The following is a 72,089-nucleotide window of genomic DNA, read 5'->3' on the forward strand; positions in this document are numbered from 1 at the left end:
GCTGGCTAATAAGTTAAGTGACACTACATTGTGCCATTGTTAGATATGGCTTTATTAATGATGTTATATATTATATATGTGAACCCTGATACGAGCTTGAGGTATTAGGATCAGTAGTTAGGACTGAGGCGTATATTGCCGGTAGAGATGGGTAGCTGGATATAGAAGATGTGTGTGCCTTGGTAGAAGAGGACTCTTAACCACCTTGTGTGCAATTTTTCTTGAGATACCCACTATCCGGTTGAGACTGCTCTATAGTGTGTATTTATATCTATCTATCGATCGACTATATAGATATTGTATGAGTTGACTAGAGATGTATAGATTATTAGTTCTCTTATTAGGTTGTAGTAGAAAGAATCTGTTCATGGGTTTTGACCCCCCTTTATTATATTTTTCAGGTGTTTATCAATTCGAGTCTTAAAGGTGGTACGTACTGATTAGAGAACATTCATCTTCACTTTTCTAGAGTCATTAAAGTAGGAGTTCATCTTCGTTTGGATTATTTAGTTTGTTTACTTATTATTAAGTAGACTTGGACGTTATTTCAGTTGTGAGTAATGTTTGGATTCCCGCGTTATACTTTGAAGATAATTTGTATCAAAGGATTAGAGATTTATTATTTATCATGTAGTTTTTTTTCAGCGATATCTTGAGTGTTCGTGTATGGGTCTCTCACGAGTTTTCGTTTGTGGGTCTGGCCAACCGACGCATGAAAATTAGAAGTATCACGTATTATAATAATACAAAATATCTTATTTACTAAAAAGGTCATTTATAACCTTGTCTTCTCACACCCTACCGCTCCCTCTACACCCTCTCTCCAAGGGAAACGCTACGATTGAAACAACCAGACCGTAAAAAGCCATGAACCCTCATACTTTACAACAGAGTGGTCATCGACGTCCCCTCTCCGCCCTCCACCGCCACATTCCGACGACCCACTTGACGCACTTTCCGGACAAGTAGCCAAGTAAATATTTGCTTTGCTAAAAAGACAAATTTCTTATAAATCAACAGGAAACATACAAATGGACATTCATTCAAATTTTATTTATTATTTGTTGTGTCTGGGTGTGTGCGCGTGAGAGAGAAACCTCTTGGGGTGTCAAGAAATACAAATATCTATTCAATAAAATATCATTATTGCAAAAACCAATAGAAGTATACAACCCGTCCAACACAAATCTCACTTCGGAATTTTCTCAGTAGTAGATACCCTCTCTGATATGAATTTGAATGTTTGATTTGTATAGGGCACCGACACTGATCCGATTTGTTTAAGGCATCGACACCATTTGAGTTGTAAAAGTGATCGATGGAAATAGTGTCGTTCAGTTTGCAGTTCATTGTGGCGACACTGGAAGTGGACATAGCAGCGGTGGTGGCGGCTTCTGCGATGGTGGGCCGTGGTGGTAAACAAACCTTTGTCTGCTCTTCTTTCTTCAATGTTATTCGAGGGCATTTTAGTCAATATATGATGGTCTTTTTTGTCATTTAATAGTAGAGTTGAAGGCTATTACTGTCTTTTCAACCAAGAGAAGGGTAATTAAGCCTTACTGAAAATAATGTTGACATTTTCTTAGGGTGTCACCAAATCTCGGTCAAAATTATAAACACAGTCATGTTTGGTGGTGAGTAAATGAAATAAAATGAAGTGGGAATGGAATATTTTTGTTTTCATTTTTTAGTTTGGTAACTTACTTTAAAATTGGAATGATGATTCTTGCCTATTTTCAGAGAATGGTGATTCCCACTAATTCATTTCACTTTCTAACTAAAAGAATGACCATTCCATTCCCATTTTAAAAATAATAATAATAAATAAATAAATCATTTAATGAAATGTCGGTACATATGTATATATATTTATATATGTTTTACAAAAATTGGATATTTTTCAGTGCAACCAAACATGGGAATGAGAATAATCATTTCATTCCCATTCCATTATCTGATTTATTCCATTTCCCACTTTATTTTATTTAACCACACCAAACTAGCCATTAACACTTCACTCATATTTGACAATACTGATAACTTACATATTGCTAATATTATTAAATAATTATATCATATCACATCATAAAAAAAAAATTTGTTTTCAGTAAATTTTATCATTATACTTAGTATTAATCATTTGGTGGATACTATTGTTTTATGACTGTCCTTTCACGGTCACTGTTAGGATTGGTTAGTTTTAAATGTATTAATTATTTAAGTTTCTATTTTAATGAGACTCTATAAACATTACTTTTTTAAACAAATGTACCCTTTTAAATTATTTAACATTTCTTCTTCTTTCCCCTTTTAATTAATCGATATAGAAATGTGTGCCTGTGTATATATATATAATAACTACTGTTATGTGAATGAATTCTGAAAAAGGAAAAAAAAACTATAGATAGAATAATCCATTCTCAAGAGAGAGAGAGAAAAAAAAAAAAAAAAAAAAAAAAAAAAAAAAAGCTAGAACAAAATTCGAAAAGAAAAAAAAAATAATAATAAAAAATAAAAGAGAACAAGAAAAGAATCCATATACAAGATAGATTCTAAGATTTTTAAAAAAATACAAAATTAATTATATATATATACACACACGGATATATTTCTTTTTACAACTATTTTGGTAAATGAATTATTTGTTTTTTTTTTTTTTAAATCCATTTAAACAAGGATAGTTGTAAAAATAAAATATAAAAAAAAGAAACATATATATATATAGGAAAAAAAAAAAAAAGAGAGGAAAAAATTCATTCACTCAGGCTCCGTTTGGTTAGATGGAAATAAGTTAGAAAAGAAAAGAAATAGAAAACGAAAGAAAAGTGAAGTGAATGAAAGGAAAAAAGATTTTCTAGTATGCATTGGGTTAGTATCAAAATTTATCCAAGAAAATTATAAAAAAATATTAGTTTGTTAGTTTGGATAGTATGAAAATGAAAAGAAAGTGATTATGCATACCAAAACTATCCTTATGAATTAAAATAATAAATTATTAAATTCAAATATATAATTGTTTATATTTATTTTTATTATTTATATTTAGAATAAGGCTTCATAATATTTTCTAGGTAAAAGTAATTATTAGTTTAAGATAAACAAATTAAAAAAAAAATTAAAGACTACTGTTTGGGAGAAAAATTAAATATTTCACCATATAATATATATATATATATATATATATATATATATATATATATACCGGATTATGAGTAACTAGAATTGCGTAGAACAGAGGATTAAAAAAAATAAAAAATTCTATTTAGAAGCAAGATCTATTTTACCATGAATTTGGTTAGTATTAAAGTCTTTCGAGAAAGTTATGATAAAATATTTACTTATCCAAAAAAAAAAAAAAAAAGTTAAGATAAAATATGATTTTATTAATTTGGGTAGGATGAAAGTGAAAAAAAAAATAATTCTACTTACCAAATTACTTTTATATCAGTTAGAATTTAAAAAATAAATATTATTCAATAGATGATAAAAAAAATATATATTTATAATAAAATAAGGCAAACTAATTTTTAAAGGTTGGATTACACATAATTAGAGAGCAGAGGCTCAACTAAATATTAATATTTTTTTCTTTTATTTTTGAACCATCGAATTAGATACGTGGATTATACTAAAAAAGATGCACCTATCCTATTTTATTGAAAGATAAAAAAAATTTATTGCTTCATAAAAATAGTTGTTGAAAACTCACAAAATCACAAAAAGAGAGAATTACTCATCAACAAATACAAACAAGTTAGTTGGATAAGATAGGAAAGTCAAATAAAAGGGACTTCTTTCACGAGAAAATATCATTTTCGCGTGTTTTGTGCGTGAAAATTTTTGAGGACAAATAAACCGATGCGGAAACTAGATTTTTTTTTTTTTTTTTTCTTTTTTCCTTCTATCCAATCTCCAAAAAAGTTTAAAAATTTTCTCTTTCCTTTCTTTTCTAGTTGATTCCACCTAACTAAACGAAGCCTCTAGTATAGTTGTAAGTAGAAATATATAGTTGATCTCATAATCATCTTCTATGTGGATTATTTTCTCGTTTTTTTTTTTTTTTACCTTTCTTTTTATTCTTTTATTTTATTTTTTTTTGTTTTTAATTAATTAATTTATTTCAGAATCCATCCATCTCTTATGAATGGATTATAGTGTCTATATATATATATATTTTTGACCTTTTTCAATATCCATTCACATAACCGTAGTTATTATATATATATACACATACATGCACACACACATTTTTATATAGACAGATTAAAAAGGGAGAGAAGAAGAAAAATTAAATAATTTAAAAAGGATATGTTTGTCTAAAAAAATATTATTTGTAGAGTCTCATTAAAATAGAAACTAAGTAATTAATGGGGATAATTTATTTAAAGGAGCACGTGAGCTCACGTGCCTATACAGACTGATGTGCAAATGAGCTCTTCCCCAAAAGACGTACGTAAGGAATGACAAAAGCAGGATAGAGATCGTCCAGGATTTGAAATACGCACACGCAACACCCAATAGGCGCTCAAAGATAACACCACACATTGACACACACACAGTAGTGTGGATCAAAATGCCATTCGCAGGGAAGCTCTGTCTCAGATCCATGGATTCGAGTCTCAGAACTCTGATCATACATTTCGCATCTCTTCTGGTTCTTCTTTCAATCTTTTGGCCAGTATCAGAATCCAATCAGGTACTCAGAATGATCCGAATTCAAAGTCAACGTTTCATTTTTAGAGTGTTCTTCTATTCTTTTCCCTCGGATTGATTGCCGAGAAAACACAGGAAAACGAAAGAAAATTGTGTATATATTAAATAACACAGTTCACAATTTCTTGTATAGAGTTGTGCTAGCAGATGACTTTCCCGACAACCAAACAAAAGAATTTAGGATAGTATTGAAGAGTTTGGATGTGTTTACCTTTTTTTAATGCCAAAAAGGAAATTGAGAAAGGAGAAGTGTTGAATATCATGTTGTTATGGTTTCCAAAAAGGTAAAGAATGTTAACTCCATTGTGTTATAGCGTAGCATTGACTTAGTTGATTGGAGGGTCCTTTTTTTTTTTTTTTTTTTTTTTCTGCAATTAAACGGAGGAATTGGTTCTGTAATGAAGATTTTTGATTCATTTTGTTGACAGTTTTGTGAAGCTAAAACTGGATATGGTGATTCTGAGTGTGGAGTTCCGTTATCTCCTTCGAAGATCTTGATAAAGGGAGGAACTGTTGTGAATGCTCATCATCAAGAGGTAGCTGATGTCTATGTAGAGGATGGGGTAATTGTTGCTGTGAAGCCTAATATCAAGGTATATTATTTATTCATTGCCTGATAGGTTCCGGTTATTGGAATTGATTTTAAAATGAGTGATAAAATTCCCCAAAAGGAGCTAATTAGCTCACAACTTTTGCTTGATTGGTGAAAGGAAACACTATTAGCATTTTGTATAACCCAAATGTCAACTGTAAATAATAATTATTGTTCCAAGTTATATTACAGGAGTTTTGTGATATTGTCCCACGAATTTGATGTGCTGTGCAAATTTTACCATTCCAAAACACTGTAATACGCTTTCTTGTACAGAATGGCTGATGGGGATAAGTTTTGGTTTTGATATACTTCCAAATTTGTGGTGATTTTGAATGATTTTACTTCTATAAAAGGGCTGGTAGTCCAGTTTATATTTAAGGAGACAGATAATCAGAAGAAAACAATGCCCAATATGTTTTTCTCCAAGTTACTACTAGAAGAATTAGTTTTGAGAAAAGTCAAAAATTCAGCTTTTCATAATTATTACCATGATTGCAGTCAGGAACATGGCTCATAAATAAACATACAAATACATAAATCCCTCAAGTTATTTTGGTTAGACACTCTAAAATGTTCACTGACATTTGCACTTCATAGTATAATTCAATGCAATTATAGCCTGAATTTTCAGTAGGGGGATGAAGATTTCTGCAAAATCATAGAATTTGCAACCTATAAGTTCTGCAGTTCAAGCTGACATGAAATTTTCATTTTTTTCTTACTCTTATGTTTTCCTTTCACCATACTGGAAGAATATGGTTAATATTTCATTATGGTTGATCTGTAATGAGTTGCATCTTGCACTATCTAGGCCCACCTTATAGGCATCCATGCCTTTTATTTTCTTTGATATTATCTGGCTCCTTCACTTACTTTTATCAGGTTGTTTGTGTGATGCTTCTTTCTTTTCTTTACTGTTTGATGGGCATCTGATTTTTACACTGCCACATGCAGGTTGGTGATGATACTATTGTGCTCGATGCCACTGGAAAGTTTGTCATGCCAGGTGAAAGATTTTTACTTGGGACGTCTATTAGTTCAGTACTGGTGCTTTAATTAAACGTCTAATGTATTGAAAGACTGTAAAGGCAGGTGAAGACCTGAGATTATTTGGAATTATAACATGCAAATAATCTCTAAGTATTAATTGTTTTCTTTCATGCTAATCTATATATTATATGAGAACAGTTGATCAGTCATTTTGTCAACTAACAAACTTTCAGGAAGGACACATTTAAGACTGGAATTTTTAAAAATATATAGTATATACTGGGTATGTTTCCAAGGATGACCATAACTTAACAGCTAGTTGGGGAGACTAGATTATCATTATTTTTATTATTATTATTATAAGCTCTTCCATTCCTTGATGTGCATCAACATAATGCAAAGAATCTGCAGAATATATCAGCTCTAGTTCAAACCTGAATTATTTATCATTCTACTATTAGTTACAACTCTAAGCATCAGTAGAAAATATCAGCTCTAGTGCAAAGATCTTCCATTCACTGAGCTGCTCTACAATGTTTTATCTATTTCTAATACCTTGAAGTAATTACACAGATCTGATCTTGATATGTTGTACTGTTTTTTTTTTTTTTTTTTTGTTTTTTTTGTTTTTTTTTTTGAAAAGAGATATGTTGTACTGATATAAATAACATGCATAAGAAATTACATAGACCAGATCCTGATATGTTGTATTTTACATTTTTACTTGTGATGATAAAAGGAGGAATTGATCCTCACACCCACCTAGCTATGGAGTTCATGGGTACTCAGACAATTGATGACTTCTTCAGTGGTCAGGCTGCTGCATTAGCAGGCGGAACAACAATGCATATTGATTTTGTTATACCTGTAAATGGGAGTTTATCTGCCGGTTATGAAGCCTATACAAAAAAGGCTAGGAAGGCTTGCATGGATTACGGTTTCCATATGGCAGTCACAAAATGGGATGAAAGTGTTTCACAAGAGATGGAAATCATGGTTAAGGAAAAAGGTTTATTTATTTCATTCTCAAGTTGTAGCGTATGAATTTGGTTTTGTGATCTGATATTAATTTGTTAACCATTGCTGAATAGATTCCTCTGGATTTTTCTTTAGATCTGGATAAAATTCTAATAAAGTAATGTCTGTCAACCTAGGTATCAACTCTTTTAAGTTTTTCATGGCCTACAAGGGAGCCCTTATGATCAATGATGAGCTTCTATTGGAGGGGTTAAAAAAGTGCAAGTCTATTGGTGCCTTGGCTATGGTCCATGCTGAAAATGGAGATGCTGTATTTGAAGGGCAGAAAAGAATGATTGAACTAGGTATTACTGGTCCAGAGGGACATGCTCTTTCAAGGCCCCCAGTGGTAACTCTTTAATTACACTCTCTTTTGGTTTAGTTAACTGCTCCATATGAACATTAATATCTTACTGATTTCCTCAAATGACCACTAATCAACGTGTTGATTTCTAGTGGTTTATGCTCCTTTTCCCCTCATCTCTGATTAATCATGGAACATATTAGAAAGTAAAATGTCAAGATGGACTAACTGAAAACAATACATCTTTGTGGAGTGGAGCTAAATTGGTCTTTGTCACCGATCATTCATTGTCTATGTGAGCTAGACTTCAAAGTTGTTAGCAAGCATGGGTAATGCCTTCATAATTATGTCTTAGAGGGAAGTTTTGTAGAGAATGAACTAAGAAGGTTTGAACTGTATAAAAGTTATGTGCTTTTGTGATCTTAAGGTCCCTTTTAAAGAAAACAATAGAAAACTTCTAGGTTATAAACTTCAACTCTTAGAAAAGGTGTAACTACAGTGTTTCAAGGAAAAATTATCTGGCTGATGTGTCTAGGGATTAGTCTTTTATTATGTAGACAATTTGAATCACTATATACCTGTCTTAGACCCAAGTTAATTAAGTGTTCAATGAAATTATAATTTTCTTAAATGGTACAATTGATCAAAGCTTAGTATAACTTTGAATAGATTCCTGTTAATCTCCAAAGCTTACCATGAGAGTCTTAGGTTCACCCATTAGAATCTCATCAAGAAAAAGTATGTTTTTTTTTTTTATGCGTTATGCAAGAACACATCCAACTACAGAAGGACGAAAGCTTCCTAAATAACAACCACTAGGATCCAACTTCAGGAAATTAACAAAACAATTTCAAATTATATGTCATCTTATACACAATATGTAAGAAGGAAAAGCTTTTCTATCTTTACAATAAGATTTAAATGGCTGCCTCCAGTATACTAGACACTGAAACCTTGTGGCAACCGATGATTAATATTTGCTCAACCAGGTATTTCAAATTTTTTTTTTTTTTTTTTAAAATATTAGTTTATTTTTTAGGGCACGGTGGTTGGATTGTTCAAGTGGGTCTATATCATTGAAGTATGCTAAAGTTTGATGCTTGCTTCTTAATTTAGTTCAACTTATTTTGCATCATTCAAGTTTGAAAGCTTGATTCAAAAGAGTAAAGAAGGCTGAGATTCTGAGACTTGAATGAAGCAGCAATTGGTTTGGGCTTTAGAAACTGCTTGTTTTTCAGTGGCTGAAAAATTTGAATTATGAATGATCACATTTTGCAATACCATCAAAATTTTAATGAAAACAGTATATCGAGGATGATAAAGGAGGAATGGTTAATTCTATTTATGGAAATCTTATTGAACAGTTATTTCATTAAAAAAAAAAAAAAAATTATATATATATATATTTGTATATGTATGTATAAAACAATCTTAAGTTAAATTCTTCAAATTTTTGCTAAATACTGCACTTAAATGTCCTTTCTCTAGTATTTATATCATTACAAATGACACCATACAACTTTCTCTAGTTAGCTTTTGTAATGGTAGAAGGCTTGCGTCTTGGGAGTGTCAGAAGAGAACATTGCAGTCAGAGTTGGATTGTCACCTAACGTACAAGGTTCTTGCAAATAAGAATGACAACTTGGAGTGCAGTGATACTTATGAGATGAAATGAAAGCAATGGGACTAAATATTGGAGGTGATTTTGTTCCAAACAGAAGAGATGCTAACTTAATGTATATTTTCACATTATAAAATATCGTCACTGATTGCTATATATCACCATTTTCTGGTGTATATTGTTAACAACTAACTGTTCTAAAATCGTGGTTGTTGAAGATGATGTAACTTAAGTATTTATATAGTCCACTCACTCTCACATGTGACCAAGCTCTCCACTGCGAGTGGGATAAACGCATGTATGCATTTTAATAATTATTAGCTGCTTGATGAGATTAAATCCCAAGAATTGGCTGCTCTAATACCATGTTAACAAATCATTTAAAGCTTAAATTCAGTAGTAGACGGTTGTTAACAATGTATCCAAACATGCAAGTGCTAAGCTTGCCACCTCACTGATAATTATATTATGCATGTACTTGTTTGGCCTAATTATGTTAAGGAACACATTGCTATAAATAGGGTTGTTTTTTATATATTCTTAAGGTGTTAGAGAGGGTGCTCAAGTATCTATATACTTTATATGCCCGCATGCGTAGCCAAATGCTCTACCATTTGTGGCCTTGAAGAACACATGATGCATTATAGGGCGAGGCAATGAGATCCAAGCTTAGGTTTTTTCCGCTCTCATACTATATAATAACCAACTCTTGCAAAAGTTTAAGCTACCAATTAACGCTTTACTATGGCAAACAAGTTACTGATTAAAATCTCAACATTTTGCTGATAACTTGGTAATGCACCAATGTGTTTGATCTAACATGGTGTGGAGTTTGGCTAAAAGTGAATGGGCATGTTGAGTATGTAATACTTAAGTTTCGCACTCTTTGATAGCTGAAGTATATATCTTTTCCAACATGCTCCCTTTCTTGTGACTAAACTCCCTACCTTAAGTGGGCAAAAAATGTGAATGCGTCATATAATTATCAGTAAGATGGTGAGGTTCAGGTCTAGGACTTGTTTTCCCTGATACCATGTTAGTAATCGGAATCAACTTTTCTAAAGCATTAAAGCTACCATAGGCAGTTGTTGATAACTTGATATGGTATTGAGTAGGCAAATCTTGCATAAAGGTGGCATGCCTTCAATCACAAGTGCAATATGCTTCTAGATACTTTCACCACAAGTTGTGATCCCAAACATGAAGCTTGTGTTCCATAATCAAATATTCTTTCAAAAGGAAGCTCTAGTCATGAGTGTCACCAAGTGGACTTTGGCAAAGGATAGATCCATATATTCCATTTTGAGCTGCTTCTTCATGTGACTAGATGCAAACATGACTGGAAAATAATATCACAATTAAGACAAGAAACTTGGAGCCTAGGCTTTGGGATTAAACACTGTCGACTTTTTGGCTGTTCATCTAGCTTATTTCACAAATTGGCTTTTGTTTTAAACTCTGTACTCTTTATAAAACTAAGTGGTAGCAGAGATATAATAGCCACGAATTATGGAATGACTTATCATATTAGCAGAGATTTGATAGCCTCAAATCATGAAAGTTTGACTTTATTTATGCTTTATGTCTAGCCATAGAATATGCTATGATTTAATTTAATTTCCTTTCTTGTTATATGAGCATGTGCTCTTTTTATCTATAAATACTAGAGTTGTAAATGAGTGGTTTAATCTCATTCAAACCTTTTACATATTTCTATTCTCTTTCTTCTATATTGTATTTCTTCTCTAACTCAGCTTTAAACTTCAAGAGTGAGGTCCTTGAGAATGGCGCCAAGGTAGTAGTTTTGGCACCAATGTACTCAGTGTACATGCTTGCCTTAAGTAATTGAGCAATCTCGCCCCTCACATGTGGCCAGACTCCCCACCACGACTTTGCTAAACACTTGGATGCTTTAGATTACTATTAATGAAGTGGGGAGATATGAGCCCATGACTTTCTTGCTCTAATACCTCATTAATAACCATCATTATCATCCTTGCCTTATTTCATATGAATGGGTTGGTCACATGAATTCGATTTTTCCATTCTTTTCTACTGCATGCCATTTCTCATATTATATTTAATTTAAAATGATTTCTAATAACTTCATCCGATGTTAGTTTTAGTCTCCTTCCTACCTTCTATGCCAACTAATGTTTCTCTTCTTACTAGTGCATCTATAATTCTCCGTTGTCTATGTCCTTACCACCTAAATCTACTTTCTCTTATTTTTTCACGAATAGGCACCACTCCTAATTTATCCCTCACACTTTGATTAGTAACCCTATCAGCTATCACATCTAGTCTCTCCTATGGTCCTACTATCTATCTTAACATTTTCATTTCAGCTACATGAGTGCATATGTGTTTCTTTCTTAAAGTCCAAATTCTGTTATGCAATACCTTGTTAATAACTTTTTACTTTAAAAAAATTTAAGATGTATTAACACTAGAGAATTCTCAACTGGGATGCCGTGGGGGATTTTCAAGATGTTGGATAAGTGGTTGCAGTTCAGGCTCGTTTAGGTGGTCCCATCTTGAGAATGCCAGGAGGGATGGATTTGTGTAGACTTTACTACAGAACAAGGGATTGATAATTTTGTTGTAATGACACGTGGCAAAAGTAGTGCCTCAACAAACCTCATGATAGGCTTTTTTTGACCCAAGCTTCCAAACCTAGTGATATAAACCATGCAGCTTGGCAGTTCCAATCATGTTGTGAATCTTGTGATTCAATCTGCACTCCTGGCCAGCCGTCCTCCACATAATCGTGGGTCCTATATAAAGGTCAGGTATTCCACAATGATGTTCGAGCATATATATCCAAGTGCATTACCAATTATATATATATGTCAAAGAAGGTTGGAGACCAACCTTCTTTGACATGATTTGACAGTGTGGCTGCTTTGATACTCAAATCTTTGCTGTCAAACTTGTCAGTCCAAGATTTTACTGTGCAATGACCTCGTCTTGAGCATATTCTCCAATTAAGCCATGGGCTGATTGGCTGATATTAGATTTTCTTGCTATCAATACACGCTCATGGGCTGATTCACTACCAATCCTCTAAGTGCTACTCTCTTCTAGGTCACCCCAATTCTAAACCACTTCCAGCCCATATAGATTCCAATTCCCGTGTGTTTCATCTCCTTCGCTCAAGTACCTTTACTGTAAACAAGCTGCACAGAGCATAGAACTTATATATATATATATATATATTTATAAATATATATAAGTTCTATGCTGCACAGAGCATAGAACTTATATATATTTTTATACTTATCAAATACATAATGCCATTTTAGTATGGGAGATTTCCAATATAGACTTTAGAGGGCGATCCTTGGTGCAATAGTAAGGTTGCTCTGTTGTGACCTGGAGGTCACGGGTTCAAAACAAGGAAACAACATCTTTGTATGCGGAGATAAGGCTGTGTACATCTGACCCTCCCCAGACCTCTCAATTTTGGGAGCCTCATGCACTGGTTTGCCTATTTTCAATTTAAAACTTTGGACTGGGCTTTGGTTCTTTCTTGCACGAAAAATGGAGTATGTCTGCAAATAAAGATATATCTAGATCTCATGCACTCTTGTGTGAAAGGAGATGGAGTGATAGTGTGGTACCTTCTTCCAACTTAAGGACTTTCTACATGGACTCCAAATATACAAAACTTTAAGCTTTTGTGTGATAGATTCAGCCATTTGTATCTTTTGTTAGAATCATTATGTGATCCTAGTCAATTCACTCGAACTATCATTGCTATCTTTTGTTAGATTTCCATTTTGTTTCATTTTCATTTGACTTTCCAACATGAGTTGAACATTTTCCGTAATCCTTGGCTTCCTTAGCTTCATATGAAAGAGATGCATCTGAATATAACTTCTGCACTATTCTCTTCAGTACCATTTTCTTAGTGGAAGTTGCATGTCAAAAGAAAGTTTCACCTTTTGATTTTTACCACCCTTTTCTTTGTTGTTTTTCCTTACACAAGCTGCATTTGTCCCCTTTAACATTTGACCTTTTGAATTTTTTTTCTAATTTCTAGGAAGGATCTCCAAACAGTTTCAACAAAAATGATTATCAAAGCAGAGTACAACTTGTAGGCCTTAGTGTTCACTGACATTTAATTATATATGGACAACTAAGAATATTTTAGTAACCAACATTTGCTCTTCTTACCGAACCTTTCTATTTTTGGATCAAATTGATGATTGCGCCTTTGAGCAGGTTCATTTCTTTCTATTTTGTGCTTCAACTCTCTGAAAATTTCTTTTCTATTAATGTTTTTTGAAATTATGCCTGTTATGTAATTGGGCTTATTGATGTTCATGCAGCTGGAAGGTGAGGCAACCGCCCGAGCTATTCGTTTGGCTGGTTTTGTGAACACACCGCTGTATGTTGTTCATGTCATGAGCATTGATGCAATGGAAGAAATTGCTAAAGCTCGAAAATCAGGTTCTCATCTCTTTAAATTTTAGAAATGGTAATTGTTGTAGCAAATTTGTATGATAACAACATTGATGCTCCAAAATGGAGTTTTTATTCATTTATTTTTTGTGCTGTTGTTGTTGCAATATATTTTTCAACTAACCAAGAAAGTCTAATACCAAATACTTTGGCTACATGTATCATTCCAATACCCTGGGTCCAGTTGGGTTGGTCTCAGAACCAGAAAAAGCTGATGGCAACCTCAATTCCCCAAACCCATGAAGATGACCAAAATAGAAAAAAAATAAAAAAATAAAAAACCCCAAACCCATGAACTGATGAATGTCAATCCGAACCCACTTGGTTTCCAATGTTCATCTTATCTACTTATAACTCAATCAAATTGAAAGCCCCTTAAAAATAATATAATATAAATTTAGGAGAATTTTTTTTTTTTTTAAATAAAGAGAACTGGGGTTGTGTTGCCAACAATTGTGGTGATCTTCATGAGAGAGGGAGAGAGATGGCTAGGTCTACCGCTGGGCAGAGGCATAGAGACTGCAAAATTTTGAGAGTTTTTTTGGTTTGGCAGGGAGGGGGATGTGGGGGTGGAGTTTGAAGACCCAAAACTTAGTGGGTGCAACTTTATATATTGGGATTTTTAGTAAATATTTTGTAGGGGCATTATTATAATTTTACTGTACATCATGGTAGCTTTGTAATATTCATTGTCATGAAAACAATGCTCACCATTGTGCTAGAGTGGTATTACATTTCCGCATTATGCTTATATTTAATTAACTACTAGGTAAGCTTGACATTTTTTGTTTCTTTAATTATAGTTTATGCATTTATTTTTGGTTGGGGTGGGGGAGAATACTTCAACTTGTGTCTCCTTTTTCTTTAGATCATAGAAAGAAAACTATTAGGGATATCATGTGGTTTCATGATTTAGGATAGGAACAAACACTTGGTTCTTTTTAATTAGTTATTTATTTATTTTTATTTTTTATCTTTTTCATTCTTCAACTGCAGGGCAGAGGGTTATTGGGGAGCCAGTAGTTTCAGGGCTAGTCCTTGATGATTCCGGGCTTTGGGATCCTGACTTCATCACTGCAGCAAAGCAATAACCTGCTCTCTATCTATTTCTATTTTTTTCTTCTTTCTTTTTCTTAATTCCCCGTCATTTTTAATGCTATGTGAGACAGTATGGTCCTTTTATGTTTCAGATTTGTCATGAGTCCCCCTATTAGGGCATCAGGACATGGGAAGGCCCTTCAGGGTGCACTCTCAGCAGGAGTCCTACAGGTTTGTTCTTTTCATTAGAATAGATGATAAAAATTATGCTATTCCTGAATAAACCACAATTCTGAACATGTTAAGTGGGGCTTAAGTGACACATCAGGGAATTATCTCATTTCTTGGACTCTAGGATTTGTAATGTTTTAATATTAGCTTCAGTGAGGCTGGCAATTTAAGTTAAATGTTTTTCTTACAACATGATATCGATTTCCATAAACAGATTCTCTCCTCTGAATGCAGTTGCTGAATATTTTTTTGCTGGTTAAAAGCTACAGAAATATCTCTTTCTAGTTCAGGATTTTGACTCTTAGTTAACCTTTGAAATTGTAATTCACTACTTTTATTTCCCAATGCTCAATTGTTTACTTACATGGATGCATGATATTTTATACAGCTAGTAGGAACCGATCACTGTACCTTTAATTCCACACAGAAAGCTTTTGGAATTGACGATTTTCGGAAAATACCAAATGGTGTCAATGGTAATCCAGATTTTATTGGTTCAGTATATTTGAATCAGTTGTTTTGACCTGATTCAGTAATTGAAGTTCACTTGAGCTATTCCACTTTCTAATTCTTCTACATCTGGATATTCTGATTATGTATAGGCATTGAGGAGAGGATGCATCTGGTTTGGGATACAATGGTGGTAAGCTTCCATGAAAATGTAGCTTGGCCATTGGAAACTAAATAGTTTTGATTGAAATTATATTCTGAAATAGCTTGTTTGTATTATCTTATCCATTCTTTCAGGAATCGGGTCAAATATCTGTTACTGATTATGTCCGTTTGACAAGCACTGAGAGGTATGCTTTTGCCTTTGAAAATGTTGATGATTTCTAAATGATATGCTTTTGCTTTGAAAAGATTGATAATGTATGACCTCTCTCTCGAATAGCTTACCCAGAAAACCAAATATAATATATAAGATAATGTTTTTTGACAGTTCACTCCTGGTACCAGAGTAATGAAAATGATTGTGAAGTTGACATTTTATGCAGTGCCAGGGTCTTCAATATATATCCAAGGAAAGGAGCAATACTTGTTGGATCAGATGCCGACATAATCATACTCAACCCAAATTCAAGCTTCGATATAAGTGTCAGCTCACACCACTCTAGATCTGACACAAATGTCTTTGAGGGAAGGAAAGGGAAGGTAAGGTCTGCAATCACTATATGGTCCATATGTTGACAGCCAATAAGTAAATTATATGGTTTTGGAAAGAAAAGAAAGAAAGCGTAGCATTTCAATTTATTGCTTTTATTCTTGAAAAGACATAAGTTCATGGAGTTTTGCAAACAAGAGAAAACCATTTGAGCACTTGTGTCGGCTCGATGATTGCCCTGAGTTAGCGCTAAATCACGAGTTGATATATGAGTAAACCATTCAAGCTGCCACTTATTATCCTGTTGTTGATTGTTCTTTAGGGCTCCGTTTGTTTCAACGTAAAATATTTTTTTTGGAAATTTCTTTTTTATTTTTTTCAGTTAAAATATTCTTTTCTTTTTACTTTGTCGGTATTTGGCAAAGGTCTACGTTGAGGTTGAGGTCGAATCCATCTGGCACGGCATGTAAAATAACTTGCCGAAAATTGATGGATAAGTTATTTTTGCTAAATTTTAATATTTTTTTTTCTTTGTAAATATTTTATAAATACCAAACACCAAAAAATAAAAAAAATATTTTTTGAAAAATATTTTACGTCCAAACAAATGGAGTCTAGATATTTTCCCCGTCAACATTGTCGTGTTATAGTTGAATAAATTTAGGGATTTCATTGATACAACTTTTTCATTTTGGATAAATTTAGAGATTTCATTGATACGACTTTTTCATTTTGGTTTATCCAAAAGATCAGTGGAACTGTTCCTTGAGTTGCACAAATATGATATTTGCTTGGGCAACACCGTTTTATCATTAGAACTGTCACAGTTTTCCATGAAACACTGTAACTACATATATTGTGATTCCGAAATTCTTGTGATACTTGATGATACTATACAGAACTTAAGTGTAAGTTTTTTTTTCTCTCTTTTTTTTTTACCTTTCCTATTTAAATTCCTTAGATGCCTGTCCCTGTTTTCCCTAAAGAACATTCTTCTAGTTTGAAATCTCTAGATCTGCTTTATGCTAACTTTCGAAAAAAAATATCTATTTTCTCAGGGAAAGGTTGAAGTAACAATTGCTGGAGGAAGGATTGTTTGGAAAAATGGTGAACTCAAGGTTGCTCCCGGTTCTGGAAAGTACATAGAAATGCCACCTTTCAGTTATCTTTTCAATGGAATTGATAAAGCGGATGCAAATTACCTCTCGTCCCTCCAAGCTCCAGTAAAACGATCCAGTGCCACAACTTGAGTTGCAGGTTTTATTAATTATACTAACATTTTATTTTTCTTTGCACTTTCTGTTATTACATAGAATAAATAAAGACGATGATCGTGTTTTATATAGTTTCTAGCTTGAATAAGCAAAAGGAAATCTAGATTTCTGTGGATGTATCCAACCGTGTAAAGTTGTATAGAATTATGTAATTCCAGGGTAATAAAACTTTTATATTGCTGATATAACTTTGAAGTTTGAGCACAAAAAATAAATGCAAGACACATTCGGAATTTTTTTTAGTGTAGAACAATATTATACATAGCTCGACGTTTGCAGACCTTTCGATTAGGTCTCTAATGACAAATTAACTTGTCTCACTTAAATATACCATCAAAGAAAACAAGATCCAGTCTAATATCCATTCAAATGAATAGTAATTCGAAGAACGGACTTATTTCGAGTATCAAGGCTTAATACAACAATTTAGGTAGGTCAGAATCTTCTTTTTCTTCTGCACAAGAAATAATTTTCGAAGATTAGAAAGAAGCATGCACTCTAGTTATAATCTGCTGGTTTGTCTGTCCAAAAATGCATACTCGGACATGTTATGATCCACGTGCGTTGATAAGGGGATTTGGATCAAAACATGTCTCGAGTATGAGTTGAGACAATGAATTTTTTTATTTTTTATTTTTTAGATGAATATTGAATGTATATTATTGATTGAAAAATGCATTATATACAATGACTGATGATGATATGTAGAGAAATTAGCAGAATATGGATTCTTACCATCACAGAATCATCCTCCTGCTGGTGTTGCTTGGCAAGAAACTCATGTTCATTTCCAATGCTGTGGCGGTTGCGTCTGTTGGCACGAGCTCGTGAAAACACCACGGAGTAATCGGTTTTCGCTCCCGCGGCCTTGTGATCCCACCCTCCAAATTGAGGTACGGACATCATGCCATTTTTCTGGAAATGTGGATTATAAGTGGTTAGTAAATATTCATCTTAAATGCTATTAAATCTGGTAACATGCTATGATCATCAGATGCATTGTGTTCTGTATGTGTTATGAGAAAATTTTGAATTTCATATGAATAAATAGCTTCATGCTATGTTTGGCTGCACTGAATCCGCGCATTGAATTTGGAATTGGAGAAAATTTAGCACAAAATTTGAACTAAACTTTCTCCAATTCTAAATTTACGGCACTGTTTGGATGCCCTTAACATAAGTGAAATACTCAAGCTTGCATTGGTCAATATCCCCTTAGTCAACGCACATTGACCAATAGGATTGAGTATTTTTTTAGCAATAATGTTAATTAAAAAAATTCAGAATTAGTCACTGATCAAAATCAGTAAATTGTAATGATGATCTCAAATAAGAAACCTGCAAACAACAAACAATTTATTAGGTTAAAGCTGCCGCTATGCACATGAATGTTAAAATGATAATGTATTTAATAGAATGTCACCCTAATTTAATACGGAGAAAAAAGTTTTAAGGGTAAAATGCCAAAAAAAAAAAAAAAAAAAACTCTGCAATATAAAAAACGTGCAATAAATACTTTCGCTATTTAGCATGTGCAAAAAATTAAAATTGGAAAGCTCAATTAAACAATGAATTTAGTGAAAAAAATAATCTGTGTAACTGTGACAAAAAATCCAAGATCAATAATAACTTGCAATTGCTTCCATATGATCTACTTTTACAAAATAAAATAAACACGAGGAAACTAAAAAGAAACTTAGCAATAAAATAAAATAAGTGATGAGCATAAGAGAGTGAAATAGTTTTGCGAGATACTAAATTTCATCGACAAGAAAACTATTTGAATGCAATATCACAAACGGTACTGCACCATTTTTATTTTTTTTTAAAATTGACGTCTTCTTGTATATATTTATCTCGTATCAAAATACTCATAGAATTGGCAATAATGAAAAATAGAACTGTGTCAAGTAAATAAATTTTGCTTACCACCTAAGATTTGTAGACCCTGTTTCATAATCCTACTTGTGTTTTACTGTTTTGTCCGTAAAATATTTGCTCTCATTTTAGACATTGGAAGGGCGAAAAAAAATATATATATAAATAAATAAATTACTTAAGAAATCTGCAATTCCTATTAAATTCATTGAGAAAACAATATAAGCATATAGAAAATAACTAGAACATTTATATATATGAGAAAAGAAATAGATATAAAATATTGTATTTCACTATTGAATTTGCCTAGACTTACCTCCTTCCGGTATTCCTTGGTGGATTGAGAGAGGAGAGAAGAGGGGGTAGGTGAAATAGTTTGAATTGTGTGGACTGTGATTATGATTTCCCTCTCATTTTATACCACAATTATTTCAGGAGATTCTAACATTACTTCGCCAAATGGAAGGTGGCTATGACATATTTTCTGTTACAAATTCTTGGTAAAAACGAGAGAGAAAAAGAGATGGTAAGAAAAAAAATGTGTGCCCAAATTCGACGGTATTGAGTGAAAGGCGTTGCTCAACGAATAAAAGTTATTTTAGAATAATCAACTAATTGTGTTTGAAAAAAAAAAAAAAAAAAGGAGAGAAATTTCAAATTTAGTTTCACGACCGAATTTTGAAGTGTAGTTTGCTATATGGTTTGGGATCCTTGGTCTATATTTTAAGTGGATCAGTATAATGATATATAATATAAGCACACATTTGTTAATTGGGTGAAATATATATATATATATATATATATATATATATATAAGTTATTTTAGAATAATCAACTAATTGTGTTTGAAAAAAAAAAAAAAAAAAAAGGAGAGAAATTTCAAATTTAGTTTCACGACCGAATTTTGAAGTGTAGTTTGCTATATGGTTTGGGATCCTTGGTCTATATTTTAAGTGGATCAGTATAATGATATATAATATAAGCACACATTTGTTAATTGGGTGAAATATATATATATATATATATATATATATATATATATATATATATATATGTTAATTGGTATAATTGATACGAAACATGCATGTAAAATATTTTTTTATGTAACACTTTTTCATGCTGAATTTTTTTTTTTTTTTTTTTATTCTTCGGTGTTTGGCAAAGATTTTGAAAATATTTTTCAAAAAATATTTTTGGTGTCTAGCTTCTAAAATTATTTTTTAAATTAAAATTTTAATTCTTATTTGAGTGATTGATTATTCAATTTTTCTCTTTCTATCAATTATTCAATTTTTATACCAATAATAATAATTATTTGACAAGAAATATAAAAAAATAATCAATTGATTTTTGAAAAAATGATAAGGAAATCAAAACATGTCTCTCTATCATCGAATGCAACAAGTGAATCTTGTTTCTTTTTCTTTTTTTTCTCCACTTTACGTATCAGTTTTTAAGGTTTTAGAAAGTAATACTACCAATTAATCACTAAGCCAGTAATGATGAAAAAATATATATAATAATAAAAACAAATTGAAGAAACCAAAAATAGGAAATTGTATGATTGTTGTTAAAGAAGATATTGGCCTCGTGCCTCTCGCCCCACAATAGGTGTTGGGCTTATGGCCCTTCTCTTAACAGATGTTTTGTTTCTGGTCACTATAGCACATGTAAAAGAGTTCCCCTTTTTTTCTCTCTAAAAACTCGCTTTATTAAATGACTCATTTCTTTACCTCTATGAACTATTTTTTGTCCACTATGTCACTCTTTTTTGTTTTTTTTTTTTTTTTTTTTTCATAAATGGTGTTGTATTAAAAAAGAAAAAATAAGTCACAGGCGCACAGAGGGCATACCTTCAGAGAGCTTAAAACAAATACCAAATGGTAAAGAACAGGCCCCATTTCCAATACAGCCCCCAAAGAGGGAAAAAGAAAAATTACAAGAGGGCATCATTAAGAGTAGCATTCTGAACATCCAAAACTTCCAAGAGAGTATGTCTAGCCACTATTTGTGGGGCAGAACCAGCAGCATCATAGAGTGTAACATTCCTCCCTCTCCAAATTACCCACAAAACATCAACAAAGCGGCTCCTTAAAGATTTGGAATCATGTTAGAGCTGATTACACCAGTTAAACAGATCCCATATTGTTGTGACAACAACAAACTAAAGCAAATCCCAATTAAGAACATCCCCCAGCCAACTCCAAACAGCCTTAGCAAATGAACATGAAACAAAAACATGGTCCTCTGACATATTGAACACCTAGGAGCCAGCTGGATCTTCCTTCTCTGAAGATTTACCATAGAAGGCAATATGTCCATCAAAACAAACACAGCTGTGGTTGACCATCTTGGCCTTGCTCTGCCCCAACACAAATGAAACCATGGTACAATTGGATTTCTTCAAACCAGAAGGACAAAGAGGAAGGCCAAGGTACTTAATTGGAAGAACATTTTCAATGCACTGCAACACTTGAAGAATAATACTTTTCCTTCTCACAGCTCTGGAGAACAACGCTCTACGCTTCTGATAACTAACTTGAAGCCCATTATGTTGTTCAAACCGATTGAAAATTGTAGCTACAGTATTGGCATTTTGAATAGAAGCTTTGCAGGCCACCATGAGATCATCTGCAAAAAAATATGTGAGACAAGGGAGAATGTAATGTATAAACAGTATGCAATAGAGTGAGATCCTTCCTCTGCACTGCCTCATTGAGAAGCTTTGAAAAATATTCAGTCATCAAGGTGAAAAGAAGTGGAGACAGAGGGCATTCTTGCCTCAACCCTCCACCATGTTGTATAAAACCAGTTGGAGTTCCATTAATTAACAAGGAGTACCTTGTTGACTGCAGGATAGTAGAAATCCAAGCTATCCATATACCACTAAATCCATACTCCTTTAAATCATATGCCTTTTTAATATCTACCTTCATGGCCATGGAAGGATGTCTAATGCTGTTGAAATCTCTAATCATTTCATTTTACATAATGAGAGCATCATGAATTCTCTTCCTTTGACAAAAGCACATTGTTCACTACCCATCAGTTTGTGAACCACTCCAGCCACTGTGTAACTCTTCCATGTACTTGATTGAAGTTTTCGATGCCATATGTTTTTGTTGAGAAGATCGAGAGTAAAATTGATAGGCTCGAAAAATGACTTTCGGAAGATTAATTGGTAAGTTATTTTGGTTAAATTTTGGGATTTTATTTTCCTTCGTAAAAGATTTTCTTTGGATTTGGGACTACCAAACACCGGAAGAAAATATAGAAAATATTTACGCTCAAACAATCCGAGCCTAAATGTCAAATTAATTTTATTGTTTTTGGCAAACTTGGATAAATAAATTTTAAAAAGGAGCAAAGTAGCTACTCCAGCACCTTCCAATAAATTTTTTTTAAAAAAAAAAAGAAAAGAAAAGAATTTACTCGAAGTATTGGATTCAAAGATTGGTATAGAACTCAAATGGTCCACTTGCAGTGTCATATCTCACATGCACGGATAATTATCTGGAAAATCCCTTAGCTTAAAAAAATTTGAACTTCTGAATTTCAAGACATGAGTTTAGAGTCTTTGTTGGTAAACTATTCCCTTCAGGTTTTCTTTTCTTTTTATTAATGTTTAAAAAAAAAAAAAAAACATATTTCCCAATATGATAATCAGGTTAAATAATTTGTTTTCTTAACTCATCTCTTTCGTAATGGAACTTGTATTTCTAAAGGAGTAATTGATACGGACAATAATGGTAGATTGAATTAATATATTATTCACATTGTCAATGGTCAATCACTCCACAAAAATAAAAATGAAAAAGAAAATTAAAGAATTTGAACTGTACGTTCTTGATTTCAAAATTTAATAATATGATCTAAAACGACTCACTAGCATTTTTCACACCAATTAAAATTACTTGTCTTCCATTAAATTTTTTTTAAAAAATAAAAAGTTGGATTTAGGTTATGTTTGTTTTGACGTTTTGTCATGTCAAATATTTTTGTATTTTTACTTTTTTGAGATTTTGGCAATGGTTTACGTTGGGGTTGAGGTTGAGATTGAGTACATGGGTGGGACATCCAAAATAACTTGTCCAAAATTAATGGATAAATTATTTTTGTTAAATTTGAATTTTTTTTCTTTGTAAATATTTTACGGCAACCAAACACCAAAAAATATATTTTACACCTAAATAAACAGAGCCAAAATAGTTTAAAAAAAAAAAAAAAAAAAGGCTCAAACTCGATGAAAACTCATAATTTTTGAGCCAAAATAAAATATTAAAAACAAAAATATTTTTCATTAATACCATAAAAAAAAAAAAAATTTGGTAATTTAAACACCAAAAAAATATATATATTTTTTGAAAAATATTTTACATCCAAACAAACGAAGTCAAAATAGTAAAAAAAAAAAGCTCAAACTCTATGAAAACTCATAATTTTTGAGCCAAAATAAAATTTTAAAAACAAAAAGATTTTTCATTAATACCATAGTTTTTTTTTTTTTGGTAATTTAAACTTGTTGAATTAGTCAAAAAATAATAATAGTAATAATAATAAAAATGAAAATGAAATAAAAATATAAAAAAACTACTCAAAATACTACTCAACTTAGGAGTGGTTTAAACCCGCCCCCTGCGGACTTGATGATCAGAGAAATGACAATTTTACCCTCCACCGTAAAACAAATATCTTCCCTCTATCTCTCATCAGACGAAACTCAAAACCCCAAACCCTAACCTTCATTCATCGGAAAAAAATCCCCAAATCCCCAAATTTTCTCTCTTTTTCCTTCCATCCAAACATGGCGACGATCAGCCTGAGAAAGGCTAACACACGGCTCCCACCGGAAGTGAACCGCGTTCTGTACGTTCGAAACCTCCCCTTCAACATATCCAGCGAAGAGATGTACGATATCTTCGGCAAGTACGGCGCGATTCGGCAGATTCGCATCGGCACCAACAAGGACACCAGAGGGACGGCGTTCGTGGTCTACGAGGACATCTACGACGCCAAGACCGCCGTCGACCACCTCTCCGGCTTCAACGTCGCCAACCGCTACCTCATTGTGCTCTACTACCAGCAGGCCAAGATGAGCAAGAAGTTCGATCAGAAGAAGAAGGAAGAGGAGATCACCAAGTTGCAAGAGAAGTACGGTGTGTCCACCAAAGATAAGTCATAGAACATTTGAAGCCATCGAATTTGCAATTTGGGTCTTTTCTCTTTTCTGTGAAGTTTGTGTTTTTTGAGAATTGATAAATGCAGACAACGATTTATTGGGTTATCTATGAAATGGGTACAGTTGGTATACGAATTTATGTGTGTGAATTTGTAGTTTCAGGCTTTCAGCTTCTGTGTGTGATAATATATATATATATGCACATTATTACTAGCTTTACTGTTTGTACATGTCTATTTTGTGGGTATGCGTCTCTAATTATTTAGTAGAATTATTTATGGCTAACTTGGTCTTCTAATTAGGATCAAGTAGGCATGCCTGAGAATTGATTAGGCTCTTTCTCACTTTGGTGTGCGTATCCATTCAGATGACGGAGTATCTGATATTCTGATGGGACGGGTATAAATTGTATAATGAAAATAAAATACAAAATATACAAGTTGTGATAGCTAATAGATACTTTGAAGAAGTGGTTACGGAATTATGCTGGGCATCATTAGCCGTGGTTTTTATATCAGAATTGGGTTGAATATTGAAAAAGATATCTTATGGTACCAAATAAGCTGATTTTCTCAAAATTTGTATGTCATTGCACTTCGAATTAATTACTTATTAAAAAAAACAATTGAATTACTTGGTGTTGCTTGGGACGGGTATACATTGTATAATGAAAATAAAATTCAAAATATACAAGTTGTGATAGCTAATAGATACTTTGAAGAAGTGGTTACGGAAGGTTTATGCTGGGCATCATTAGCCCTGGTTTTTAGATCAGAATTGGGTTGAATATTGAAAAAGATATCTTATGGTACCAAATAAGCTGACTTTCTCAAAATAATACATGAAGGCCCAATCCCAAAATAATAGATGTCTTTGGCCTGCTTACCGCTCCGATAAACTCTTATGTAAAGGCCTGATAGATTAGATTTTCCACAAAATTCGGTTTGATTCATGATCAACTTCCAAATATTAGTATATAAACCCCAGGTAGGTGCAGTAATCCCGTGAGAGTCAAGTAAAGATAATTCTGGACCTATCGTATGTGAAACATCACCTGTAGTTATTTTCAAAGTATAGTCAATATTGAATTTAGCGGACAAGAGCCATCAAATTTTGTATGTCATTGCTCTTTAAATATTGTTTGTTTTTGAAGTTGTGTGATTGTGGTGAGGATTTGTATGGTAGTATCAATTGAATTAATTACTTATTAAAAAAAACTATTGAATTACTTGGTGTTGCTTGGGTTTCATAGTTTTTTAGATTTGTTTAATTTTGATGCTGGTAGTTTGTGAACTTAGTATGGATATATTGAATATTGATGGATAGCCCATAGTCAACAATACTCAGGAGTGACAGTTTCTAATGAATCAGTTGATATTGTTTGTGTTTGAGATCTTTGGATTTGACAGTTTATTGGAGAAAAAGATTCCTAGAGTTTGATACAATTTGGTGTGGTGTGATATCTGAAGATTGTGTGGTTGAATATGTTTGATGGATTCAATACTGCTGAGCCTTGACTATCTAGTGTTTCTTAGAGTTTGTGTTACATATAACTAGGGAATTTGGAAGTTTCTACTTTGAAATGGTCTAGCGCTCTAGATTTCATAGATGCAGAGGAGATATAGAGTTTCTATGAATGTACATACAAATTTACGATGAACTAGAAATAATTTGTAGCCTTTTTTAGTCCCAGAAAGGACATCATTCATGTGTGTGCTTTTTGTATTTTTTTTTTTTTTTTTTCATAAATGGGTTTTTGTATAGAAATAAAAATATATATATATACAGAGGCACAGAGGGCATTCCCTCAGATTAATGGAAAAACAATGAAAAATAGGGACAAAACCCCTATCTCAAACATAGCAAAAGAATGACTAAGATGCAACAAAGTCATTTAGCTTAATAGTGTGGATATCTAGAACTTCCAACAGCAGACCCCTAGCTACTGAAATTGGTTCAGTATTTGATCCATACAGCCTTGCATTCCTCTCATGCCAAATACCCCAAATAGCCGCAGCAAACAAGCATTTGAGTGGACCAGTAGTATACAAATTCTTAAACCAATTAACCAATTCTCCTAAAGAAGATATTTCAATAAACTTCAGCATGTCCCAATGAAGCACCTCCCCAAACCAATTCCAAAAAACCTGATTAAATGAACACTCCACAAACAAATGTAAAGTAGAGTCAGCATTTCTTTGACAGAGAGAGCATTGAGCTGCTAACACAACAGCCCTTCTTTGAAGATTCACCATGGAAGGAACTCGGTTAAGCATAACAAAAACAGTAGTAACAGACCATCTAGGTCTAGCTCTACCCCAACACATAGAAGCCCAGTTGACCTCTTCAACTTCAGACCTACAAAGAATCCAAGCTTTTTTAAAGGAAAACCTTCCTCCATCCCATAGCGTTCTATCTGCAGTACTGTATTTGGTGGGCACCAAACTCAGAATTTCTTTAAATTGTTGTAATGCAGGATCCTGAAACAGATTTAAATCCCAGCTGCCATTATTCATAAGACAGTCAGTGTATCATTTCTGGACAGACGTAAATACCTCAATAATCTATGTCCAAATCTCTGTGTAACTGTCATCCCTTCACACCATGGGTCTTTCAGAGTAAAAATCTTCCCATTACCAACACTGAAGCTGATGTTAAGCAACATAATATCTCTGACCTCCACCAAGGCTTTCCAAATAACTGATTTAGTCACTCTTGGAATGACAGTCCAATTGTCAACATTAAGAGTATATTTAAGCTTATACCACGAAACCCACAGCCTATCCTTACTTGTAAGGAAATCCCAAACTAAAACCAGCTTAAAGGCACTCCGAATATCCACCAATTTTCTCAATCCCAGCCCCCCTTCAGCCTTACTTCTAGTAATCATATCCCAGCTAAGTAAATGCATCTTTTTTGCATGTTCAGTACTGCCCCAAACAAAATTCCTACATAACCTTTGCAATTGATTAATCACAGCCATAGGAATGTTGTAAATGCTGAACCAGTAGAGGAAGATAGGAGTGACAGTAGGCCTGATCAATTCAACCTTACCTGCTACTGATAACATCTTTGTACTCCAACACTGTATTCTGCTAGAGACCCTATCTATAAGTCCCTCACAGTGATTTCTCTTAATGCCATACGGACACAATGGCAATCCCAAATATTTGATAGGAAGTTGAGCCTCTGAACATTGTAAAACATTCAACAACTGCTATCTTCTTCTCACTGCTCTAGAAAAAACAACATTACTTTTCTGTTGGCTGACTTGCAGCCCTGTAGATTCCTCAAATTGTTTAAATAAGCCTGATAGCAGTCTAGCATTAGATATAGAAGCCTTACAAGCCAACAACAAATCATCAGCAAAGAAAATATGGCTCAAAGAAGAGTGAATTTTTGCAGCTGTATGTGTTAATTTAAGTTCCCCTCTCTGGACAGCCATATTAATAGTATTAGAAAGGTGTTCAGTAACTAGAGTAAACAACAAAGGTGATAAAGGACCCCCTTGTCTTAACCCCCTACCTGGTTGAATAAAACCATTAGGAGAGCCATTAATCAAAATGGAATATCTAGTAGAATTCAGAATAGCAGACACCCAATTGATCCAAACTTCACTAAAACCATAACCTTTCATAGCCCTCAACAAAAAGCTCCAAGACACTGAATCATAAGCCTTCTTAATGTCCACCTTCAATGCCATAGAAGCATGCCTAGGTCCATTAAAGTCTCGAACCAATTCATGTGCCAGAATAAGATAGTCTGGAATTCTTCTCCCCTTCACAAAAGCACTCTGCTCAGGTCCAACCAAAGATGTCAACACAACAGCCAATCTATTAGCCATAATCTTGGTAATAATTTTATAAATCAAATTACACAAAGCTATAGGCCTAAATTCTCCCAGTTTCTTTGCATTGCCCACCTTAGGAATAAGAGTCAGAAAGCAACTACTCACTCCCTTTGGCATAACACTGGTGTGGAAAAAATGTTGCACTACTTCTATAACCTCCTTGCCTACAATAGGCCAAAACTTCTGATAGAACCTAGCTGGAAACCCATCTGGCCATGGAGATTTGTCAGGATGAAACCCCATAACAACCTCCTTTATCTCCTCCTCACTCACAGTTCTATAAATAGCTGATACCTCTTCAGGCTTCAAAGAAAATCTAGGCTCAACAGCTGACTGAGAGGATTCAGGACTTCTAGAAAACAGTTGCTGATAATACTCCACAAACCAAGATCTAATCATCCCCAAATCAGTTGTAGTCTGTCCGTTATCATTCTCCACAGCTGTAATTGCATTGAAGTTCCTATGTTGCTTCAACTTACTATAGAAGTACCCAGTACATCTATCATTATCTTTCAGCCAAAGAACCCGAGATTTCTGGGCTACAAGAATTTCTTGGTCACTGACAGCAGAGTGATAAGCCATTCTAGCTTCTTGTTCTAGTTGGAAGGTTGAATCACAAGTATCATTCAGTAATTGCAGCTGGAGTTGTTCCAGATGTTCCTTAGTTTTAAGCACTTTCTCACCAACATTGCCAAAACAATTCTTATATCAATCCTTAATGATCAACTTGACATTTCTAAGTTTTTTTCAAGAGAATATGTATTGGATTCCCTGAAACCTCAGTGTCCCAAGCTTTCTGAACCATAGGAGTCATACAATCCTGCATACACCACAGCTTTAAGCATTTTCAAAGGTTTGGGGCCTGCAGCAAATTCGTTGGAGATATGAATAGCAATTCCATAATGGTCAGAGCACGAAGCAGCAGTATACAAAGCTTTAGTACCAGGCAGCTTGTCCAACCAACTCTCATTGAGAAACACTATCAAGTATTACATAAATCCTTCTAGTAGGCTGTTGTCTATTGCACCAAGACCATTCCCCATTAGAAGGATGAAGTTCATTCAAACCTGCTTTGAACAGACAATCAATAAATTCATTAAGAATTCTCTGAGGAACAGTCTTGCCCCCCTTTTTGTCTGCAAAAAACCTAATAGCATTCCAATCTCCCATAGCCATCCAAGGTCCGGAAACTATAGTAGAATACTGTACAAGAGATTCCCATAGTTGTTTTCTATCAGTAGATAAATTTGAAGCATAAACCGGGGTACAGAAGAACTCTTCTCCAGTCTCCAACACTCTCACCTTAATTAAAACACACTGAGTTTTAACATCAAGAACAGTAACAGAGAAAACCAATGGATTCCATCCCATCCAGATTCTACCATGTTCATGAGCATTATAGTTATTCATCCAGTCCCAATTATTTCTGATATTTCTAGAAATTCTATCAAAACTAGCTTTCTTCACCTTTGTTTCCACAAGACAGACAAACTGAGAGGCTTCCTTAGATATCCAGTTTTTAACCCCTTTTTGTCTCTTGGGCTTATTCAAGCCCCTAACATTCTAGAAACCTATCATTTAGAAATCGAGGAAGGGTTAACAACCCCTACTTGACTCCTTGTTACCCTAACAGATTTCTCAACCTCCATTCTATGTCCTTGTTTTGGCTGATTAGGTGTGGACTGTTGAATTTTACTTGCACTCTCAACCAAACCCTCTACAGCCTTATGGGAACTCAAATCAAGGCACATTATGGCCAGGTGCTTCTATAGAACCTTCTTGATCTCTCATATCAGAACCAGCAGCTTCATCACTCCCTTCAGTCAAAGAGAGAGATGGATTTTCATCCAAGGTAAGATCTTCTATTTTGTCTAAACTCAAGTCAAGACACATTGGTTGAAGTTGTAACCACCGTATCACTGGGTGATTCCACCTCTGAAACCACAACAGTATCCAAAATAACAGCTTGTACAATCTCCCCCTCCTTCACATTAGTGTCCACACCCATAAGCTCCTCTACAGCTTCTTCATCTGTCTGTTCTAATAAAGCAAAGGAATTATGAGTATTCACAGTGGGCTTAGGAACCGGCTTCACAGTCAAATCAACAGACACTTGGTGTACCTCAGTACTGGCTACTAGCTTCCCCTTACTTTTAACCACCCAACGATGAACCACCTGTTTCTTAGGTTCATTCAAAACCTTCTTGGGACACCTATCCACAGCATGATCAACTCGCTTATATAAAGTACACACTATAGGTTTCCATTCATACTCAATGCACACAGTGCAATCCTCACCATGTATATCCACCACTAAGATTTCTGGTAACTCCTTCCTAACATCGGCCTCAACCATAACCCTTACAAATTGGCCCTTATCCCGGTGTAAAGAAGGATCATCCATGTATATTGGTTTGGAGAATAAAGAGCAAACTTTAGATAAGGAGGTAGAGTTTCGACAATGAACAGGAAGGTCATGGACACGAATCCATATTGGTAGCGAATCAAGCTCCTCCCTTTCAAGGACCACATTTTTACTCCATTGTTTAATAATAATCACTCGAAAATGAACCATGAAGAAACCTTTCTTCAAATATACCAATGTAACATCCTTGGCCCAATGTTTCTCAATAAATCCTTTGACATGTGGATAATACGGCCTTTTACCCATCATATACCCAACCACCGAGTATTTCCAGGAATCAATCTCCTCTGCAACATCTTCCTCAGTGATAGAGACCTTCGAACCAACCGGGCTGCTAATAAACTTTAGGTTAATAAATGAATTATTCGTATCTCCCCCTTCGAAACTACTTCTCCATGAAGAACAAGGGGGTATTGTTGAGTTTTGTGGCCGGACAATAGTCTGCCGGCGGCTTCGGGGAGGAGGAAGACCCCTCCATGTTATTCCCCCTTCACCACCCAGTCAAATGCATGCAGAAAGACCTAACCCTAAATCGCCAAAAATATCGCCAAAAATCGTAGAGAGAAAAGGGGTATTTTTGGTAATCTGTATGTAGATAATGCATTGGTCGTGTGTGCTTTTTGTTGTCTAGTTTTTGTAAATCTTCTATTTGAATTGACAAGATCACTCATACATGACGGTCACTTGTTCTTTCATCAGACCCGAGTGTTTATCCGATGTGTGATTGGAAGTACATGAAAATATGGTGTTTTCACCAGAACAAGTAGAAACGTATAATAAATAAATAGAAAATTCTGAATATTTTGTTTTGAAGTATGAAGCAAAGTGAAAATTTGAGGTTATGAACTTTTGTGGTTGGGTTGGACTAGGTGTCATACTTGTCATTAGTGGAAGGGGTGGACTGGATGCACCTGTGTTTCACAAGTTAAGTTGAACTGAATAATGGAAAATTTTGACAATACTACTTTTTTTGGAACTTTTTCAGTTGTATTTGGTGCAATTTTCAGAAATGAATTCTCCAAAACTTGTTTTCTGAAAATAGTGAAATTTTCAGTACATTTTGGAGTTATTTTAGTAATTATGACAATAATATAAAAAACAAAGAGTGAAAAAATCATTTTAGTGTGCCAGAAAACTAGTCTTTTTAAAGTCAATTTCTCTAACATTCTCAATCTGCATTTATTTATTTATTTTTAACATGAATGCTCTCCTTCCCGCTCCTAGTGGCTTACCCCTTTACTTCTGTGTCGCAACTGCTTGAAAGGAAAACATGTCATTTACAACATTTTTGTCCTGGGATTGCTTGTGGGAAACTTAGAAGAATGGTTTCTTGTCTCAGCTCACCAGAGATGTATTCTTACTTTTAAGAGTAGATATTCTCAGTAATTTGCCTAACCGAATAGTTTTTGATTGGTTATTTATGCTAAATACAAGTAAGTGAATGACCTCACTCCCTTATATGTTGCATAAATGAACAATAAAAAGTAGCAATGCACGCAACTATTCGGTGCAAAAATCATTTTCTTACTTTTAATACTTCCAATTACAAACAGGATAAAATGGGAATGCTAAAAACTTTGATCTTTCAATTTATTAGCTAAATTATTGGTGCTATTGGGATATTATTGTGTTTGAAAGCATGGAATCATTCTTGGAAATAAAATTGAAGAGTGAAGAACAAAAAGTTGTAGTCTAGTGGTATTTTTTCTACTTTTCTAATGTGGGAGTTCAGGGTTCGTGTTTCCACATTGACGAATGGACCTGTGAGTTACTTGCCAATGAAAAAAATAATAAAAAATTGAAATTTAAGAAAAAATGGATTAAATTTTTAACTAATAGTATTATTTTTAATTCCAATACACCAATTACATGTTATGATTAGCAAAATTTATATTGCTTGGAGATTTTGTAAGGTTGCTTCAAGTAGGGATGGTGGTTTTTGTGGTTAATAAGCACGTTGTTGGTGTGTGTCACAATTCACAAATATTGTTGGTATGTCTCTTGTTCTTATTTATTTATTATTTATTAAAAAAAAAAATTTCACACCTGTGTTAAAGTTATGGATGAAGTGTCGCACTTGAGTAGAACCGGTTCTTGCTTCAACATAATAAGACACTGAAGCAAACTTAGCAGAGTGATAAATACGTCTCAAGGGCCTGTGCCTGTAAAGAAAAGCAAATGCGGTTCAATTTTGCTTCATTGTTAGAATATGAAGTTTGAAAAATTATGTCTAGTTACCCTTGTAGTTTGAAGCAAATCATTTCTTCCCATCTAAGGTTACCACAAAAAAAAAAAAAAAAAAAAAAAAAAAAAAAGAAAAATTAAAATAAAAAATGGTAACAAATAACCAAACACCCAGTGTTCTGATATTGGTTATAATCTAGAAAACACGAATATTTTTTGGAAAGTCACGTGAGGAGTATACTCACGAATGTATTTATAATTTTAAAATATATTTTTTAATTTCTAGCATGTATCCGATACTTCGACTATGTATTTAATACTTTTTAGATTACTTTATAACACTTTTTAAACAAGTTTTGAATATTAAAATGTAACTTTTTCAATAAAATTATTAAGAAAAGTTTAAAATTTAGTGAGTGATGACTAGAGATGCTTATTTTTTGTATTATGAAATGAATTCTTATGTTATAATAATAATTGCATTTAGATTCATAATATATTTCAGAAAATTGATTAAAAACGTATTTATAATTATTATCTTTTGTTGTAAAAGTATAGTATTTTTTTTTTTTTTTTCAGATTTACCATATTGTCGTGCCTGTATCGTATCTGCACCCATATTCGTATATGTGCTTCCTAATGTTGCAAACCTATGCCTTGTATTTGAAATTGAAGGAAGTTTAATCTAAAATTTAACTAACTTTTTTTCAATTCTAATTCCAAACTGTGCTCTCCACCAAAATTAAACAAACATTTCTTTTTTTCTCTCCACCTTCTTTCCACTGGTTAACGCTACTATCTTTTAACTTTCCCTCCTTGTTATCAAACAAGAAGTGAAAAGGCAATGAAAAGATGAGAGAGATGTGAATGATAAAAGGACAATTTGAATGTTCTAAAATTCCAACTAAAATTTTATAACTGACTGTAATACCATTGAGCACAATAAATACCAAATACTAATTTAGTTAGTTAAATATTTATATTTAGAAAAAGAAAAAGAAAAAGAAAAAAAAGGAAAAAGGAAAAAAAAAAAGACAGCAACTCTTCCAGAATGATACAAGCTGGAGAGGGAAGAAGACTCAGCAATTGTACAACAAAGGGAATATCACTGAACAGGAATGGGTCCCAACTCCCAACAACTATGCTGTTACTGATGAACACCAGGGTCACCTATTTTGGATTAGAAACAAGCTCAGGCAGATTTCTGAATCATATGCACAATTTCAGCAGGATGCACCATATTCTCAACAACTCTTCACCTCATTCCCGGGGACGGGCAAGCCAGAGAGAACTAAGAGCTCGAAGCCTAGAGAAATAGTCAGTTATAGCGAGGAGCGCACGAGCTGATTGGCGGGTTGTCAATATACGGTGCATTTGTTGCAATGTTTGTTGCCGCAGATTGTCGGCCTAATAATGTTTACAGAAAGGAAAACCACATCACAAAGCTTGTTCAAGGGATAATAATATTTTACAGAAATCACGCGCACAAAGAAAGAAAAATGCCAACAGCCCACAGTAAAATAGGAAGGAAATAGTATTTGAAAGAAAGTACCTGTCGTATGAAGCCTTCAAGAGTTCCTAGCTTCCCCATTGCCATTGCCATTTGACCCATGTAGTTTGCAACATTCTCTGATGAGCTAGAGGGGCCTAGTGATCCAGCCAAAGTATCTGCTAAGGACTGTAGCAATGCCTCCATCCCCTGAGACAGGGCATCTTCTGCCTGTTGGGAGGACTGCTGCAAGTTTGTAATGCCCGCCAGCTGCTGCTCGGTCAAAGGATCCAGTTGATTTTTAAGTAGCTGCAACCATGTAGAATTGAATTTAAAGTAAATAAATAGAAAAATAAGTAAATAAATGAATGAAGACATTTTACTTGCAGGTAATAATGAAAATAAATAAACAACGTAAAAATGCCAGGAGTGCACTCAGACATGATTGCCACAATTATGTTAAGAAAATAAATCTAAATTCATGAAAATCCCACATGAACAAAAATAAACCACTGTAAATAAATGAAGCTGGGCGTGTTAAAACATATAAGCTTGTCAATTCATCACAGTATCAATAAAAATGAACTAACATAATGAGCGGATAACTGATGCAGGAAAGGACCATAAAACAGGAGCACACCGACGCCTTTCCAAAAAGCATGTATTTTATCTGTGCCGATACCCTATCGGGCCTTGTTTAGTCTATGCACATACATGCAGTTCTAAACAAGCAGGTACCACATAACAAACAACTCAAACTGTCGATATTTTTACTCTCTGTGTATGTTTGATGGATGCAGCATATGCTAAAAGAGGTCTAAGCATAAAAACTCCTCATAAATGGTTAATAGGTTCAATCAGGCCTTGTTTAGACCTATTCACATCCATGCATATCTAAACAAGCACATCCCAGACAACTTAACGTTCAATATTTTTAGTCTTTGATGTACGTTCGATAAATTTAGCAGATGCCTAAAGGAGGTTAAAGCATAAATAAATAAACCCTTCATAAGCAATTATGGGATGACCAGAATAACCACATTAAATAGCGTGCCAGTACAGACCAAAAATATTACTTATGGAAAATGGTTCAGCAATAAAAAGTTTAAGGAAGCCCAGTGGATTTAGTGTGTCAGGAAGTAAACCTATCTAAGGGTGACCTATAGGTGAAAAAATAAAAGAAAAGAAAGAAGAACAGAATCATTAAATGACCATACCAAGTTACCGACATCTCCAGAAGTTACATATGTATAATCCAACAAAGAGAGAAGCAAAAACAGACCGCTCTACCTCTGTCTCCGTGGCTTTGGGTCTTGATTTACAAACCACAGGTCAAGGTTTCAAGACTGGTAGAAAGAAGAAGAAGAAAAAACAAAAGTAAAAACAGAAACAACAAATAGAACACATAAGAAAATCCCAAACTCGTATGAATATCATAAACACGAGGCGTGATCCACAACGTCCTAAATTAATCAACCACATCAACTAAGAAGAGTTTATGGAAACAAAGACAGGAAAGTATAGTACCATATAAAGATCTTAAATCGCGATGACAACAATAAGAAGCACATGTGCAACAAAGGGAACAACAATAAAAGAGGAGAGGTGGGAAAGACTCATTACTAGGTAGTCTGCAACTATGATTGCATTAATTTTACAAGCATGGTAACACAAAGATCTAAAGATCACAATAACAAGAAGAAGCACATGCACGACAATGAAAACAGTAACCAACAGGGGACGGTAAAAATTCATTACTTGGTAGTCTGCAACTATGATTGCCTCAATTTTAAAAGCAATTGATGTACACTTTTTACAGACAAACCTTTTCAGGACAACATTTTAAAGTAGTTGACTGAAAAAAGGTATAGGTAATCATTCGTAAAGATCAGCAGAAATGTGAATTAGGACCGAAGAACTGAAGTTGCATGATTTCCCTTCTTTTCCATATTCCGCTGCTATGATACTTTCAACTATTACTAGTCTCTATTACACCTGTCAATGGATCGGATTCTCCTATCAAAATTACATCACATCACATCTATCTAGGTTTATTTCAACCAAAGATATTAACAATCTAATGGTCTCGAGTATGAAAAATAAAACAATTAGTGTTCCGAACTTTAAACATTAAACTGATTTCCTCTCCCTCTACCACCCCAAGACCTTACAGCTAGGTTTTCAATTGCCACAGCTCCGTGGCTGAGCCTCTCTCGCTCATGCATGTGTATATTATATGATTGTCTATTCTTATAAGATCGATTCTCTTCAAATTCAATTCTTTATGGGAGATGATTATTGAGTTTAGATCAGCAATTGTTGCATGCATTTTGCTAAATACTCTTATTACAAGGGATTTAAAAAATGGATAAAAATTCCATGCTTTCATCACAATTTTTAATAATCCTTATGGGCCGTTTTGGGCTAGCTGCAAAATGATCAGAGCTGATTGGGATGTCAAATCAGAGATTCCTAACAATTAAGATTCAAATTTAAATCTCAGAGATTGAACAGATTATTAGGTTGGATCACTTTGAACATTTAACAAATCGGGGTTAGTATCACCCCTGAATCCCTGATGACAACATAATTTAGGATGAGGAATACTTAATAGAGGACCTTTAAGATTTTGCCGATCAACAGTCAACTAAACTCAACTCAAGAGAAATAAAAGTTCTTTCATCATTTTGTGTTTCAAAGGTGCTGAGATAATATGATGTTACTCCATTCCCCATCAAATCTTTAATTGCACTATGTTGGAAATAAGGTATCTACTAGGAAAGACAAATAAGGTAAAATAGGAAAGGGTGTAACTCACTCCAAGCCCTTTATAAACAAGAGAGAGAGAGGATCACGCAATAGAAGACAAGGAACTCCCAAGTTGCTTGCTCGCGAGAAAGAGGGTAGATAGAAGATAAGAAGGCTAGTTTTGGAGGAGGTGGGGGAAGTTTAAAACTCCTTCAAAACTATTACCAAATCCATCTACAAAGTTGAGTCTAATTTTCCCCACAGAACACCTATATGTAGGCTTTACAAAAAATCTAGAAACAGATTCTATCTTCTAAAAGTATCCCTGCCCAGCATAATAATACAATGCCTAAATTCAACTAGAAATTTTTTTAAAAAAATACAAAATTAATAATACTGATAATAATAAAACAATGGAACCACAGTAAAGAAAAGACTCCTACTATAATTTAATTACTTGAAATAAAATAAAGTGGCATGTCATCCACTTGCAAGTCCAATTTTATATATTCTTTTACAGATCAGGGAAGGTTCAACATATCTAGACAACCAAATTAGGATGCATTATTGGGGAGTTAATAGTTGTAATTTACGCTATATGTTGATCTGAGGTCAAATGCAAGGCCACAGGGGACCCTTGTTTAGGGAAGCAATCCAATACCTGATGTGGCATGATCCTGCACCACGCCACCAGGATTGCTATGTCTGAAGGTCCTTGATTTGGTGGCTAGAGTATGGGTTACCTTGTTATGGCTCTCGTTCCAGCTATTCTTGGAACAGTGAAGCCATCTACACACCGAACAGAAGAGAGTAGAAAGGTGTCATCAGGGTTATGTGGTGCTGCATGCAGATGCATCAGGCCTTGTTATCCACTTCCCTCGTAGCCTTAAGCCCCCCACAAATACATTTAGTGATTCTTTTTAACGGCTAGAAGGTTGGGAAACCTAATGAGGGAACAGGTTTGAAGGCTTAAAGCACCAGAACACCCTTTAGGGTAAGATACTGCCTTTTACAACCTTGCTCCACCACTTCATTCAGGATGCCTCTTACTGTCATGTGGACCAAGTCTATTGGGCTCTTTATCACATGCCTCCACTTCCTAGTAGGCCCAGATTCATCAATGGTTGTTTTCCTAAGACGCCCACCTACAATAAATATTGTATATCTGTTGAATACAAACAACTATCTAAGCCAACAACAATTAATCACAACAACAACATCGATGACAACAACAATTTCCATAAATGTGTATGTGTTTGGGGAGAGAGAGAGAGAGAGAGAGAGAGAGAGAGAGAGAGCATGCACTGTGTCTACTAGAATTACTTAATTGGAAATGAATAAAACATAATATGCAGATCTCACCTTAAGCAGTTCAGATGATCGGAACCCACCAAGCCATAAAAAACACCTCTCTGCAGGTGTCTTCCACATGCCAGACAATATATGGAAGACATCAGCTTTTGCAGCATCACCTTTTATCCTGAAGATATCATCATAATGTGCCAAGATGCCATCCACAATGATACGAAGTTCACCATCACCTGCATGGGAGTTGACAGCTCCTCTAAGCTCATTGATTCGTCGGTTTTGCTCTTCCAACCACCGTGCATATTCCACATCAAAAACCAAGGCTCCTACAAAACAAAGGGGACAATAGTTCATTCTTTTTCATTTAATTAAAACAAAAAAAGTTATCACTGCAAGAGAAGACTAATGTAGCAATAATAAATCAATCAAGTGATGAAAAAAAATTGGGTTCTTGCTTCTGATTGGACCACGTGGACAGCAGATCTGCTCCTTTCTAACATGTTGTCCAAACAAATGTAAGAAGCCTAACAACCGGCAGCTAAAAAATGCACCTAATTTTGCCCTCAAACAATAGTATGATGATAAATAAGGCACATGTCAAGCACATTCAAATCATACGAACATCAGAGATGATAATAAAAAAAGTAACACATACAATATTGTGTGCAACATTCATTCAAATTCATCATTTGAATCATGATCTCCCAAACTAAATAATTTTCATCTATGCCAAAAATTGTCATATTACAGTCTCCGAACTCCAGTCTATAGAAACTTTGAGTCAATAGACTCGATTATGCATAATGGCTCTCAAGGCCATAAACTGGAAACTCACCAGATGGATATCCAAATAGATTTTGGATGTAAGAAGGGTGTAAGGCAAGAGATCTTGCAATCCCCGTCCACTAGGGAATGAATGCTGGAACCACTGCCAGTCCACCATCATCCTGACATAAAACACCTGAAGTCATCTGCTTCTAGACAAGGGTAACACTTTTAAATCTTCTCAACCCTTTTCTGCCACCATAGCTCATGAAAAAAGCTAATGAGCTATGGTGAAACTATGATGGCAGTCGTAAAACTAAGGCTGGTAAAAGAACAAGCTACTAGTGAACAGATCCTATTCACTCACAAGTGAGTGCCTTCAAGCATGTTTCTCATGAAAACAAGCTACCTCGAGCTCCAGATTCAAGCTTGTTTCAATAGCAAAATAATCTCATTTCCAGACTCAAACTTAGATTTGAAATAAGTATTGGGCAGTGGTAGAAACATTTCTTTGACAACTTGTAAAGAGAGAACAATTTAAGAGATTTTCAACATATAACATAAAGCTAAGGAGGGGTGATGAGAATTGGCTAAACTTTGGGATAATAATGGTTTGCTTGGTTTATCACTCATAAAACAGTCTTCTGTTTTCATAGAACTGAAAATCAGAAAACTGTACAAAAACCTGCTTGGTTCAGTTTTCTGAAAACGGTTTTTTGAAAACTCAGTTATAGAAAGGCCTATTTTTATAGAATTGTCTTTTATAGTTAACTGTTTTCTAAGTTCCTGAGAACTATTTTCTGAGTGACAAACCAAGCAAGCCTTATCGGCAATTTACAAAAGACTTACTGGACCACATGGATCCATGTATATACCCCCTAGTTTCTGCAATTAGGGTATTGACATTAACTAAATCAAATACAACCCTAAAGGCAGTACCCAATTCTGGCCCCACCACAACAGTGTCCTAGCGAGGGAGGACCTGAGACAAAACCTAAACTTTGGTATTTCACAAAGTAGACACTCTAAGACTTGGTGGCACTGATACTAAAGCATCTCATTGCTGAACCAGACAACGGCCCTCTTTAAAACATAGAAATTATATACAACCATTTTCACTGAAAGACATGAAATGTAATTATAATAGCCAAGTGAAAAAAGCAAGGAGAGTAACTGCAAAATAGGTTATTTCATTGGAGAGATGTTTCACGAGGAGAAGGGCACAATATGCATGACTCAATGCAGTATCCAACAAGATTTGTCTGAGCGAACCACAAGTCACAACAGAAAAAATATAGGGTAAAGAAACCTCAAAATAATCTAAATGCAATTTCACAAATACAGAAATGTACTTCTTTTTCAAGTCTTAACCATTGACTGAGTCATGCTGTGAAACGCTAAGAAAATCATTGAACCGATGGATGGAATGAACATAAAATCATCCTATATCAAATATGAAGTGAGCCTACAGTTTGAAACATAAAGGATTTTCAATCATTTTTAAAATATGCATAAATTTTTTAATACATTTTAAAATAATCATTACGATGGCCCTTCTATGCTAAGAAAATAATGGTTATTTGCTGCATGAATGGGGAAGAAATTTGGTGGAAAGGTAATGGCAAATGAATTTTAGACCAAGCTGGGGACCTTTCCTATCAAATAAAATGGTAGAGGTAACAGCTAACTCATTTATAAAACTACAGAAAGAAGACAATAGTAAAGAGATGTATTGCAACAAACAGAAGTGTGGTTATATCAGATTCTGTTTGAGTCATTTGAGATATTGATTGATTACACGCCATAGAACAAAGAAGATAATAGTAAAGATAAATAATGAAACAAAAAGAAGTCTGATTAGATCATATTCTGTTACAAAGTCATTTGAGATATTGATTGATTACACACCATAGAACAATTTATTAAATAGCAGCAGATAGTAATTATTCCACTTTCACTACATAGCAAAACATTCACATTACAAAATTTCATTTCAAAATCAGATACTCTCATCCGGAACAATTACATTATAATGAGCAGATTGATGTCAGAAGAAGATGGTAGTACCATTTCCAGTCATCGACTGAGACTGATCTCCCGCACTTGAAATGAAAATGCCCTTCGGAAGAGAGAAAAATATTTAAATAATGAATTCTGTAAGATTAATGAATTGAAGCATGCAAAAGGGGGGAAATTGGACAGAAAAAAAGTAAACACCAATGACTAGTTAAATGGAACCTGCTGCCGAGCGCGTTGAAGCTCCTGCTCAAGTTGGGTCAACTTCATTCTGCTACTCTCTAGCTGTTGGACATAAGCCTGAGAAAATGGGGAAAAGGAAAGGAAGATTTAAGGCCAAAAATATTAACTTAATTCATAAAAAACAAAACTAAAAAAGAATTCAAAAAAGTAGCCACCAAAGAACATATGTACATGCATGTTTTAGATAAGAATTAAAATTTACTAGGCTGCCTGGGCTGCAGAAGCAAAAAGAGTGCTGCAGATCTTTAATGACAATCCCCAAACAGGCATTTTAAGGAGTCATTCCGATTCCCTCTACACTTACTTTTGGAGAATGGCAGCCTAAAGATAACTGCTTCACTTGTTTAAAAAAAAATTCAACAAGTAATCTCTCATTTAATTTCACCAATGTTTTGACTCAGTTATAGAGTTTTTTTGTGCTCATTAGGAAAACATGCGTCAACTTATACATATAATATCAATACAACATACCTTATAAATTTTATGTCATGCTGTAGCGGACATATCAATCGGAGATGAAATAAGATCATGGAACAAAACGATAGTAACAGAATGTAAAAAACACCACACAACCACATTTTGAACGCTTCATGTTCATTTGACATAAATGCTATCAATAGAGACACTTTTAGGCCAATGTATTAGGTTGGTATGACTTTCTATGAACCTTCAAATAATATTTTGATAGCATCAACGATTTTAATTATGATAATTACTCTAAAAGTTTCATCCAAATAGATTTCATGGAAGAGAATGCTCGGAAATTAAAAGGCAACATATTTAAAAATGAATTTAGTAGATATGTGAATGTTGACATGGACGCGTGGCAAAAGGATTAATGAACACAATCATGAAATGGTTGAAATAGCATTTATTACAAATAAAATGAGAGAAAACCAATTAAGATAATTTGGCTATGTCCAGTGAGGCCAATAATTGTAACGGTTAAGAATAATGAGGTAGTTCTTATTGAGTATTGCTAGAGGGAGGAAAGGCCAAAACTAACATGAATGAGATAGTTAGGAGAGCTATGGTAGTTTGCTGTTAATTTGGATTATTACCATAGAGCAGAATGGCCAAACAGAATTTGTGTAACCGGCCCCACATAATTGGAAAAGAGTAGTGAATTGAGTTAAACAGACTTTAAAGTTATCTATGCTATCTTTATATTCAAGGAGATAAAGTGGCTAATATTTGCGATTTACAATTTTTTTTTTGGTAAGGTTTCATTGGAAGGGCACTCAAAAGGGGAGCGAATCCCGAAACAGCTACACAAAAAAAAAAGGAAAGCTATACTCGTTTGCTATCCATGACAAGCTATACTCGTTTGCTATCCACAACATCTACCAACTACCCCAAAGATTTACAATTTTTTTCCATGGATTAGCGGTTTACAATGATTACAATGACATCTTATCAGAGGCATTGAGATTAGGCGCCACAACGCTACTATAGAAGGCCTACAAGTGTGATTGCTTAAATGAGTGAAGTAGTAAAACAGCCTTAGATCTCCTATGCTTAAAGAATCTCAGGCAAAGACAAGGTTATAGAAACACAATAAAAGCATCACTATCATATATGCGCAGATATATTTTTTGTTAAGTTGTCTTTATGTTGTAGCATCATATGAGTCTTCATGTTACTAAAAAACTAGTACATAAAAATAAAAATATAAAAAGAAGATTAAGGATATATATATTGAAAAAGATTATATATAAAAAAATTCCACAGTGTACACACATTATATCATATAATTCAGATGAAAGGAAACTCAGGTATCATCATAATTTCACAGAATTAGAATGCCATTACTTAAAGGTCTTGAAATTTCTACAAAATAGCAAACTTGAACTTGAGAAAGCTATATTTTATGGAAGAATAAGGAACTGGAAATGAATCTATCCAAAATAAAGTGAAATTTTAGAAACTGAACTTGATCAAGTCATAAATTTCAAAAAGTCACTCGAATTGAGGACTGAAAAAACATGCAATTGAATAAGAAAAATCGAAAGACACTAATCCAAACCTCAATAATGGAACTGAGAAATTAGAAAAACTGCTAAGATGAATAAACCTTTAGGAGATAAGGTTGGTTTAGATTTTGTTGATAAACCTAATAATCTTCTACGGCTAACTCTTGTAAAATAGAGAAGTCCCTAAAAAATTTTAATATCCTTGGCATTCTAAGATTTATCATTACTCATATATTAAGCAAGAGGGTCACATTAATTTATTTATTTTTCATTGAAAATAAAATGTTTTGCATAAATGACAAGCTTAAAAAGTAAGAAGAATGAGAAATACGAGTTTAAAAATGCTAATGTAAGCCATAAGGTAAACACATTGTTCTTTAGCTTTGCGCAAGAAATTTTAAACAAGCCTAAAGTTTGAAACAAGTAGAGAATTCATCAAAAAAGAAGCATTCTCAGACTCAAGAGAAACTTGAGTTGAAAAAAGAAAGATTTGAAATTTTCTTCTAAGTCTTCTATACAAACGTCTAAAGAGACCTAAAAAGACGAAGCTTGCTTTGTAGAATCGAAAAGGAGATGTCTTAGGATAATTTGTTATCAAACTATCTAAAGCACCACCCACTTTGCCTACTAATATTCATATGACTTTACATCTCTATTTGGTGCATCACTATAGCATATTCACATGTTGTTACCAGGCATCTTGCACACTTCCGTACTCCTGTAAAGATGGGATGATCCCTATCCCATTTTCAGGTTCAAAATTTTTTTAGAACACCACTGGAAATGAGGGGGGGCAGCGGTGACCTCAAGATTCCCTATTCTCTCCTGGCTCTTTGTCCACCACTGATACATGACCTCTCTCTTAAAGCCGCCTATTCCACCCTAACCAATCTCTTGGAATTTCCATTATCCTACACAAAATACTCCCATCTCCTAAACCTACCTAACCTTAACACTCACAACATTCTTCAGCATATACAATACTTGTACCATCAAATTTCAATGTGAAAAATCAAAACAAAGAGTTTTGAAAGTTTCTCTTAGATCTGAATATTTGTTATCACATGCATAAAATCTAATCAAAAGTGTGAATGATAAATCTATAAAGAGAAAAGGGAAAAGAAAACATCAAAAGAAAACAACATTACACAGAGTAAGGAAAAAATCAAAATGAGAATTTGTTTTGGGATATTGTATATCCCAAAAGTCTGTAATATATTAGATCTGTATACACGTGCCAAAATATCAGTAAATTTAATGTACAAGTGGGTATATTATGACAAATGACAATGCAGAGGAATATAATATATATATATCAAAAATACATTGCCAATGTCATGAAATATCACACTCCATTTTAAAACTGAAACTCAGCAAGATTTTTTCTAGATGTCATGTCAGGTTCATGTAAGTTGCAATCTCATGAAGCAATATGAGACATAAAAAATTTTAAAATTCATCACGTTACATTGTTTGAATAATCAATGAAGTGTGAGATTCGATCATCTTGAAGAATTCTACTTGAGTTGAACTATGTAGAATAGCATTCCCAGCATTTCACATAATGACTTGCAATAATTCATGAGGACAATGCCAAAAAATAAATAAGTACAGGAAATATTATCCACATGATAACAGAACCTACTTTTTTCCTTAAACGGCTCTTTCTCGCAGCCTCACGATTTTGTGCAAGCCTACGAAGCGTCTGCAGTAGTATCATAAAACAAGAAAAATAAGAAATTCATCACTTTAACTCAGTTGATGTCATAAACGTAATTAAAACCCTTAAACCTTTTGATCCCTTGACTTGTCACTGGCATCAGAACCAACAATTTGCAGAGAGTGATCATTTTGAAACTGTAAACATGAATTCTGAACACCATCAGTACAATATCAAAATGCTTTAGAATAGATAGTCCAAACTTCAGCAAAGAAAGGAAAAGGTATCAACATACAAGGTCAAGATAAAGGTGCATGCAAAACAGTAAGTAGGTGGCATGCATCAATGGAAATAAAGAATAAATACTTGGATACAGAACACTGCAACTAAAACTGAAAAGAAGAATTAGAGACATCACCCCCGAATTCTTATCTTCAGTGTCTGCGTCTGTTGAAGTATCAGTCCTAGGACTAACTTCAGTCATCATGGATTCTCCCCAGTTCTGCCAATGTCAACTTGAGATTGAAATCAGATTTAATTGCTGACTCTTTTGTGATGCCAATGTCTCACGGTCCAGTCCTAACTGCAGGTTGATTTGTGCTAGAAAAAGTTGCTAATGACTCTGCAAATACAATGAAAATACTAAGTATTAACTACAGGAAGTAATAACTTTCTAATTTCAGAGTCAAAAGCATACAACCCATGTGTCAAAAAAATGTGTACCTTATCAAAAGGCAAAATAAACTTTTCCCAGGAGATGACCATTTGAAATTGAAACCAGATTTGGTTGCTGACTCCTGCAATGTCATGCAAACCAGTCTTAGCTGCAGACGACTTTAACTTAAGGAACTTTCTTTTAAAAAATGGAAACGAAGCACTGCAAATTTTTAGAATTGTATTTGTAACCTAAAAGCTTTAAGTAGTCGAAATTAATATACCTAAGAATTTAAGGGTAAAACTATTAATTTAGATTAAACGTAAAAGCCACCTTTCACGTTGCAGACACTGTATTTAGTGATTAGTTCTCTTTCGATTAAAATTCAGACTAATTTAAGTGGAATTTCCCTTTTAAGTTATAACTGATTGTCCGTACCAAAAGCTTTTTAATAGATAAACTACCGAAGAATTTCAGTATTATTTTTCAACAACACTGAAGTTGCAGACTGACTCAGCAGTGGCAGAAAAAGAAAATCCTAAGCATTAGCAGAAGAAAGCAATAATATAATGACCTTAAATTTTCGTAAGTAATTTTTTTCTATAAGTAGGGTAAAACAATGATCAGATGCTTCAATGATCTCTTAATGAAGGAATATCCTCAATGAAGGTTCAGCAGCAGAGAGACCTTGCCACTGATTGTCCATGAAATCTCTCCAAAGGGGCCACTATGAAATTATATTTAATATGAGTACTTCTGTTCATAGTTGAACCGTATGGCCAGATTTTATATTCTGATAGATATCTATCTACAGATCGTGTATCCACTTGAACCCCTTGGAGCATTTCAAAGATCAAAACGGGCATCCTGATTTATTTTATACACAGTTCAAACGAAGAGCAGGATTTGAGAAAGCGTACACCACTAGGTGTGCATTTGACTAGTTATAACCCACCTTAAAGTATTTAAATATGGCACAACTCAAGGATATGTAGCTGACTTGTCATAGCCCACTTTGAGATACGCGAATATGGCACAACCAGTTGGGATAATATGGGGTTGTGGCTAGGGCTACAAACAGACAAAGCCAATCCAAGCTTTAGATTATTTGGGCCTGGCTCACCATAGTACATAAAGGTGTTCAAGCTCAGCTCGTGTTCAAATGAGCTTGGCCTAACCAATCTCAGGCTATGCTCGCCAAAGTTTAGTGAAGCTCAGGCTTAGCTCAAGCTCATTCACATTATACATATATGCATCTATAAATATCACCAATTATATAGTTAGATCTCTACGTATATTGAATATATGAACGTAATACACACCTAAAACAGTTAAACATTTGTGGGAACCTACGATCACACTCCAACCATACCCTGATAATACATTCATTTGATTTTTTTTTTTGGGGGGGGAGTCACTAAGAGTTGAGAGAGAGACAGAGAGACATCTGATGCGGCTAAGATTTATATCTTTATCCTTGCAATAGGGCTTTATTAATCATTGTAGCCCTTAGATTGCTTCAAATTGATCGGTCTAAATGAACAATTTAAAGTCTAACAACATTTGGGCCATAACAAGATACAATCCATATTTGGCTTTTAAACATATTCCTGATTATAAGAGTGAAGTGACAAACCATATACCTTATATTTACTAGGCCATATCTGTTCATGCACTTGGCCAGCCAAGATTGGGTCTGTTCAAGCTCAATTCATTTATGAAACAAGTTTAAAATTGGGCTCCGGCTCAATTCATTTACCAATTGAGCGAGCTTGAGTTACCACAATAACTAGTTGAGACTGAAAAGATCGGTTCAGCCTAGTTAGGATAATGTAATCTACTCTTCTTATGAAGGAGGGCAAGCTTGGCACAATAGTAAGGTTGCTCCATTGTGACCTAGAGGTCACGGGTTCATAACAAGGAAACAGCCTCTCTGCATGCGGAGGTAAGATTGCGTACATTTAACCCTCCCCAGATGCCTCAATGGCAGGAGCCTCGTGGACTAGGTTTGCCCTTTAATCTTCTCATGAAGAAATTTTTTGATTTAATTCTAACAGCTAGATGCAATTTGACAACAAAAGTTATACGCCTTGATCACAAAGCAACCATATAGACAGACAACATCATCCGTGCAGAGTACTGCCATCAGTCTAGCCCCTAATATATTAAGACAACTCTTTACATTGCCAATGAGGCTTATGATGGGAGTTTGGTATCGTAGCCACCCCTTAGCAAAATTGCCTAGGCTATAGCTGTTTTTTTATTTATAAGTAAGATTAAAACTCAATCAACCAATGAGAACATATTGCCTAGGCTATAGCTGAAATGCTACTTATCATTTCGCTTTAACAGGATAGCCATAATGTACATGGAGACACCCTACTGATTCGAGTGGAGGTAGGCATTTATTACTAGACAAACTATGTCGACATGAGAACCACCTCATTCACCTTTAACTATAAATAGACTTATTGTATACAAGGACCAGATCAAGAGATCTTTCTCAGCAACGTCATTGAAATCCTTCATTTACCCCTATATTTGAGGCTGACCTTGTTGAGTATGGTGATTTACACTACTGTACTCTCTTTCTCTCAAGTTACCTTTAACCTCTATCCTAACAAATACTCTCTCGAGTTACCTTCAACCTCTATCTCTCAAGTGTAATACGGTAATACCTTCTCCCTCTATAACATCAATTTGACACACATATATAAAACTCAACATAGATTTCCCATCACAAACCTTGATCAAGTGACAGCTTGCTTTGAATATATTTTGAGACATACTTTTCAAAATGGATAGTAATCTATTAAATTTAGTGTTATTTCGAGACCAAAAGCAGGTGAAACTGGGGGAAATCATGTCACAGACGGAAAAAGTTCATTGGAAAGTGAAATTTCCGGTGAATTTTAGGTTAGAACAACTCCCTTGGACTGCACATTGCCACCAACTAATTAAGCATATGGATGCATGTATGGCCCATTTCGGGGATATGCTGGGTTTAAACGGTCCCATTTGATGGACGTGATTCAGTTTGCCTTTCTAAAATCAGTCCAATCAAATTTTACCGAGTTACCAGACAACCAGTTTGACTCCTCATTTTGTTTGAATTGCAATAATCAGATTGTCCAAAGTGTGATTACATGAATTGCTTATGAAGTGGTTGGTGTGGAACTGTGGATCAAATTGAACATTGATGTAAGAAACCATGGTTAAAACTAGATAAATGACATACTCAGGGAGACACGAGACATTTTAATTACTTGATATTAGAAGTGAAGGTCAATTTAGGAAGGGAAAAAAAACTGAAAGTCAATCTAAAATGGAATAGTTCTTCGGGCTTATAGAAGTGAAGGTCTATTTAGGAAGGGAGAAAAAACTGAAAGTCAATCTAAGATGGAATAGTTCTTCGGGCTTAAGCTCCTTAATGGCCACCTCCCTTCCCAACCAACTAAAGGAACAAACTACTAAATAATAACAAAATTAATACTGATACTTAATAATAAGAGCCTAAGCTCCCTAGACAACTACAATTATTAACAAATGGTGCATTCTGACAATGACTGGAAATGACACATGATGTATAAGAAACACGTTAGACAAGTTAGACGTGGTTCCAATAATTTAGCAAAATACGTCAAATTTGGAATTGTGGATGATACTTGAATTGACTCGTAAAGTATGTATGATCCTATCCATACATGGGTGGACTGTGTGTGAACCCTTTTGGCCATGTGTGCTTGATTTGAGTGAATTGTATACTAGAATGTGATTCCTATTTGTTTATTAATGCCATCTCAACCACATCAAAAGAACACCCCTCATTGTTCTTTTAAACGCTTCCACACAAGCCATAGTGGCACAGTTCTCTGAAATTCCAAACCTAACTAGCTCTTCAACTAAAACAACCTCCCACCAACTTTCAATCAAAGCAAACCAATCTAGGCATGACCCAACACACACCAAATAAGGAGAACATAAGGCATCATGAGTCTCTATCAACAAGACAATACAACAAGAGGTACTTTCTTTCACAAGCAACTATAGTCTGGGAAAGTTTTTAACCCTTTGTCCTGAATTGACAATGGTAAACATCTCCAAATTTGAAAAGCATACAATAATTTGCAGGATTATTAATCTCAAGGAACCTAGAGCACTCTCATGACAAAAAAAAACCCTAAAAAAACCAACTCATCCTGAACTTATCTCTGCTACCTTCCTTCCACCTCATAACGTCCTTTCTATCCCCATAACAATTGCCCCGTATAACATGTCAAATCAGGAATCGATTATCTACCACCTCCAATTACCAATCCTTCATAGCCTTAGGAAACCAGGGTTCTCAAACCACTCCACTCCAAGTCAATCAAGCATAATCCATTGCCGACAAATCTTTTACCAAGAAGAAATTTTTAAATGGGATGGGAAAACCCCTTTTAGTGCCACACAAAAACTAAAACAGATGTCACGCAATAACTCACCTTCAGACCATTGCGATCAAAGAAACTGATGTACTCAACGAACTCCTCTAGCATCTTCCTCACTCCCTTCCACAACCCCAACCCATCAGAACTCCTAACTCCCTTCAAAATCAAACCACCCTTTAGACCCCTATCATTCCCAAATTTTCCCTTCACTACCTTGTTCCACCCATATATAATGCACAACAAAAATGGAGCATTAGTTTGCAAAAGATTACAGCTTTTTTATACTGCTGCGAGATAATCTTTCGTGTATTGAGTTCCAAAACAAACATCAGAAATGAAACGTAACCCAGTTACTTTAATCCATTTGAGCATCTAAATGAAAGAGAATAAAGCATACAGGGAAAATTCTGCATAACAAAAGAAAACCCCACAGCAGATAATTGAGCATTAGAGCTTTTTTATACAGTTTCCATATAATCTTTCGGTGTCTTGAGTTCCAAAACAAACATCAGAAATGAAACAAAACCCAGTTGTTCTAATCTATTTTAGCATCGAAACGAAATAGAAAAAATCATATAGGGCAAATTCTGAATAAGAAAAGAAAAGCCCACAGTAGATATACTTACATACATGTATATATCTATACATACATACATACACACACACACATATATATATATATAACAAATGAAATCTAAAAACTTACAGAGAAAGGGAGAAGTTCGGCATCACAGCCACCACTGGCTTAGCATCTTCTGAACCAACAAAGCTTCGATCACTGTTGTGTGACTCGTACCAGCAAACCCACTAATCAGCAATCACCACCACCACCACGAAGTTGAGCTCATCAAACACAGCAAAACCCAGAGAACCCTTCAATCCACAAAGGACCCAAATACTGGAATAGGCGAAAAGTGATGTGCTTTCAGTTTCAGAGGCTCTTCAAGATCAACATCGCCAATTTTGACTTTTGGTATATGGTTTTTCTTCTTTAGTACGAGTAATTTATTTTAGGTTTTTATACGGTTCGTACAGTTCTCTAATCTTCATTTTATTTTTATTTTTATTTTTATTTTTTCATTTTCTTTTGATTGGTAGTTGCTATGGTCAAATTAGGAAGACTTTTGTCAAATCAATTGTTGTCACGAAATTTTAGCAAATTATTTTCGCAAAATATTCTGATTATGACTTTCCACTTAACTATTTAAGTATTTCAACTATTTAAGTATTTCAATAAAGGAAATGATACAATTATTTTTAAGGGTAATTTGCACTCATAATTCCCTGTGTTTGGAATAAAAATAAGCAGATACAATTTAGAAATAGTGTTATTCATTACTCACAAATTTATAAACTTAAACAATACTCAATTATGATAAGAATACATAATTGTCTTTTTAACTTTTAAATTGACCAATTTAAATTATTAAAGTACAATATTAATCTTTAAAAGTTCTTTTATTTGACCAAATTGCCCCTTAGCCAAAAAAACAAACAAACAAACACCACCATTGTGGACACCAACACCATATGCAAATAAACAGGGATAGAGTCAGGAGTTTTTAATTAGGGCAACCAAATTAGTAATGTAAAATTATAATTTTAAAATAATATAAAATCATTATATATATATATTTGTGCATGTTTAATGCCATCCCAGAAATAGATGGATTTATACTATCTAGTACTTAGACAAAATTCTAATACAAAACTCGACTTTCCATCCCAAAAAGTAGAAAATATAATTTTTAAATATATAAATATATTTTTTTATTCCGTAGTAATATATTAAATATTAAAAAACTATTTTTAATATTCAAATATTAAATAACACCTTCAAGTAAACACACAAGCTAATCTTTTTATTTCTTAGTGTTTACTTAAACATTACTTATACAACATGCCATATTTTTCTTCTACCAAAAAAAAAAAAAAAAAAAAAAAATCACAATAAAGTCATATTTATTTTTTCATTATTTAGGGTCATTTTGATCAATTAATAGAAGGTCATAAAGGTAATTTAATGATTCACGTGTGTCAATTCAAAAGTTAAAGGGTAAATACGTATTTTTATTATAGTTGGGTGTCTTTGTTTATTTTACCAAATTCGGGGGGTGTCATTGTCCAAAAAGTATTTAAGTTATAGTTGACTCTTTAACCCAAACTTGGAAGGTATCATTGCAATTTATTCTATTTTTAAAATATATATTTTATTTAAAATTATAAAAATTATTTGTTTTAGGATAGAATTTTTATTTTATTAATTTCTGTATGAAGTCTCATTTTCTCAAATGATCAAATTCTATGATTTTTTTTATTTAAAATAGGGCTTATAAATCTTTCTTTGATCTCTCTTTCCTCTCAATTCCATTTTTCTTTTTAGAGATACATGTAAGATGTTCGGAAAGGAACTCTAGGGTCCTCGACACATGAATTTTCATTTGAGGGAGCTATATTGGTAAATGTGAAAATAATAATCAAACTAGTGGGTGAAAAAAAAAATTTACATATTACATATATAAATTATATTTTATTTTGGAAGTCGATATTCACACCCCACTTTTCTCCAATTACACTATATTTATCTTTTTCTTTTAAAAGAACGGACAAGAAGGTCCATAAATTCATTAATGCACTATCTGTGATTTATAATGTCATAAATATCATTTATTTAACTTTAATATATTTTTATCTTCTTTACTATATTTACTATTTTTTTTTTCCTTTCTATTTGTTTTTTTTCAATGTTCCTCCCAAATAAAATAATTTATTCCATACTAATAATTTAATTTTTAATAATCAAAATAAATAATTTATTCCATAATGATATATTTTTGTTTTGGTACAATTGAAAGGAATATTATTCAACAAAGTTAACTTTTTTTCAGTCAAAAGACGTAACTTTTTTTTTTTTTTTTTTGGATAATTTTTTAGGGGTTAGTCAAAAGAAATAATTTATTAGATAAAAATAAATTTTTTTTTTGGTCTTATCAAAAGAGATAATTTATTCAATATAGATTAAAAAAAAATTAATCCTCTTCTTTTCATACTTTTTTTTTTTTTTTTTTCTTTTGGGGGATCTTGACAAAAAATATAATTTCTTCAATAAATAAATTTTTTTCAGGTTTTTTTTCATGTCAAAAGAGATAATTTTTTTAATAGTTACTTTTTATTTTTTTGCTCCAGTCAAAAGAGTCAATTTTTTCAACAAAAAATTTTATTTCTTGGTCCCCTAAAAAAAAAAAATTATTCAATTAATTTTTTGTCTCGTTAAAAGAGACCTCAAAAATAATAAAGATTAAAAATAAGGAGAGAAAATTTAAAATAATAGTTTGTCATTTAACAAGTAATAATTATTTACTTGTAAAGTTAGGGTTAGAATTGCTATTTCATTTAAGATTGTAATGCAAACTATGGGTGCAACTTGGGCAGTCCCAACCCAACCACCTCAACCCGAAATCAGGTTGCGTTGGACCAACCCGAATATTTTGGGCACATCGCCAGGTTTCATGGGTCATTTTTTTTTTTTTTTCTTTTTTTTTTTCTTTTTCAAATATGCATATTACATTTTCCTTTTCCATGTTTGTAAATATCAAAATTTTTTCGAAAATTTTATTTTGTTAAACATCAATATTTTGGGCGAGTTGGTCACAGGTCAACATTTTGTTTTATTTTTTATTTTTTTGCAAATATGCAAATTATATTTTCCTTTTCCATGTTTATAAACATCAAAATTTTAAAAAAAAAATTTATTTTTTAAACATCAATATTTTGGGCGGGACAATCTGGTTTCATAGGTCAAATTATTATTATTATTATTATTTTTACAAATATGCAAATTACATTTTCCTATTCCATGTTTTTAAACATCAATATTTTAAAGAAAAATTTATTTTTTATAAAGCAATATTTTGGGCAGGTCGGTCAGGTTTCATGGGTCAATTTTTTTATTTGTTATGCAAATTACATTTTCCATTTCTATATTTGTAAACATCAAAATTTTTAAGAAATTTTTATTTTTCAAACATTAATATTTTGGGCCGGTCGGTCGGGTTTCAAAGGTCTCTCTTTTTTTTTTTTTCTTTTTTTCTTTTTTTTTTAAATATGCAAATTACATTTTCCTTTTCCATGTTTGTAAACATCAAAATTTTTAAGAAATTTTTATTTTTTAAACATCAATATTTTGGGCGAGTTGGTCGGGTTTCACGGGTCAATTTTTCTATTTTTTTTGCAAATATGCAAATTACATTTTATTTTTCCATGTTTGTAAACATCAAAATTTTTAAAAAAAATTTATTTTTAAACATCAATATTTTGGGTGGATCGGTCGGGTTTCACAGGTCATTTTTTTTTTTTCAAATATGAAAAATACATTTTCCTTTTCAATGTTTGTAAGCATTAAAATTTTTAAGAAAATTTTATTTTTTAAACATCAATATTTTTGGCAGGTCGCTCGAGTTTCACATGTTTTTATTTTTTTTTACAAATATGCAAATTACACTTTCCTTTTCCATGTTTTTAAACATCAAATTTTTAAAAAAAAATTTTATTTTTTAAACATCAATATTTTGAGCAGATCGGTCGGGTTTCATGAGTCTTTTTTTATTTTATTTTATACAAATATGCAAATTACATTTTCATTTTCTATGTTTGTAAACATCAAAATTATTAATAAAATTTTATTTTTAAACATTAATATTTTGGTCGAGTCAGACGGGTTTCACGGGTCAAAATTTATTTATTTATTTATTTTTTTGGCAAATATGCAAATTGCATTTTCCTTTTCCATGTTTGTAAACATCAAAATTTTTAAGAAAATTTTATTTTTTAAATATCAATATTTTGGGCGGGTTGGTAGGGTTTCACGAGTCAATAATTTTTTTATTTTTACAAATATGCAAATTACATTTTCTTTTTCCATATTTGTAAACATCAAAAATTTTGTTTTTTAAACATCAATATTTTAGGCGGGTTGGTAGGGTTTCACGGGTCAATAATTCTTTTATTTTTACAAATATGCAAATTACATTTTCCTTTTCCATGTTTGTAAACAAAAAAATTTTAAGAAATTTTTTGTTTTAAACATCAATATTTTGGAAGGGTGGGACGGGTTTCATGGGTTATTTTTATTTTTATTTTTTTTTATTATTTTTTTTTTGATATGCAAATTACATTTTCCTTTTCCATCTTATTAAACTTCAAAATTTTTAAGAAAATTTTATTTTTTAAAATAAATTTTTTTTTTTTCTTAAGTTTCTTTTATTTTCTTATTTTGAGTTTTAGGTTAGGTTCGAGTTGAGCCCAAGCAAAACCCAAACATGCTTGGGTTTTGAGAAAACCCAACCCAATTTGAGCCCAATTTTTAAATTTTCTGGGCTGGATTTGGGTTGGGCTGGGTTAGCTTGCCTAAGTTGCACCCCTAGTGCAAACGTTAAAAAGTGAAGTACGGATATCGTCTCCTTTTATTTTACTTTTATAATATAAGTTTTATTATATATTTTGAATCTAAAATAATAATAATCTATAAATTAAAAGTATTATAATTTCTATAAATTAAAAATATACTCGTATAAGAATGTAGAACGACAAAAAGTAAAACACATGATCACAAATTATTATTGTTGTTATTATTATTATTATTATTATTATTATCAATTGACACTTAATATAGCTTTTTCTTCCTTTTTTTTTTTTTTTTTGACAAATAATGTACGTACTCACTTTGCACCTATGGTGAGTCGAATCCTCAACATTCTAATATATAAAATAAAAGAGAACTATTATGTAACGTCTGGTGTACATGAATGGAATGCTCATTCCAACCATTCTTTTGTTTAGTATGCAATTTAAAGTAGGAATCACCATTCCATTGAAATGAAAATCCACCAATGGGCCAGTAGCGTAGCGGTATCAACCTCTTATTTTTCAAAGAGAGATCAAGGGTTCAAGTCTCAAAAGAGACATGTGTGTGTAAGTACCAATTAGGAAAAAAAAAAAAAAAAAATTCCATTCCACAACTAAACCTATGGAATGACCATTCCACTCCCATGTATTTTTTAAATAAAAAAAAACCCCACATATTCCAAGTCCAAAAATCACTATTATCTTCCACCACAACCACCTTTACCTTTACCTTTCATCATCACCACCACCACTGCCTTCCACCACCACCACTGCCACCGACTTTCACCATTGCCCACCACCACCACCGCCATCGACTTTCACCATCGCCCACCACTTTTCATTATCACCACCTTTTACCACTGCTACCGCCACCCTTTATCGCAACCACCACCACTACCGCTATAACCTTCCACCACCACCACCGCCACCGCCATTACCTTTCACCACCTTCCACCATCACTGTCACCATTGTCTTCTACCATTGTCGCCATTGTCTTATACCACCACTATCGCTACCGCCTTTCACTACTGCCATCGCCCTACACCACCACCACTGCCTTCCACCGCCACCACCACCTTTCACCACCAGTACCATTGTCGTCACTGTCTTCCACCACCATTGTCGTCTTCCACCACCATTACTGCCTTCTACCACCGCCATTGCCTTCCACCACCTTCCATTACCTTCCATCACCCACCACCGCCACCTTCCACCACCCACCACTGCCACCTTCCACCTTCGCAACCCGCTACACCACCACCACCGCTATCACCTTTCACCACCGCCACTGCCTTCCACCGCCACCATCATCACCACCTTCTACCACCGCCACCTCCACTGCCTTCCACCACCACCATAGTCACCTCCATTGGCTTCCACCACTGCCACCTACACCACTATCTCTTTCCACCACAACCACCACACTACTGCTACTGCCTTCCATCAACACCACTGTCGCTGTAATGACCCGGTCTTTTTCCTTCCTTTCCTTTTCTTAGATTTTTACAGATATTTTTTTTTTTTTCGTTGGTCTTTTCCTTTTTGAGTTCAGTTTCTCGTCGCTTAGTGTCGTCTCGAGTGCTCTAAAATGATTTCTGAGACTCTTTTTTTTGGATCGACAACTTCTTTTGAGGACCGAGTCATTTCCACGTTTTTCGTTTTTCGACACTATTCACTTTTCATCATTTTCCCTATTTCATCATTTTCCCTATTTTGTCTTTTCCCTGTTTGTCACTTTGTTGGCATAACCTCACTTCTTATGTTCGGAGTTGGTTTTTGACTTCACATATCTTTATTCTAAGTGGTTTCCACGAAATACGTATCTTTACTTTTGTAAGAAAGTACTCTGGTTGCTCCCGATGTCCATAGGGGTATGGATGCATAGTTTTTCAGAATCTTTTTCTTTTCTTGGGGTGTTTTTCGTTAATATCTTTTGAAGATATTTTATTTCAGGGTTTTTAAGAAAATATTTTTGGAAGATATTTTCATTCTGGGGTATTAGTGCAGTTTTCACTTTTTGGAGGGACCATTGTGCAATTAACGAAAGTTATTGCAAAAATACCTCGTCTGGAGCTTGGATCCTCGTACGGGATTCATTTTCACATTTCGTTGAATCATGTACTCTTAGAATTCCATTCTGGTCATTTTTCTCCAGATTCAAAGTTTCTGACCCCCGTTGCCACTGAACTTGTTCGGGGCATATCTCTCTACTCGGGACTCGGTTTTCGATGTTGTTTCTTTCGTTGTTCATATTTTCTCATTTTGAATCTTTTTTGTTCACGGAGTTTGACCGTTTGAGCGCGTCTGCTCAAAATCCACTTTTCTGGACTCGGCGGGGCCCTTTCGGGGCACTTTTTAAGATTTTCTATAAATAAGGGACTTAAAAAAGAAAAATCAGATTTTGATTATCTTTCTCCCCCTCTTGGCCGACAGCCATGGGAGCTCCTTGGGCTGCCACCTTTTCTTCTTCTCCTCTACTTGATTTCCTAAGTGAAAAGTCTTCGGCCTTCACGTTTATTGTTCCCCTCGACGAGCTCTACCTTTTCCCCTTATTAGAACCCATTTTCGACCATTTTTTGAGTTTGGGTTTGAAGTCAAGTTGTGATTTTGATGGGGCTTCTTGGGGATTCTTGTTCATCGTGTTATCCCCGACAAAACCTTTCGATATCGTCAGATTCGGAGCACTTTTATTTCGGTGGGTTTTTGAGATTTTCATCTCAAATTGAGGTAGGGGATGTTTTAGGATTTTATATGTGTTGTATGGAGTGTTTCCCATGATTATATAACTTGTATGCATGCTTTTGTTTAAGTCCTAGAATTTAATTTAATTAATTTCTATGGTTAAGATTTAATTCTCATGATGATGTATAACTTAGACTTAAATTGTGGCATGCTAGAAAGTTCGAATTTGATATGTTTGTTAACATATATTAAATTAAAATTTTTTATTTAATAATTATCTTTGGTGAAAGTTTAATTCTCATGGCTTTACCTTACATGAAATGAACTTGTAATATGCTTTTAAATTAAGTCTTGGCATGTTCCTTAACATACTCTAATTTGAGAGCATTTGGATAAGTATAAAAATCTAGAGATTTTAATTAAAATGATTAATTAAAATCCATTTAATGGTTCCATTGGCCTAATTAAGTTTTTAACTTGATATTTGTGATGATTAGGGCTTGTATACTAGCATATATTAATTTGGGACCATTTGATATTTTTTTAAAATTTAGGGATTTAATTATCATGTTTTAATTAAATTCCATCCTATTGATCCAATAACCTAAGTAAGCTTTTGATTTGATTCATGTAATGAATAAGTTATGTTGTTTAACATGTATTAATTATGGTTCATTTGATTGAGATATGAAACTTAAAGAAATTAATTAGATTATATAATTAATTTTTGTTTCTATTGCATTATTGATTAAATCATGTGTTTAACATTAATATTTTGTTCGAAGCATGATTTTAGACTTGTAATGGATTTATGCCATTATGTTTCAATATTGAATTATATTGTTATAGCGTGTAACGAATCGCACATTGAAGATTTGACATGTGATGTTATTATAGCGCGTAACGAATCTCGCTATGAAGATTCGACATTGTCATCCTATAGTAGTTGTGGATTTAGAGCATGTATTGTGTGGTTTCGACCTACTTGTGCATAGAATGTAGTTTCGTGCTGTATATATATTTTCGTATATAAGTTGTTAACTTATTTATTTTGGAGTCACTTGGGACATGGTTACTATAACATGGCTAGAGTTTGGCTCTAGTGCGGGAGGTATGAGTTCTCCCCGTCGAGATAGTGCGCACTAGGGGTGGTATTACCAGCGGGTTAGTGCCCGTAATAGTTGCTGAGGTTTCGACAGAATTCCGAACTTAGATGTCCAAGTATTCTACTATTTGATTTCGCACTTTTAGATTTCTAGTTGATAACGTAGAGAATCTATGTCTTGATGTGTGGTATTAGAAATTCTAATTATACTGAATTGCTATATTTAGTTGATTTCACACTTTTAAATTTCAAGTTGATAACTTTGAGAATCTATATCTTGTTGCTTTGTATAGCATGCTTCTATATTGGTTAAATTGCATAGATATTGTGATTCGTGCTTTACTGTTCAAATGTGACTTAGGAATGATCCTATAGGTTCATTTGGAACATAGACATTAGGTGGCATGACTTACTTTGGTTGTTCTTGCATCTTAGATTTCAAGTTGATGACTTTGAGAGTCTATATTTTGTCGCTTTGTATAACATGCTCCTATGTTGTTTGAATTGCATGAATGATGTATTTTATGCTAGAAATGATCTTAGGCAGCTTAGGATACTCCCTGAGTTTCACCTTTGACATAAACGCTAGGTGGAATGAACCACGATGTTTAAATCATGCAAACATGTAAAACGTTAAGTCGATGCATGCTCATTTCTTACGAGTAGCTTTATGTTGCTCACCCCAAAGTTACTGGGGCATATTTCAGGTACATGATACAAGATTGGAGATTTGCACTTGCTTTGGGTGAATTGCAGAATAGAAGTTTCTTTAGAAGCATTCTTGTTCACATGCAAGTGTTCGAATGTTTAAGTTTTGCCTATGAAATGTAATTTTTCTAACTTGGAGGTTTGACATGTCAAATGTTATAAATGAATTGTAATAAGGCCATAGGCCATTTCAGCATGTTTAAAAATGTTATTTTACACTTGTGTGTATGTTCACATCATCACACACTTGCATACAATTCAATTTGATAATGCAATGGGGGATCCGATTGAGCCTTAAGGACTTCTTTTCATTTTTGGTGCATAATAGGTTCATTTTTGCATTTTCAACCTGTTTCGGTCGACCAGTAGCTTGTTTCGGTCGACCGGTAGCTTGTTTCGGTCGACCGATGACCTTTGAATTTCAATTAAACAGTAAAAGTCCAATTCCAGTACCCAATTTTCACTTCGAGCCACAAACCGGTCGACCGGTTTGTCATTTCGGTTGACTGAAATGAAGGCTCATTTCTCTTCTCTTTCTGGTCCATTTCGGCAGACCGAAGCTGCATTTCGGTTGACCGAAATGGAGCTGTTTTGTGGGTTTTGCTTGGTCAGTTGTTTTGGCTGGTCCAACATAACCTTGTCGGTCTTGTTTAAGCCATTTAATGGTGTACGTAGTCTAGTTTGAACTAGATCACATTCCTTTGGTCGTCATTGGTGCCATAGGATATCATTTAACCTTTTTATTCTAGTTCCGCTTCTGGTTATTTCTTTGAGTTTCATGACTTCATGGAAAGTCATTTGGGTGTCTTAAGGATGATTGATATATCTACAGGTCTTGTTTTTTGTTTCGTTTCCGCATTTCGGATCCTTTATCGGTTCAACTTTCGGTTCATCACTAATGCAACAGGTTGAAAAACTTGGGCCGTCATAGTCACCTTCCACCACCACCCTTACTGCCACCTTTGTCGCCTTCCAACACCACTACCTACACCACTACCGCTTTCCACCATCCACCAAGGCCACTGCCATCATTTATTTTTTTTTAAATTACTAGAGAATGTCATTTTGTTAATTTAATTTAATTGTTACTAATAGGGATATTTTTGGAGAATTCAATTAGAAATTTATTCCATTCTAAATTTTAAATTGGTTCAACCGTTCAACCAAACACTAGAATGGTTATTATCATTCTATTCATACACATTTCATATTTACAACCAAACAATAGAATGAGAATGGTCATTCTATTCCATTCCCATTCTCATTCCATTCCCACTTGCATTTCATTCTATTCATACACACCAAACGCAGCATTAGATTATCGTTATTAGTCTTACTTTATAACCCCTTATCCAATATATAACCCCTTATCTAATTTCCAATTATGACCTCCCTAATCCTAGTATAATCATGGGCCTATGGCTTGGGATCAGGGAGGCCATAGTGGTTCAAAGGTTTATGGCATCCCTTATCCTAATATAGTTCCGCTCATGAGGAACATGGTTAGAAGCCCTTCAGTTATATCTTGAGATTAATATAGCGCTTAGTAGTTACACACTTACACGTAGGGATAAAATATTGACTTTAGAATATTATGAAAATTATGTATATATATATTAAGTTCTTATAATAGTGAAATAAAAATTGGATGATTGAAATAATTAAAAGATAATTAAAATGCAATTATATCTATATGCGTATTACCCTATGCAAGGGTCTGAGTGAAAACTGAAAAGTAAGAATTTTATATAATAGGGTGCATTCCTAGGGCGACTTGATATGATTTGAGATCTTAGGCGAAATATATAAAAGTGGCTATTTTTCAGCAAGTTCGATAGAAGAGTTCTTTTTAGGATTTCTAAAGGTGGGTGATACATCAGAGCAAGGGTTTTTTTGATGAACTTATAGATGCTTTCAAAGGTCTTGAACTTGATATTGGTGATGTAAGAGGACAAGGGTATGATAACGGCTCTAATATGAAAGGGAAACACAAAGGTGTACAAAAACGATAACTAGATATAAATCCTAAAGCATTCAACACTTCGTGTGGTTGTCATAGTCTTACTCTTGCACTTTGTGACATGGCAAACTCTTGTTCTAAAGCATCATCTTTTTTTGGAGTTGTGCAACGCATGTATTCATTGTTTTCATCTTCCACAAAGCGATGGAAAGTTCTCACAGACAATGTTAAAGGTTTTACACTTAAGCCACTATCACAAACACATTGGGAAGGTCACCTAGAAAGTGTTAAAGCAATAAGATTTCAAGCTCCACATATAAGAAATGCTTTAACTCACTTAGCAAGTACTATTGAAGATACCAAAACAAAGAGTGATGCTGAGTGCTTAGCTACACATGAAATTGAGGATTTTGAGTTCTTACTTGGCATGGTTATTTGGTTTGATATATTGAATGTTATTAACAAAGTAAGCAAAATCATGCAAACAGAGGACATGCAAATTGATGTTGTTATAGATCTCTTAAAAGGACTCATTTCATTTTTTGAAACTTATAGAGAAAATGGATTTAAATCTGCTATGATTGAGGCGAAAGAGATTGCAACTAAAATGGAAGTTGAACCATTATTTCGTGAAAGATGTGTCATTCGTAGAAAAAAACAATTTGACGAAATTGTTAATGAAGAGATGACACAATCAGCTGAAGAATTGTTTAAAGTTGATTACTTTATATACATAGTTGATCAAGCTCTTTATTCACTAAAGAGTAGATTTGAATAATTTCAACAAGCCGATGACTCTTTTGGATTTTTGTTTAATTTGGAGAGGTTAAAGTCTGTAAATAATGATAGTTTGAAGTGTTCATGTCATAACTTTGAAAATATTCTAAACATAAAATGGTTTCTGATATTGATGTGACTGAATTATTTTTAGAGTTACAAGTCTTAAGAGAAGCTTTACCAAAAAAAACAAAAAAGGCAATTGAAGTATTGGATTTTATAAAAAGGCTAGGTTATTGTTTTCCAAATGCTTGGATTGCATATAGAGTATTATTGACTATCCCAGTTACAGTTGCATCTGCTGAGAAAAGCTTTTCAAAGTTGAAGTTAATCAAATCTTACCTGCTGTCGACGATGACACAAGAGAGATTTAATGGATTAGTGTAATACCCCTAATTTTAAAAGGATAGTCTCGGCATTTTAATTACTGTTTTATTTCATTTTTGTGTGACAATTTGCTTATTTTTTTAAGTGTTTAGTTGTTTTCATTATTTATTTGATTTAATTGTTTAATTATGAATTTAAATTGCATTAATTGATTTCTTGTTTTTTTTTTTATTTGAATTGTGTATTTAATTGTTATATTGATTTTTCTTTACTTGGATTAATTTAGTAATTTAGTAATTTCCTTTTAATGTGTAAGTTGGTTTAATTAAATGTTTTAATGGGATTAAATTAGTGTAATCAATATAATGTTAAATTTGTACTAAATTAAGTTACGGTTATAGCTTTATAGTAAAATTCATGTATATGTAGCCGACGTATATATAACATAGGTTGTTCTATGGGCCGACTCTGGCTCTAATTATACAAGGATTAGTGTTTTAGTGTTTAAGCCTATAAATATAATTATCACATTGGTTTAGGGTTTTGAAAAAACATAAAGGTAGTTCTGTAAAGAGATGGTTGAGAGAACAGAGCACCGTAAGGGTTGTCAAGGAGGAAAATAGAGAGGACCAAGGAGGGGTTGTGGTGGATTATCCTAGAGCACTAGGAGGCTTGATAGTAGGTCAGTGTTGCTGGAAACGTGAACACGACGCTGAGATTTCATAACTGAAATCACAAGCAAGTTCTTTTCTTCCTCTTTCCAGTTGGCTTGTGTTCTGTGTACCTAGATAGTCTCTAGGAGATTAATTGGACATTAATTGAACCATGCATGATTATTATATGTTATATTTGATTATCCGTTATCTGTGAAATTTATCTGAAATAATTATATTATGAATGGTTTTTTATCGTCTCTGTTTTAGCATAAAGAGTCGCCACTGTTTTAATCTTGTATTGCATTTTACTGTATTAAATCAAGGTTTGAATTAATACTAGATGAGATTTAAGACCTTTAAGTTCAATTTAGAGGAAGAACATTAAGGTTGGAATGACCGGAGACGGAGCAGTTGGGCTGAAACGGAGCGAAACAGGACTGGAAGCTCTTAGAGGAGGTGAGAGCCGGCTCCATGGAAGTGGGAGCTGGCTCCCACACTCACAGAGTAGGCTCCAGGTCCTTGGAGCAAGCTCCCAAGCATAAAGAACCTGCTCCCAAAGTCATGGAGCAGGCTCTCTCCAATTTACACTTTCTGATATATATATATATATATATATATATATATATTTACGCATTGTTGGTACTGTTTGAGCATGGGAACTGTTCTGATGGTTCTGGGTCTTCACAGAGGGATTAAGAAATTGATTTTGGGTGTTATTAAGACCTTAAGTTGATTAAAGTTGACCTCTAAATCAATGGGACAAACAATATAAAATTAATGAACTTTCTATGCTGTTAACAGATGGAAGAGAAATAAATTGCTTAATTAAATTTCAGCAATTTAATGGGATTTAGTATGTTTATAAAATTTATTTTAAATGCATGATAGGGTCATTTATTTATTTGTTTGGATCTATGCTTGCTCTGGATGTCAATTGTTGAAATATTTAACCTTTTCTGCAATTGCATGGATTAACACTTGGATTATAGTTGCTGAAATATTAAACACTTTTTTGCAATTATTTGGATTATGATTTTGGACTGTAAATTGCTAAACTATTATTTATGGGTTGTGATTTACATGGATATGGAGGATTGTATGCACCGGTATGGGACGGTGGCATACTAAGGACAGTTTAGCTCAAAACGGTAAGACCTAACTTACTGGATGAAAGGAATGGATTGTAAAATATTGAATCCTATTTGTGTTTAAGTCAGATCAACTGACTAAGTTGAATGACTTCCTGGATTAGTTGGTTGTAGTTAAGTCATATCAACTGAATAAGTTGAGTGACTAACTGGACTGTGTTTTGTATGTCACCTCAATAAATAATTGAATGACATACTCTGGTTTTGGGATGGACTTTAGATATATGGCTATGGTACCATGAGATGAGCTTGAGTCTCAGGCTCGTTGGTTAGGGTGCGTATATGCAGTGGATACGTAGCTGGTTATGGTAGGTTGAGGTGTACCCTGTTAGGTCTAGGTACTCATGCCCACCTTTGGGTGCGTTTTCGCATGTTGCCTTCTATTTAGGTTGAGACCCTTATTGTCGTCCAGTGAATGTCCCTTAGTGTGGATATATATATATATATACTTATGGACTAGATAACTCTTGTGAGGTGTCTAGGGTGTATCTGCGTATCGGGTCACTGTATGGATTGCAGTTAGATCAGAACTTGTTCGTGGGACTAACCCACTCTTTTATTCTTTTCAGGTACAGGACGGTTCCAACCTTAGAGCTTGATCGTGCTTGTCGAGGACAGTCTCTTTTTCATTTGCTTACGTAGGACTTCTCTCGATGTTCTAGTTTAGTTTTATTTTCTGCTTTTCAGTTCAGTTGGGATTTTTATTTAGGGGTCTACTAGATGGATTCCCAAATTGTACTCTTGGAGGTTTTGGAGAATTGGAATATTTTTTTATTCAGTATTATTTGGAGGATTTATATTTCAAAGTTCTTTTTAGTTTTGTTATTTAAATTCTTAAATCTTTATACTCTGTGTTCGCTTTAAAATACTTTAATTGTTTGATATTCCCTTGGGTTTGGGCCTGGGCCTAATCAACCCGTGTTTCGGATCCGAGGGGTATCACAATTGGCTATGTTGTCTATTGAAAAAGATGTGTTGGAGAAATTTGATTTGAGCAATTTAATTAACAATTTTGTAGCTCAAAATGCAAGATGATCACATTTACTTTAATGAAATTTTGCACTTATATATATATATATTTTGCGCATGTGAAAAAAATTGGAATGAGGGGAGGGGGCAAAAAGATTTAGATAAGGATAGAAAATATGAGTTAATTCTTTGGGCCCACTATTAAATATGCGCTATTGATTGAGGTTTAATAAGGAAACAAAAAAATTATGAAGGTAATAATACAAAAAATTAAATTAAATTTGGGTCTTTTGCTATTGGTTGGCTTCAGATAATATAAGGAAATAAAATTTTAGAAAAGTAATAATATAAGGAAATAAATTTTTTTTGAGGCTCTTGTTATTGGTTGGGGTTTAATAATATAAGAAAATAAAAAAATTAAAGATGTAACACTATATAAGGAAATACAAAAAATTTGGGGCCTTAGGCGACAGCCTAAATCTGCTAAGTGTCACACCTCACCTAATTGCAGGGAGGTTACACCACGAAAGTGACACGTGTACATAGAGGAAACGCTTGAATGGAATGAGAAGAGTATAGTATAGTAGAGTTATAGAATCTTGTAGAATTGTGTAGAGAATTGTGGAATATTCTACAGAAAGTTAAAAGATTCTAGAATGTTAAAAAAATTATAGACAGTTGTAGAGAAGTACAGAAGATTCTAAAATAGTAGAAAATTTTGTAGAATGTAATTAATCAGGACATTTATGTAGAGTTTTCTAGAAGCTAGGAAGGATGCCTATAAATAGGCAATGAGGGTTGTACCAAGAAGCTCTGGAGTGAGAAAGCCTTGTACACTTGAGTAATAATATAAGTATTATTCATCTTGCTAACAATTGCCTAAGCGTGTGAGTGCGCAAGCTGAGAAGCGGGCGTGAGATGCTACAACATGAGTGGAGTGTGTTAGCACGAGCAAGTGTGGGAGTCAGACTAACCAAGGCCTTGCGCTAGTAGAAGCAAACGGGTTGGTACGGCACAGGTATGGCTAGCGTAGTGGAGAAACTCTGGGCATGACCTATATTTTAAAAGAATAATTTAATTAAATTAATTGTCTTTAAATGGATTTATTGGACTTATTTGTTTTAAATTATATTATTTGTTTAATTGTTTTATTTGAATTATTGATATGATGATTATGTGTGTATGTGCTTGATTGTTGATTGATTTATTGCCTTATTGATTTTTATTTGTATAGTATAACTTGGTTGTTAAGTCGTATTTGTTTATGTGCTACATGTATTTAGTTGTTTTAATATTAAGTGTTTATTTATTTAATTATTTGTCTAAGTTTAATGAACTGGATTGGAATGTTTGAACCAAATGATTTGGTTTTGGGCTAAAAAGGAAAGCCTTAAAGGTTTTGGGATGGTTTATTTCAGTGGATGTTTGATTATATATATATATATATATATATATATATATTTATATATATTGTAAATATAAAACTATATATATATATATAGAGATATTTAATTTACATAGTTATATTTATACTATGACTAATAAAGTTAGAGTCTTATAAGGGCTAAAGTTATGAGTTATTATATATATGGAATTAATATATATAGTAACATTATTATGGTATCATTAAATATATTTATATAGTAAGTATATGTATATAGGACATATACACAAATATGTATATATATATATATATTATAAATATATAATACATAATATATATATATATATATATATATATATTTAATATACATTTATATTTAGATGATTTATGTATATTGGTATAGTTAGAATCCTACATAGAATCATCATCTATGTAGGATTCTAACTATACCAATATACATAAATCATCTAAATATAAATATATATTAAATATATATATATATATATATATATATATATATATAAAGGAAGGGATTTGGTATGTGAAAAAGAAAAGAAAAAGAGAGAGAGAGATGCCGTTAGAGAGAGAGAAGCTGAGAGGAGAGAAGAAGAAGGAAGAAAGAAGAAGGAAAATAGGAAGAAGGGAGGCCGAGCATGGAGCAAGCCAGACATGTGGAGGATCACAGTGAAGAGCCGGAGTTACAGAACATATCTGAATTGGGAAGCTTACGACGTTGGTTTCGTTTTGAAACCTTCAGACAAGTTCTTTTCTATTTCTCCTCTCAGAACCCATAAATTCTACACCTTGGGTATCAAAATCGTAGACTATTATTGCCTGATAATCACATAAACATAGGATAAATACATGTGAAGAAATTGACGTGTATATATACAAATATATATATATATATATATATATATGATTATGCTGAATCATGTTATATAGCCTCTGTAATTATAGATCTGATTGGGTGGTGATTGTTTGATCATGTTTACATGTTATATGATGAGCGCCGAATATTGCATATTCAAGCGCTCTTAATTGCATTATTTAAGTCCATTGTTTGCTTATATTATGTAGATTACTTTCATTTGCATGTTTTTGTATATTTTCAGGTCCATTGGCCAAAAAGAAGCAAGAAGGATGCTTTGTGGAGTTTTAGCCATCAAAAGGCACAAGGCTGAATTTCTGGCAGCAGTAGATCTTGAACTTTGCTCACCATTTTGCCCTTGAAAACTTGAGAATTGGACTTCCATCATACATGAAATATTTAGAGCTCTGAATCAGCTTTCCAAATCTTCAAACGGTTTGTCATTCAGAGCTCGGAGCAGAGAGTTATGGCCTTGTTACCAGAGGTGCACAGAACTGTCTGGCAGCAATGAAATTCTGCCTTGATCTTCATTTTAGACCAACCATCCTTGAGAATTGGATCTCCACCAAAACATGAAGTATTTAAATCTCTGAATTAGCTCTCCAAATATTCAAACGGTTCATCATTCGGAGTTTGGAGCGCAAACTTATGGCCATTTTATTAAAGTAGGTCTGGGCGGAGCAAGTGAAGCATGGAGCTTTTTACACTAAATTCGAGTGCTCGAGGCCTTGCTTCGAGTGCTCGAATTTTGGGCAGAATACCCTTCGGAAATGGCTCATTTCAGCCCACTTGCACCTTGGTTTCTTCATTTTGTTTTCTTCTTTAATGAAGTGGTTAGAGATGTTGGTGGGTGGCCTCTTGGAGTGGATAAGATATCTAATAAAGGGAGGGAGGCCACATATAACACTAAGCTTCATTCTACAAGATTAGAGGAGAGAGAAGAGAGCAAGGAGGAGGAGTTCTTGAAGCTTCAAGGAGGAAGCTCGAAAATGGAGGGGAAAGCCTTGCTTCTTCCTTCATCTAGGGCCACCATGGGTAACTAAACCTTTTCTAGGGAGGTGATGAAGCTCCATTTTGTAAGCTTTGCTTTGTTTTGATTTATATTTGGGGGTTAATATATGTATGTAATCCTTCCATGAACTAGAGCTCTTCATTTGATGTAATGAATTTCAATATCTATACATAATCATCTTGAGTTATATATCTTGTCTTAGATGATTTTTCTCCTATGATTATATTGTTACATTTTCATAGTGACAATGGAATAGAGTTTATGGAAGTGTTGTTAATGGCATGATATTTAGGAGATTTGATAATCTATTGCTTAGGATCTTCCTTTGATAGATTATTCTTGGATTCTATGTTATGTGCTTCTACTATGTGATTAAGGGCTTGATAACTCTATGCTTAGTGAGTATGTCTAAGGTTACAACCTAGTTTAGGTAACCAAAACATGCAATGCTTTGATAGGTTATTCTTACCTATTGATTTCATAAATTTGTTGAAGGGAATGTAATAATTTGTGTTGTTGCATCCCATGGTTATACATATATGTTATTCCCTTAAGTAAATCATATCCTAGCATGCTTATTGATGGTTGTGGAGTCTCTTCCCTAGTCTCTTCTCTATTGTTCTATCTCATCTAATTCTTGCAAGTCACTATTGTTTTATGTGCATTTTAATTTCTTAGTTTAGTGACAAACACACAAACCCTTATTACCCCTTATCATTCTAAGAACAACTCTAGACACTTAGGTTGCCATAGATTAGCGCAGTCCCAGTGGTTCGACTTACCCGACCAATAGCCCTATTTTACAATGATTCGTGCTATTGCGAAGGTTGATATTTAATTGACCAACCGATCAATTTTTGGCGCCGTTGCCGGGGACTGCAAACGGTTTAGCAACCGAAGTTTCTAGGGTTAAATTTAGTTTGATTGTGAATACTGTGTTTTGCGAATATTTCTTATGTGGTTTAACCATTTTTGTGTTGTAAGTGAGATTCTAGGAACTCGAAGCTCGCCGTGGGGAATGTTAGCAAATTGTAAGTCTAGAGGACCCCGGGTAATCTTAACCTTCTAGTTTCGAATTGTAAATATCGTGCATGTGTTAAGCTTAGAAATAGATAAATTGCAAGCCCTTGTCGAGGCTATTTCAATTGTGTATTTTCAATTCCAAGCATCGGTCCTTGTCGTGGCCATTTTATTTTTGTCTTGATAATTGAGGAGAAAGGGAATATCATTGTATATGGAGTTGATGATAAAGAATTGTTGTGTTGATTATGTTGTGTGTTGTTGATGTTTAACTCCTAGATGGAGAATAATTATCTCCCAACTCAATTCTATACACCACATGCGTTTTGTGCTTTTTGCTCTAGTAATTCATTATCATACAAGAGATTGTCTTCCAATGAGACAATTCTCGGATTTTTATCTAGAGCAACCAAATGCAAATTTCTCTGAACCGGGTAGTGATCCATACTTCAATGGCTATGACTCGGTAGGGAGATCACCAAAATTTCTTGTGGCATGACATGGAAAATTCAGCCCCACAATCTCATGGGCAACATTTTCAAGCCATTTTTCAACCCAATGATCATTATTTCCAGCCCTCTTCTCCTTTTCCACCGTCTCCATTGGATGAGCTAATTGTTGCTAATAAAACAAATGATGGAGTCTATGCACACACAAATGATGGACTCCAGCAATTAACTATTGGCTTCCCTTGCTAGCATGCAATCCACAGTAGAGTCTATTAATCAAGTGGTACCATTATCACCAGTCCCAAGTTAGTGCAATGATAGATGACCAAATATCTCAAATTCAACAAAGGATTAATGCTAAAATCATGAAGAGGAGGAAACATTTTCATTTGAATTTATGGCCAATCCAAAAGAAAATTCTATGAATGATGGGATTACTCCTAGTAACTTTCATCATGAGAATGATCAAGTGGTTATTATATGTGAAAATGATGAAATGGTGGTTGAAGATCAAATTGTTGCCCCACATCAAAATGAAGCAATTGTGGTTCAAAATGGGAAAAATAATGATGTAGAGATTGTCTACCCTACTCCCAAACAGCCCTTACAAAATCCATTAGTTGATGCACCTCCTTTAATGGAGGATCCTCTAAAAGCTTGCTTAGCTCATTTCAATTATGAGGATTTTGATGTTGATAAGTCTATTTGGGAGGTAAATTCTTTGTTTAATATTTCTCCACCCATTCACTCTCTTCCTTGGGCAACATCAAATGTATCCCTCTCTTGGGAGCTTGCACCCCCTCTCATTCCTTTACTTGAGTTATCTCAAGCTATTGAGCCTGAGCCGCCGGATAAGTGTGAGGAGGATGTTGAAATTCTGAAGGATAATTGGTCGAGCATACCCTTGCTCAATATGGCCCTTCACAAGTCTTTGCTTGATGTGCCTTCATTTGATCCACCTTTCCCTCAATCAAATCAGCCCCTAAATAATCCAAAGTTCTTCATTGAGGATGAAGAGTGGATTGAGGTCTTTCCATTACCTCTTTTCAACTTTTGTCTCAAGCTCTTTTCCTTCCGCTTCCAAAAGAACTTTCTTACTTAGGGAAGCTTGAATCTCTAGAGAGACATGGTATAGGGTAAGGAGGACTAACTTGATCTCGGTGTGTCTAGCTATCGAGATTTTTGAGGATTAGTGCCGGCTCTAACTTCGTCTAGCTATTGACATTAAATTTAGCAAAGCAAGGGAAGAAATTCTTTCGATGTTCCAAGCTTCCCTACCTTCTCAAATTGCCCGTGCCCTGAAATTTTCTGGGAAATGGTGTAGAAAAGCAAAAATTTGATTTTTCTGAAATGGTCTTCAGTTGTGTTCCGCAATTTTAGACCGGCCTCTTAGACCTTCTCAGCTCTAATTCTCATTCTCGGAAGTTTCCATCGCTTTCTAGTAATTTCATTAGATTTTTCA

At 33.8% G+C, this 72,089-nt stretch overlaps 3 protein-coding genes across 3 annotated transcripts; 2 read left to right on the forward strand and 1 right to left on the reverse strand.

The window, feature by feature from the left end:
* Positions 1–4,495: 4,495 nt before the first annotated feature.
* On the forward strand, positions 4,496–17,540 carry LOC132311512 (dihydropyrimidinase). Its single transcript, XM_059809431.1, has 13 exons — positions 4,496–4,696; positions 5,142–5,306; positions 6,263–6,314; positions 7,038–7,307; positions 7,453–7,664; positions 13,575–13,695; positions 14,704–14,791; positions 14,898–14,976; positions 15,365–15,452; positions 15,579–15,619; positions 15,724–15,776; positions 15,972–16,128; positions 17,137–17,540. Exons 1-13 carry the CDS (start codon positions 4,574–4,576, stop codon positions 17,326–17,328), a joined length of 1,641 nt encoding a protein of 546 aa, XP_059665414.1. The 5' UTR covers positions 4,496–4,573; the 3' UTR covers positions 17,329–17,540.
* Positions 17,541–23,911: 6,371 nt separating this feature from the next.
* Positions 23,912–24,544, forward strand: LOC132311513 (splicing factor 3B subunit 6-like protein). Its single transcript, XM_059809432.1, has one exon. It carries the CDS (start codon positions 24,035–24,037, stop codon positions 24,410–24,412), a length of 378 nt encoding a protein of 125 aa, XP_059665415.1. The 5' UTR covers positions 23,912–24,034; the 3' UTR covers positions 24,413–24,544.
* Positions 24,545–33,750: 9,206 nt separating this feature from the next.
* On the reverse strand, positions 33,751–51,149 carry LOC132311515 (transcription factor TGA2.2-like). The gene is made up of 10 exons (XM_059809433.1): positions 50,862–51,149; positions 45,794–45,867; positions 45,489–45,692; positions 45,202–45,267; positions 45,056–45,115; positions 41,417–41,494; positions 41,246–41,297; positions 38,468–38,739; positions 34,421–34,666; positions 33,751–34,275 (listed from the first exon to the last, which is right to left on the reverse strand). Exons 3-10 carry the CDS (start codon positions 45,555–45,557, stop codon positions 34,129–34,131), a joined length of 990 nt encoding a protein of 329 aa, XP_059665416.1. The 5' UTR covers positions 45,558–45,692; positions 45,794–45,867; positions 50,862–51,149; the 3' UTR covers positions 33,751–34,128.
* Between the last annotated feature and the right edge of the window lie 20,940 nt (positions 51,150–72,089).

This window comes from Cornus florida, unplaced genomic scaffold (genome assembly GCF_030987335.1).
Source record: "Cornus florida cultivar Cherokee Brave unplaced genomic scaffold, ASM3098733v1 CherokeeBrave_3.0.0_Hap2_Chr06, whole genome shotgun sequence".
In the NCBI taxonomy this organism is placed as follows: domain Eukaryota; kingdom Viridiplantae; phylum Streptophyta; class Magnoliopsida; order Cornales; family Cornaceae; genus Cornus; species Cornus florida.

Excerpts from the sequence above, each read along its gene's own strand:
- LOC132311512 (XM_059809431.1), top strand. The coding sequence starts at position 4,574 with ATGCCATTCGCAGGGAAGCTCTGTCTCAGATCCATGGATTCGAGTCTC. Across the intron at positions 15,453-15,578 it reads AATACCAAATGGTGTCAATG|GCATTGAGGAGAGGATGCAT; the intron begins GTAATCCAGATT and ends GATTATGTATAG. Across the intron at positions 16,129-17,136 it reads TTGAGGGAAGGAAAGGGAAG|GGAAAGGTTGAAGTAACAAT; the intron begins GTAAGGTCTGCA and ends CTATTTTCTCAG.
- LOC132311513 (XM_059809432.1), top strand. The coding sequence starts at position 24,035 with ATGGCGACGATCAGCCTGAGAAAGGCTAACACACGGCTCCCACCGGAA.
- LOC132311515 (XM_059809433.1), bottom strand. The coding sequence starts at position 45,557 with ATGATGACTGAAGTTAGTCCTAGGACTGATACTTCAACAGACGCAGAC. Across the intron at positions 41,298-41,416 it reads TTCAACGCGCTCGGCAGCAG|GGCATTTTCATTTCAAGTGC; the intron begins GTTCCATTTAAC and ends TCTCTTCCGAAG. Across the intron at positions 34,667-38,467 it reads GATCATCTGAACTGCTTAAG|CTACTTAAAAATCAACTGGA; the intron begins GTGAGATCTGCA and ends ACATGGTTGCAG.